General features: G+C 51.6%; 1 protein-coding gene and 1 long non-coding RNA gene across 2 annotated transcripts; both read left to right on the forward strand.

Moving 5' to 3' along the window:
- Positions 1–3,273: 3,273 nt before the first annotated feature.
- LOC147097898 (uncharacterized) lies at positions 3,274–17,530 on the forward strand. The gene is made up of 4 exons (XR_015074240.1): positions 3,274–3,387; positions 14,019–14,100; positions 15,990–16,125; positions 17,267–17,530. It is a non-coding gene; the product is annotated as an uncharacterized LOC147097898 (long non-coding RNA).
- Positions 17,531–33,713: 16,183 nt separating this feature from the next.
- On the forward strand, positions 33,714–54,881 carry LOC147097899 (beta-microseminoprotein-like). The gene is made up of 3 exons (XM_085970845.1): positions 33,714–33,857; positions 50,381–50,483; positions 54,525–54,881. Exons 1-3 carry the CDS (start codon positions 33,791–33,793, stop codon positions 54,631–54,633), a joined length of 279 nt encoding a protein of 92 aa, XP_085826971.1. The 5' UTR covers positions 33,714–33,790; the 3' UTR covers positions 54,634–54,881.
- Positions 54,882–72,089: the final 17,208 nt, after the last annotated feature.

Consider the following 72,089-nt stretch of genomic DNA (forward strand, 5'->3'; position numbering starts at 1 on the left):
ATGCGGGACTTTATCGAAAGCCTTACTGAAATCCATGTATACCACATTCACTGCACTACCCTCATCCACACACCTAGTCACCCCCTCAAAAAATTCAATCAAATTGGTCAGACATGATCTTCCCCTGACAAAGCCATGCTGACAATTGCTGATTAATCCTTGCCTCTTCAAGTGGAGACTAATTCTGTCCCTCAGAATTTTTTCCAATAATTTCCCTACCACTGATGTTAGGCTCACTGGCCTGTAATTCCCTGGTTTATCCCTACTACCCTTCTTGAATAATGGTACTACATTAGCTGTTCTCCAGTCCTCTGGCACATCCCCTGTGGCCGGAGAGGTTCTGAAAATTTGTGTCAGAGCCCCTGCAATCTCCTCCTTTGCCTCACACAGCAGCCTGGGATACATCTCATCTGGGCCTGGGGATTTATCCACTTTTAAGCCTGCTAAAACTGCCAGTACCTCCTCCCTCTCGATGCTAATATGTTCAAGTATATCACAGTCCCCCTGTCCAATTTCTATGTCTATATCGTCCTTCTCCATAGTGAACACAGATGCAAAAAATTCATTTAAAACCCCACCTACATCTTCTGGCTCCACACACAGATTGCCACTTTGGTCCCTAATGGGCCCTACTCTTTCCCTAGTTATCCTCTTGCCCTTAATATACTTATAAAACACCTTAGGATTTTCCTTTATTTTGCTCGCCAGTGTTATTTCATGGCCCCTCCTCGCTCTCCTAATTTCTTTTTTTAAGTATCCCCCTGCACTTTTTATACTCCTCTAGGGCTTCATCTGTCTTTAGTCCTTTGTATCTGCCAAAAGCCCTCCTTTTTTCCTAATCCATTCTCGTATATCCCTTGACATCCAAGGTTCCCTGGGCTTGTTGGTCCCACCCTTGACCTTTACGGGAACATGTTGCCATTGTACTCTCTCAATTTCCTTTCTGAAAGACTCCCATTGCTCTGATGTGGATTTTCCTACAAGTAGCTGATCCCAGTCCACTTTGGCCAGATCCTGCCTTATCATATTAAAATCGGCCTTCCCCCAATTTAGAACCTTTATTTCCAGTCCATCTCTGTCCTTTTCCATGACTACCTTAAATCTCACCGAATTATGGTCACTGTCACCAAAGTGCTCACCTACTAACACTTCTACCACTTGCCCGGCCACATTCCCTAAAATTAGGTCCAGTACCGCCCCCTCTCTTGTAGGACTTTCTACATGCTGGCTCAAAAAGCTCTCCTGGTTGCACTTTAAGAATTCTGCACCCTCTAAGCCTTTCACACTCTGACTATCCCAGTTAATATGGGGGAAGTTGAAATCCCCCACTATTATTACCCTATTATTTGCACAGTTCTCTGAGATTTGCCTACATATCTGTTCCTCTATCTCCCCCTGACTGTTTGGGGGCCTATAGTACACTCCCAGCAAAGTGCTTGCCCCCTTTCAGTTTTTAAATTCTACCCATATGGCCTCATTAGAGGAACCTGTTAATATATCATCCCTCCTTACAGCAGTAACTGACTCCTTAATTAATATTGCGACACCCCCTCCTCTTTTACCCCCCCCCCCCCCCGTCTCGCCTGAAGATTCTATACCCCGGAATATTGAGCTGCCAGTCTTGCCCCTCCCTCAACCATGTCTCCGTGATAGCAACAATATCGTACTCCCATGTGTTCATCAACACCTTCAGTTCATCCACCTTATTCGCAAGACTCCTTGCATTAAAATAAATGCCATCCAGCCTTGCCCTACTCCCTTGTGCCGTTACATATTTGCTCTGCCTTCCAAGCTGACTTGTTTTTTCCTCTATATTTGGCTGTACATCACCCCCTATGATGCTCCACTCTGTATCCCATCCCCCTGCCAAGTTAGTTTAAACCCCCCCCCCCAGCAGTGCTAGCAAACCTCCCCGCAAGGATATTTGTCCCGTTCTGGTTCAGGTGCAACCCATCTGACTTGGACAAGTCCCACCTTCCCCAGAAGCAGACCCAGTGATCCAGGAAACTAAAGCCCTCCCTCCTGCACCAACTCTTTAGCCACGCATTCATCTGCTCTATCCTCCTATTCCTATACTCACTTGCACGTGGCACCGGGAGTAATCCAGAGATTACAACCTTTGAGGTCCTGCTCTTTAATCTGCCTTGGTGAGACCCTATCTGGAGTATAGGTATAGAGGAGACAATCCAAGCTCCACAATCTCTCTCTCTCTCTCTCTCTCTCTTCCAATTCTTGGATTTCAAATGAACTCAACTATTTCTCCAATGTTCATTCTTTTATTTAAGCCCAGCTCTGCTAATGAATGCAGCCTGGATCTGCCATGCTACTAACTGGATTAGTTGAACCGCTTTGTTCTCACATACCAAGATCCAGGACTTCATCCAGAGGATGGTAACGAGCAGGTCTTGGTGTGGCTTGGGTGAGTCGGGCAACGGAACTGCTATACCTGTTGCCTTCTTCTACCGTCTCACTATCAGCTATTGAACTGCATTGACTTGGCCGCGTTAATAGATTGCCGCCTTGGTTGGGAACTGTTGAATGGAGAGCTGCCTCTATCGGCATGAACAGGGGACATGGAAGGTCCCTATCAATTCTGAATGAATCTCTGTAGCAAGCCACAGATCAGAAGATTCCACGAAACCTTCCTGAGTAACATGTTTGGAAGCAGCGTTTGCGGCTTTTTCTTGTAAACAATTTGTATTTATATGGCGCCTTTACCTTAGTAAAATGTCCCAAAGCACTTTATAGTAGCGATTATCAAACAACATTTGACACCGAGCCAATTAAGCTGATATTAGGACAGCTGACCTAAAGCTTGGTCAAAGTGATAAGTTTCAAGAAGAGTCTTAAAGGAGAGAGAGGTGGAGAGGTTTAGGGAGGGAATTCCAGAGATTAGGGTCCAAGCACCTGAAGACACGTCGCCAATGGTGGGGCGGTGGTGATCATGGATCACAGGAAGCCAGAGTTGGTGGAGCGCAGAGATCTCGGAGGGTTGTCGGGGTTGTCGGAGGTTACAGAGATAGGGAGACCGACGGGGCTGTGGAGGGATTTGTATTTTCATACCACAGAATACAGACACTCATAAAAACCACCAAACTAATGTTTAACAGAAATCCTGGGGTCTCTCGAGGAGATCAAACTCCTTCCTTTATTTAAACAATCGATCTGTTTTTGTTCCAGCTGCTGGTTCAGAGACACTCCCCCTGTCTGCAGCCGTCCGGTCAGAAAGTAAACACTCAGCTGGCGTTAACTCCAGTTCAACCGCCCGTGTGGCAATTTGCACTTTGTGACTTTGAAGCTGAAGGATAAAATTCTCCGCCACTGGACACAGGACAGAAGTTGCTCTCTCCGTGACTGGATAGCGGGGGTCTGGTTGGTGCGATCATGGTATGTTTGAGTCCGAGACAGATCGTGTTTGTAGGTGCGAGGGATTATTGCGTCTCGAAAGATTTCGAAGGTTGAAGTTATCTGCGGGAATGCTTTGAGTTGCTGCAGGATGATAATTCTGATCAGGTATTATTTGAGTGAACTTGCTCACTCCACAGGTTGGTGATCAGGGACATTCAGCGGCAGGAGCAGAGAGTTGGGAAAAGTTGCTGGAATACACAACAGTTGGATTAATGTCACCGAGCTGTGCGCAGGGCTGACCCCGAGTGTGAAGAACCTGTGAGCGAGTCGGTGGGGGAGCGAGCAGCCCCTTCCCCAGGTCCTCAGAAATGGGAGATCCGGAGACGGCGATGCCCCAGAACCAGAACCGGCTGAAGTCCAGCACTAATTAACGGGCTCGCTGACAATATTCGGCGGCAGCTCCCAGACCCACAACCTCCACCACCTGGAAGGACAAGGGCAGCAGGCGCAGGGCAAGACCATCAGCTCCAGTTTCCCCCTCCAAGTCACAAGCACCATCCCGACTTAGACATGTAGTGACCGTTCCTTCATGGTCGCTGGGTCAAAATCCTGGAATTCCCGAGCCAACAGCACTGTGGGAGCACCTTCACCACAAGGACTGCAGAGGTTCAAGAGGAAGGCTCACCACCAGCTTCTCAAGGGCAATTAGGGATGGGCGATAAATGCCGGCTTTGCCAGCGATGCCCACATCCCCAGAATGTATTATTTAATGGAAATGTCCGACTGGTGCAGGAGAGGCTGTCGTTCGGAGGTAAGGAGTTGCGGCACACGGTTTAGGCAGAGTAAAGGGAGCTTTGCTCTGTACTTGACCAGGGTGTAGCCAAACTGGGAGGGCTTGATGGTGACACTGGCTGTATAATGTTGTGGTAAACCACTGTATTGTATATTGCCACCTCTGGGTGGCACTGTGTATGGAGGCATGCCTCAGCTGACTCCACCCACCACTGTGTGGGTTTCGTTCAGACTTGTTCAGTCACTCACGAAGAAGCATGGTCTCTTCTTAGCTAATAAAAGCCTTATTCATCTCTTCTTTCGACTCATCATCTCTTCTTCGACTCATCACCTTTTATGAAGTAATTGATAAGCGTATCAATTTTATTAGCTAAAAGTTAAATGGCGACACCTGAGGAGCAACAACAGCAACGGATACAGCAGACATTGCTGAGAGCCCTCAGACCACCACGCCTGGACCTCGACCCTCAAGATGTGGGTGCATCAGCCAAGTTTGAACACTGGCTGAGCTGCTTTGAATCCTTCCTCGCAATCTCACAGGTTACAGAGGAGGATCACAAACTGAAAATTTTGACCGCCCAGGTGAGCCATCAAGTATATATGCTAATCCGGGACTCTAATACGTACGTGGCGGCCCTCGAGCTACTAAAAGGGCAATATACGCACCCAGTGAACACAATTTACGCCCGACACCTCTTGGGATCCCGCAGGCAGCAACCGGGAGAATCGGTAGGGGCATTTGCACGGGCGCTACTGGCACTCTGCAGAGACTGCGATTGTAAAGCGGTAACGGCTGTGGAGCACGCGCAGGGACTCGCCTGTGATGCCTTCGTCAGGGGCCTCCAGTCAGACCACACCCGGCAGAGACTGCTAGAAAGCAAGGAACCCGACCTGAAGATGGCCATTGCCCTTGCGCTCTCGTTAGAGGAGGCCCACCGAAACCTCGAGGCATACCCCCGTAACGGCGCCGAGACATGGCAATCGAAACCGTGGGACACGGGACCGCCGCCCCCGGCACCAACCGCTGCAGCGACCCAACCGAGACAGCAGCCTCCGGTAAGAACTGCTTCGATGCCCAGTAACCAGGCCCAAAAATGCTATTTCTGTGGCCAGTTAAAACATCCCAGAGCGCACTGCCCAGCTAAGACAGCTACCTGCTCGGGCTGCGGGAAGAAAGGCCATTACGCTAACGCCTGCAAGGGGAAGCCAGCCAGCAGCGCAGCGTGCGGGCCGTGGGAGCAGCCATCTTATCCGCCATTTTGTGTACCCCCGGCCGCATGGCATCCGCCGCCATCGTATCCAACGCACTCAACCGCCATTTCGTCACCGGAACCGACCACCGTCTCGGCGGATGACTATAGTGACTCACTAAGCCACATACTGGCCTCCGTGACGCTGGATCAAGGCCACCCTCACCATCTATCCAGCTCCATGATGGATATCGCGGTAAACGGCCGCGCCACCAGTTGCCTGATCGACAGCGGGAGCACAGAGAGTTTCGTCCACCCCGACACGGTACGTAGCCACTCCCTCACGATTCTGCCAACGCACCATCGCATTTCTATGGCGTCCAAGTCCCAGTCAATGGACATCAGCGGCTACTGTGTGGTGACCCTGTCAGTAGGGGGCACTGAATATCAAAAATTTAAACTGCTAGTCCTGCCCCGTCTTTGCGCTGCCGTCCTGCTAGGGTTGGATTTTCAGTGCCACCTTAAGAGTGTCACACTAGCATACGGTGGACCCCTCCCCCCACTCACAGTCTGCAACCAACAACTTTTAAATCGCCCGCTGCAAACCACCTGCAGCCTTTCCACATTAAAAGTCCCCCCCCCTCCCCTGTTCGCTAACCTCACCCGCGACTGTAAACCCATCGCTACCAAAAGCAGGCGGTACAGTGCCGGGGACAGAGCTTTTATCAGCTCTGAGGTGGAGCGGCTCTTGAAGGAGGGCATTATCGAAGGTAGCACTAGCCCCTGGCGAGCCCAGGTTGTAGTCGTTAAAACCACTGCAAAACGCCGCATGGTAATCGACTACAGCCAAACCATAAACCGGTACACCCAGCTGGACGCGTACCCCCTCCCTCGCATATCTGATATGGTCAATCAGATTGCGCAATACAAAGTATTCTCCACCATCGACCTTAAGTCAGCGTACCACCAGCTGCCCATCCGCCATGAGGACCGCCAGTATACTGCCTTCGAGGCAAACGGCCGCCTCTACCACTTCCTTAGGGACCCTTCGGCGTCACCAACGGGGTTTCGGTCTTCCAAAGGGAGATGGACCGAATGGTTGACCAGAACGCGCTGCGGGCAACCTTCCCCTATTTGGATAACGTCACCATCTGCGGCCACGACCAGCAGGACCACGACGTTAATCTAGCAAATTTCCTCCGTACGGCCCAACGGCTGAACCTAACGTACAATAAGGAAAAATGTATGTTTCACACCAAGCGCCTGGCCATCCTCGGCTGCGTGGTGGAGAACGGAGTCATCGGGCCCGACCCCGACAGAATGCGCCCCCTAATGGAGCTACCCCTTCCCCACTGCCAAAAAGCACTGAAGAGATGCCTGGGGTTTTTCTCCTACTACGCCCAGTGGGTGCCCCTCTATGCAGACAAAGCCAGGCCCCTCATCAAAGCCACCTCCTTCCCCCTGACACCAGAGGCGTGTGCAGCCTTCACTCTTATCAAGAACGATATCGCGAAGGCCGCAATGCACGCGGTGGATGAGTCCATCCCCTTCCAAGTGGAGAGCGATGCCTCCGACTTCGCCCTAGCCGCGACCCTTAACCAGGCGGGCAGACCCGTGGCCTTTTTCTCAAGGACCCTCCAGGGCCCCGAGACGAGACACTCCTCCGTCGAAAAGGAGGCCCAGGCTATTGTAGAAGCGGTGCGTCACTGGAGGCATTACCTGGCCGGGAAACGATTTACCCTGCTCACTGACCAGCGTTCAGTAGCTTTTATGTTTAATAATAAGCAGAGGGGTAAAATCAAGAACGACAAGATCTTGAGGTGGAGAATCGAACTCTCCACCTACAATTATGATATCTTGTATCGGCCAGGGAAACTCAATGAGCCCCCAGATGCCCTATCACATGGTACATGCGCCAACGCGCAGAGTGATAGGCTGCAGTCCCTCCACAATGACCTCTGCCACCCGGGGGTCACCAGGTTTTTCCATTTTATCAAATCCCGTAACCTGCCCTACTCCATCGAGGAGGTCAGGACCATGACCAAGAGCTGCCAAATCTGCGCCGAGTGCAAACCGCACTTCTATAGGCCGGACAGAGCAAGCCTGATCAAGGCCACCCGCCCCTTCGAACGCCTGAGCGTCGATTTTAAAGGGCCCCTCCCCTCCGCTGACCGCAATGTGTACTTCCTCAACATAGTTGATGAGTACTCCCGTTTCCCCTTTGCCATCCCTTGCCCAGACATGACCAGTACCACGGTCATCAAGTGTCTGAATGACATCTTCGCTCTGTTCGGGTTCCCCAGCTATATACATAGCGACAGGGGCTCATCGTTCATGAGCGACGAACTTCGGCAGTACCTGCTAACAAGAGGTATCGCCACGAGCAGGACCACCAGTTACAACCCCCGGGGGAACGGCCAGGTGGAAAGGGAGAACGCGACGGTTTGGAAGGCAGTCCTCTTAGCACTAAAATCTAAGGGCCTTCCGACCTCCCGCTGGCAGGAGGTCCTCCCTGCAGCGCTTCACTCCATTCGGTCACTGCTTTGTACTGCCACTAATGCGACCCCTCATGAGAAAATGTTCGTTTTCCCCCGGAAGTCTACATCGGGAACCTCGCTACCGGCATGGTTGACTTCTCCTGGGCCCGTCCTACTGCGGAGGCACGTGAGGACGCATAAAACGGACCCCCTGGTCGAGCGGGTGCACCTCCTACACGCCAACCCCCAGTATGCCTGGGTGACATACCCAGACGGGCGGGAGGACACGGTCTCCATACGAGATCTCGCACCCTCGGGTACCCCTGAATTACCACCGTTATCCCCCTTACCACCGTTATCCCCCTTACCACTGTTATCCCCCACCACCCCTCCCAACCCAACCCCTGCAGACGGCATGCCAAAGCCCCAGGAATCTTCGCCAACCACCCAGACACCAGACCCGACGTCGGATGCTGCAACACCACCGCCGCCACCACGACGATCAGGACGTCAGACAAGGCCTCCTGATAGACTTAACTTGTAGTACCCTTCACCCCGCCGGACTTCACATTAAACAAGGGGTGAATGTGGTAAACCACTGTATTGTATATTGCCACCTCTGGGTGGCGCTGTGTATGGAGGCATGCCTCAGCTGACTCCACCCACCACTGTGTGGGTTTCGTTCAGACTTGTTCAGTCACTCACGAAGAAGCATGGTCTCTTCTTAGCTAATAAAAGCCTTATTCATCTCTTCTTTCGACTCATCATCTCTTCTTCGACTCATCACCTTTTATGAAGTAATTGATAAGCGTATCAAATGTAAAGATATCTTTCCAGCATTGCCATCCGTCACCTTTTTTAACGTGTAAACTTCAATTCTTTCACAAAAAAGTGTAAAGAAAAACTTGATTGTGAACTTAATTTCACATACTGTGGAATTTATCAAATGTGAGGTGAAAGTGTAGCCCTTCAAATACTCGAACGCGTAACATGTTCTCCTGAAATTACAGTTGCCAACTCTGGTTGGACGTATTCCTGGAGGTTGCATCACATGACCTCCAGTCTCCAACAGTCCCGCCCCCCACACTCCGCCATTGGTTGAAGGACACGTCCATCCTTGAGGAGCACCGCCTGCTCTCGCCCATTGGAAAACCAACAGACCCCCAATTGGATTATTGTCGGCTGTCGAATAGCCTTTTTTGTACCCCATATCCAATATTTTATAACTAATAAATGATAGTGTTGGAATTCATGAATAAACAACACTTTCTTTAATGTCCCTATGAGCTGTCTCCTGAGTTGCTCACAGTCCTGGAGATTAATTCCTGGAGGCTCCAGGGCAATCCTGGAGTGTTGGCAACCCCGCCCTGAAATGGTCATGTGCCCAAAACATAAGCCAACTCCCAAGTGCAACCCCGTAGAGGCAATGAACGGAAATGTCACTTTCTGCATCCCCGGGGTGAACAATTGGTCGGCAAGGACAGATATGAGTTTGCAGCATCAGGCAAAGGCCATTGGGCCCAGCAATCCTGTCCCTTTTATTGCTAGAACACCCCAACCAAACCACTTCTCAGCTTCTGCCCTCAATCCACTCCGGCTGTCCACAACACATCTCATTGGCCTAGAAATTCAGTTGGTTGCGCCAGCCGTTAGCACCTTAGGAGGAGTAGATTCCAGGCGCTAGGCAACTTGCGCCCGGGCGAAGCGCGAACTGCGCCTCGCCCCAACTTCACTAGAGATTTAGCGGTGGCGCAAAGTCTGCGCACGCTCAGCTGCGCGCGCAGATCATGACGTCATTTCCTTGTGCAACGCCCTTTGTGCGCCCCCAACCGGAACTTCAGTCGCGCTGCCCCATTGTGCGCCTGGCGCCCCTAGCGACTGTTAAGTGGAACGGTGCTCAGCCGATGCGGGGCACGGGGGGCGCAAATTAAAGGGCACTCATCCTGCAATATAAAAGGCTGCCATTTTGCATCACACCTTCTTGCGAAACGGATCTTTGGAGAGAGACCAAGGTAGATAGCTTTCTGCTTTGGCCCAACACTCGGACAGGTACTTCTGGCTTCAGGCCACAGCTTTCAAAAAGTTTTTGCCTTCATTGACATCTCATTGTTTGCCAGCATATTATGGGGGCTGCAATGGGTGTAAACGCTGGCTTTCTCAATTACATCCAAAGGGCTCAGAGACGCCATGAGAGTCTGGCAGCCCTGGTTAGACGGAGAGGGGGCAACAGGCGTCGGCAAAGGAGGCCTTACCCACCCAGGGTATACCGCCAGCAGTTCTCCTATCTCAACATGTCTGAGGAGCAGTGTGTTCGGAGGCTGCGATTCAGAAGGGACGTCGTCACAGAGATCTGCCAGCTGCTTGCCGGTGATCTGCAGCCACAGCTGAGGAGCAGGACGTCTCTGTCGGTGGCAGTGAAGGTGACGGTGGCTCTCAACTTTTATGCCACCGGCTCCTTCCAATCCGCTACTGGCGACATTGCCAACATTTCCCAGTTCACCATGCATTGCTGCATCCGCCAGGTGACCAATGCCCTTTTCAAAAGGAGACGTCAGTTCATCTCCTTCTCCATGGCCCTTGACAAGCAGCAACAGCGTGCAATGGGCTTTGCAGCATTCGCGGGCTTCCCCATGGTGCAGGGCGCCATTGACTATACGCATGTGGCTTTGCGGGCACCTCTGGAGAATGCTGAGGATTACCGCAACCGGAAGGGCTACCATTCACTGAACGTACAGCTGGTGTGTGACCACAGGCAGCTCATCCTAGCTGTCAATGCCCGCTTTCCAGGCAGCAGCCACGATGCCTTCATCCTCCGACAGACTTCTGTGGCAGACATGTTCCAGGCCCAGCCTCACCCACGAAGATGGCTTATCGGGGACAAAGGCTATCCTCTGTGTACCTGGCTGATGACCCCGCTCCATGCGCCCAGCACCCCTGCTGAAGAGCGATACAACGAGAGCCATCAAGTGACGAGGAACATCATTGAACAATCGGCGTCCTGAAGCAACGGTTCCGCTGTCTCGATCGTTCCGGGGGAGCACTGCAGTATTTGCCGGAGCGAGTCTCCCATTTCGTCATCGTTTGCTGCATGCTGCACAACCTGGCTATCCGCAGGACTCAGCCACTGCCACCACACATTGGAGGACCACCTGAGGAGGAGGAGCAGGAGGAGGAGGAGGACCAGCACAGGAGGGAGGCACAAAGTGCAAGGGCCGCCCGTCGCCGGCTTATTGAACGTCGGTCCTAGGCCCCCTCTCAGGGACTGGCTTGTGCCAATGTCAGCAGATGAATGTAGCCACTCCACAAGCCCTCAGCCGAGCAGGCCAACCAGGACTTAACCAAAAAACCATGCACACTGCAATTTAACAACAAAAATTTATTGAAAACCTCTGCCCTTCCCACATTACATGCTCATGTGGAGAAGCCCCCTCCAAAAACACAAAACTACCAGTCTCGGCCTTACAAAAATAAAGAAAGACACCAGTGTTGGCCTTACACAAATAAAGAAAGACACCAGTCTCAGCCTTACACAATTAAAGATATACACCAGTCTCGGCCTTACACAAATAAAGATAGACACCAGTCTCGGCCTTACACAAAAACAGATAGACACGAGTCTCGGCCTTACACCAAAACAACTGCACAAGTGTCGGCCTTCCAACAAGCACCAGGCATTTGTGCATACCTCTACTTTTTGCCCTGCGAGGGCGATGCCTTGCGCACCCTTGCCTGGCCCCTGCCTGCCCTGCTGCTCCTCCTCAATGGGACCCCAGTGGCTGCAGCAAGGCTGGGGGAAGTCTGCTGAGGGGCAGATGGCGAGACGGCAGATGCCCTTGGGGGTTGGCCTGCACCAGCTCTGGCCTTGGAGGGGCCGGCTGCTGACTGCTCCAACTCTGGCTGGGCGGCAGCAGTGTGTCCAGCAGCTCGTGGCAGCTGCAATGGCGGAGTGGCAGTGTCGGCTGCAGGAATGGTGGCAACCTGGCAGATCGCAGGTGCTCGCTGGTCGCCTGACACATTGGCACTCGCACGGGCCAGCAGTGCAGCATGCGCAGCAACCAGCTGAAGGACAGATTGCTGGGCTGCTGCTGTGCGGCGAGTGCCCTGGCGAGGCCTGGCTGATCCAGCGAGGGTGGCAGCAGTTAGTGCCCGTGTGGCCCTGGTCTGTGTCCGCAATACACCAGCCAGTGAATGGACGGCACGACTGAGCACTTGGCTAGAAGCCACTGTGCTACCGTGAAGTCCTGCAGACTCGTGGCCTGTGCTGCCGCGATGTCCTGCAGACTCCTGGCCTGTGCTGCATTGATGTCCTGCACACTCCTGGCCTGTGCTGCATTGAATTGTTCCAGACTCCTGGCCTGTGCTGCACTGAATTGTTGCAGACTCCTGGCCTGTGCTGACCCGAATTCCTGCACACTCCTTGCCAGTGACTCTATGGAGTCAGGCATCCTTGCCACTGCAGCCATGAGCTCAGTGTGCCTGCGCTCAGCCTGGATGGCCATTTCCTCTAGGAGGCGCACCTCCTCTGCGCTGACCGTCGCAGGACTGGAGGCCGCACTCACCCTCTGGGGAGAAGTCCGCCGAGCTTCCCCACCCCTCCCGCATTGCTGCAGGCCGCTGGGCCCCGGAGCTTCACTCTCCTCCGACCCTTCCCCCCGGCTCCCCTCCAGGGAAGACGTGTTCCCTACATCGGCATGGGCTGGCGCGGCTGAGGGTGGCACTGATGGGCCGGCTTCCTCTTCCTCCTCCTTGTCTTCCAAAGGGCTGACAGTGGCAGCTTGAGGGCCCGCCTCCTCACCTGGTGATTCACCATCTGAAAGCAGGAAGGCACAAGAGTAGCTTTAGAGTGAGGACAGGGCGGCAGCGAGGGAGGCATGAGTGGTGCCATTCACCGCATTGGTCGGACAGTGGCAAAGGATGCTGATCTGATGCGCAAGTGGAACGAGAGAGGTCCAAAAGGTCATGCCCTTACCATTGGTGCCCAGAACAGGGTCGGCATCTCCACTGGCGACGGGGCCAATCAGCCGGCCTCCCATAATGCGCTCCACACACTGGTCGAGGTCGGAGAGCTCTTTGATGTCAGGACGGCCTCCCCCATCTCAGTTTGGTTCTGCCGGTTGTGCGTAACCTTGGCCTGCAAGAGGAAGGACGGCCTCTAAGTACAGTGTGTAGCCCTGATCTTGTCTGCACTGCCTCCCATGGTCGAATAGCTTGGACAGTGTGTAGCCCTGATCTTGTCTGCACTGCCTCCCATGGTCGAATAGCTTGGACAGTGTGTAGCCCTGATCTTGTCTGCACTGCCTCCCATGGTCGAATAGCTTGGACAGTGTGTAAAGTGCTGAATGTGCAAGTGATTTTCATGCCAGTCCCATAGCTGCTGGATGAGGGCTGGCCATTAGGGCTTTCAGGTCCCTTTGCCCATAATGTGAGGTGCACATGCAAGGATGAGGAGGACACTGGAAAGGGTACTCACCCTGACAACCCGAGTGAGGTCGTTGAACATCTTCCGGCATTGCACAGCAGTCCTGGCAACCACGCTGTTGGAAGACACCCTGTTGGACACCTCCCTCCAGGCTTTCCGGTAGGCGCTGGGCAGCGGCCTCTTGCCACCTTCTGGGTACAAAACATGACGCCTGCGCTCCACTCCGCCAACCAGCACCCTCAGGTCACCGTCGCTGAAGCGCTGCGCTCTCTCCCTGGCCTTCTCCATAGCCCTGGGCGTTGTACAGGTGAAGCTGAAGTGGTCAGGCCTAGGTTGAGGGCTGCAGTGTGCAGGGCGTGGCAGGCAAACAAATCGACCCTCCCCCTTTAAGAGCTGACCGGCGCCAGAGTGTCTGCCGTCAATCAAAAACTCGCCGCACCTGCGCTGCGCCCGGCCTCGGTGGTATCGCTCAGCACCGCTGGCTTAGCGCCTAAAGATAGTCGTGCATCGCCTGTTTTAGCGCAGCAGCAACCTCTTGGGGCGATGCGACTGAATATCGGCGAAGGGGGCGCGACTTTGCGCCGGGCACAAACTTTAGCGGCTGCCCGACTTTACCGCCCCAAAAGTGGCTATACTGAATTTCTAGGCCATTGTCTCTTGACTTCGCCCTGGTGGATTATCGCACAACACTCTGGGGGAGGAACTTCCATCCAATTTCCCATCTGACTGGGAAATAGTGTAATATAAGTGACATGACCGATTTCCTAATCATATTCTTTTTCCTTACCCCAGAAATTCTATGTGTGTGTCGCTCTGCTGCTCCTGGCTGTTGAACATGCAGAATCCTGCTACGTGGAAGTTCCAACGGACGTTGGTACATATTGAACAGTTCAAATCAGTTTCAAACTCTGCACTCAAATGGGGAGGGGTGGGGGTGGTGCAAGGACTGAGGCGGGGTTTATAGTGCCCGAGCTTCTATGACTCGTGTGTCTGATTGAGGCTCGTTGGGCAGCTCCAAGCCCTGCCACCTACAGCTCTTGCCCAGCTGTCAGCCGTGGCAGTAGCCCGCTCGCCTTTTGCTTTAGTTGTTGAAGCTGGTTATTGTCCGAATATTTTGACCGGAATGAGATTCATAGTAGCTTTGAAATTTAACCCACCTACTCACAAGTCATCGACTGGGAATATTAGAAAGACTGGACTTCATGGCGATGTAGTCCTCTGCAGCTTGCTACACAACTTATAGTCCGGGTGGATTCGTTACCTTTAGTGTGGAGATGCCGGAGTTGGACTGGGGTGGACAAATGTAAGAAGTCACACAACACCAGGTTATAGTCCAACAGCTTTATTTGTAATCACAAGCTTTCGGAGCGCTGCTCCTTCGTCAGGTGAAGTGGAGAAATGCATAAAGACACAGCTTATATAGTCAGAGAATCATGTCAGATGTTTACAGGTAACCTTTCCAACTGCCATTTATCACACCTCGGCAGAGAGATAATCACAGCAATCAAAGGTGTGAATGGTGTCCAAACAGGTTTGATTGCTGTGATTATCTCTCTGCCGAGGTGTGATAAATGGCAGTTGGAAACATTACCTGTAAACATCTGACATGATTCTCTGACTATATAAGCTGTGTCTTTATGCATTTCACCACTTCACCTGACGAAGGAGCAGCGCTCCGAAAGCTTGTGATTACAAATAAAGCTGTTGGACTATAACCTGGTGTTGTGTGACTTCTTACAATCGTTACCTGTAGACCATGTAATAGTGCACGGTGTTCCAGAGATGTGGCATTTCTGTATGGGTTAGCTGACAATACGAGCACTCCCATGTATGGTTAACCAACGCACTCGCCATCACACTTGCTATAGAAATTGTTTTCCTTCACTCAATTGACCCCCCATCCTTGACTGGAGTCCGGTTCCAGAGACACTGGCAACTGTTACACTCGTATTGTTGTGGCAACAACGCGCTCATTTTATTCCCAGGCCTCAGCGAACATTCCTGACAAGGAATAACGAAAGCATATACAAGAAAAACCTTGGAGGGTAATCACTCCAATGGGCTTACTCCCATCAGGGGGCCATCTAATGTACCATTAACCATAGTGCAAGTAGCATCCACATCATCTGCTTCCCAAGTAACTACTTTCACTCTGTGAGTTTGACAGTGGGGCCAGTTTAGAAGGGCCGACATCCCTTGTAAACGGGGCGGTAGTGGCCTAAAAATGGTGGTGTCAACTCTCCCTTGGGTATGATCCTGAGAAGGCGAGTTCCCTCAGAGTGCTGGTGCAGCGCCTGTCGCTTACTGCTTGTATGTAGCACGATGTATGGGGCTCAAAATTGGCCAGGGGGGTCACAGCGGTATGCTCCTCCCGCGGACTGCCTACACTTAAACCCCAGCGAGATGTGGTGGGCTGTGGGAATGGCAAGCGGCGAGCCCGATCCTGAACTTCAGCCCAACATCCACACACATGTCCCGGTGGGGTCGCTGGATCGATAGAAGCCTCTTTGCCTGTGGCAGACAAGGCAAAGCTGTTGCCAAGTGCAGCCCAACACTCAGGTCCACTCACTCGGGAACAGAACCTGGCTCTTCCCCAGGTCCGAATAGCTCAGCGCCAGGGTGAGCCAGGACATTGAACCAACCCAGCCGCCCAGGCAGCTCGTCGAACCCCCAAATTGATCGATGCCCCCCCCCTCCCCCATGGTACCTTTTCACACTTTGTCGGGACATTGACAGACCGATCCCTGACTTTATCGCCTACAGATGCAGGAGGCCGTCCTCTCTCAACCAGCTGCAGAGGCAATTACGACCGGACCTTGCGCGAAAATGGGGAAAGTTGGATGACCTCCGAATGCAATAGGTGCAGCTGCTCGGACGGTTACATTAGCTGTTGTGCAATGTAAGTGTTCCTCTGCTATTTTGTGCACAGTTGTAGCCTTGGCGTGTTATTCTGCAGCAGTGCAGCTGCATTTAAACTAACCCGCTTCTTTACAAACCACAAAGTCATCTGATATGTCCAGGCACAAGGGGAGGTCAGTTCGAGGTTTATCGATGCTGCTGGGGGGCGGTCTGCAGATTGATAGACACTTGCAGGTCAGAAGAAAGCAGCACAGAATGACTGGCTTACTTCCTCTCTTTTTTGCATTCTTGTGACAGCCTGAAGCATCGCACACTAGATGAAAGATCGAGATATAGGTAAAATAAAAGGGGGGGGGGAGGATCTGGGGAAGGTGGATGAGATGGGGCAGAGGAGAAAGGGAGAGGTGAGTGGGATGGGGTGTGGGAGGGGAGAGAGGGTTCGGATGGGGAGTTGGAGGGGATGGGGCGGGGAGAGAGGGATGGGATGGGGAGGTGGAGGGTTGAGAGGTTTGGGATGGGGCGGGGATGGGGAGGGGAGAGAGGGATGGGATGGGGAGGTGGAGGGTTGAGAGGTTTGGGATGGGATGGGATGGGGCAGGGATGGGGAGGAGAGAGGGATGGGATGGGGAGGTGGAGGGTTGAGAGGTTTGGGATGGGGTGGGATGGGGAGGAGAGAGGGATGGGATGGGGAGGTGGAGGGTTGAGAGGTTTGGGATGGGGTGGGATGTGGCGGGGATGGGGCAGGGAGAGAGGGATGGGATGGGGAGGTGGAGGGTTGAGAGGTTTGGGATGGGGTGGGATGTGGTGGGGATGGGGAGGGGAGAGAGGGATGGGATGGGGGGGCAGGGAGAAGCGCAGCCCCAATTCAAACACTCCATCATGGCGAGGCACCATTTTAGCGCAAGTCTCCGCCGTCAGAAGGGAAGGTGTGGGTGGAAAGATGTCTCTGGATTTGCTTCTCTTGTCGGACACATGATGTCTCCTGCTGCCACTCTCCAATTGGCTACTCAGGAACTGAGGGGGAGGGTACAATTAACGTGCACAATGGTTGTCTATCAGATCATGAGAGATATTGGAGAACGTGTTCTATGTAACCAGGACCGTGCACATTTAACCCTTGCTGTCTGTAGATTATTACAGCTCTGTGTTGCTTACCTCTGGTTTTCTGATCTATATTCCAGCGATGAATGTTACCCCAAAATTGAAATCCATAGGACGGTGCAGCAGTTTTAGAGCAGCAGAATTGCCGGTACAGGAGCCACAAGAAGAACGACTCTTCTGTTGAATGTCCAGTGCTGGGGGTGTTGTGAAATGAGTTTGAATACAACAAGCAGCTCTCTTCCCATGTAAAAACAGTTGCTTCAAAGTACAAAGTACCATTGGGGAATGGGAGACTTGTCTCCTCCATAAAATGGCTCTATTACAATAAACATATTTGACAGCAATCATATTCTGGGGTTGTTACTCCTATCAATGATTTGAATAAGAAATGTGTGTGAGAGAGTGAGTGTGCGTGCGTGGATATGAGCCATCAAGGATCCAACAGGTTACGACGCTCTCTGAGTTCACATATAAAGCAAATAATTACTTGGCTGGACGAAGGGTGGGTTTCCAGAACCAAATATTGGGGGGATTGAGAGGCACAGAAATCGAAGCAAAAAAACTTAAAGTAAGATCATTAAAAGCAGATCATTAAATCAGCTCATTAAAGCCATTCGCATTGTATCTGGACACATTGGCTATTTGTGCTCTCTTCTCCGCACAGTGCGTGAGATCGATCGAGAAGTTCAGGCCGATGAGAGTTGGCTGGCGAGTGAGAGCACAGTAATCTTCAACAGCCGGTACTGGGATATCTCACGTGTCTTTTGCCACCTAAAATGCAGGTACCAAACCGTTTTGAAGTCCCATGAGCTGGTCTGGGGGCCTCCAAAGTCAGGCACAACAGGAAGATTGGAGGCTCGATGAGTCTCGGACTGTCAGTTACAGGGCAAGTTCAGATTTGGCCTCCCTTCAAATCAAACCGCTCTTCGGTTCAAGGCGATTGGCAGCGGGACACAGACCGCCACTAAACTGCAGAGTGGACTGATTAACGCATTTACTCACCCGCGCCTGGACATCATTACCACATGTACTTGTTTGGAGGCGGCGCTGAGGTTTCTGCTCCTGGCACATTTCCGGGCAAATGTAACTGTCCTGGAGTCAGAAGCAATAAAAGCAAACTTGGATCAGCAGGATTTGGTCTATGCTAACGGCACTGATCTCGCTCCAAATGCAACCAGGACCATAAATGGAACAAATTAATCCAGTACACGTCGGTCTAGTGCCACCCACACTCCTGACCAATCAACTACAAGAGTTTGTACAGGGTCGAAGGTCTTCAGGGCACAAATAATGAGTCAGTGGAATGTTTTACTGGCCTTAGAGCGCATTGCTCTCTACTCTCCTCTGCGCTGGTCAATAAACTTGACCCAAGTTGACATTTGGTGCATTGATTTGCTGTTGTGCTTACGGAATGATTTCCCAGTTGGGAAGAGGCGAGGTTGGATCAGAGGCATTGATTGGGTTGCCAGCAGCTCACAACATCCTCTGCAGATTCCAGACAACGAGAAGAAAATAAAGTTAGAAGAGAATAAGCCCCAGAATGGAATTGTGAATGGTGACGTTCAAGTTCTGAATGCTTCATTCGCTCTGGCCCACACCTGCCATGACAATAGCCCGCAGTGCGAGTATGTTAGACGCTTGTATGTGAACTGTACAGCATTACATCGAATTTACAGCCCAGAAACAGGCCATTAGCCGGCGTTTATGCTCCACACGAGCCTCCTCCCACACTTCTTCATCGAACCCTATCAGTATAAACTTCTATTCCTTTCTCCCGCAAGTGCTTTGCAGAGGGTGCAGAAGAGATTTACTAGACTGGTTCCAGGGATGAGGGAATACAGTTACGTGGATAGACTGGAGAAGCTGGGGTTGTTCTCCTGTGAGCAGAGAAAGTTAAGAGGAGATTTGACAGAGGTGTTTAAAATCATGAAGGGTTTGGATAGAGTAAACAAAGAGAAACTGTTTCCAATGGCTGAAGGGTCGGTAACCAGAGGGCCCAGATTTAAGGTGATTGGTAAAAGAACCAGCGGCGACATGACGGAAAACTTTTTTACGCAGCGAGTGGTTAGGATTTGGAATGCGCTGCCTCATAGGGTGGTGGGTACAGATTCAATAGTAGCCTTCAAAAGTGAGTTGGCTAAATACTTGAAGGAGAAAAATTGCAGGGATCTGGGGAAAGAGCGGGGGAGTGGGACTAACTGGATTGCTCTTCGAAAGAGCCGGCGCAGACTCAACGGGCCGAATGGCCTCCTTCTGTGCTGGACTATTCTATGATTCTATAAACTCAAACCGCAGCACATAGAACTGCCAGGAGGGTCAATGAAGTTGCAAAGGTCCCAGGCAGCCTTCTGGTCTGCAGTGTGAAAGGAGCTGGTTGAGGCTCGCTTCATTTATACCACACATGTGTTCTCCAGCGAGGTGCGCAACATCTCACAGGGAAGCCATTGTGTACAGACACACAGTGTGGCCTCGGTTTTCAACGCCCTCCCCTCAGCCGAATCGCCCGGCGAGAATGGCACCTGGGCTGGGTTAAAATCAGGCCCAGGGGCAACTTACCGGCCTGAGGTCGCTCCGCTCCACTCCCGCCCGGCGCCATCTCACCTTCACCGACTTTGAAGTCGGCTGAGGCTCCCAGCCTGGCCCTTCAATCTATTTCATTTCCTGTGCCTTTCCAGTCTTGACAAAGAGTTTGACTCGAAACATTGACTCTATTTCGCTCTCCACGGATGTTGCCTGGCTTGCTGAGTTTTTCCAGCATTTTCTGTTGTTATTTCGGATTTCCAGCATCCGCAGTATTTTGCTATCGTACCCAGGAAATGACTTTTACCAAGTACAAAGAATGATAATTACATCTGCATTTGTTCTCAACCGTACATAATGAGCGAGGAGAGCTGTTTGCAGTCCTGAGTGAGCAGTGAAGCTTTGCAACAATTCACGAGGGACTGACAATTAGTGTGAGCGCAGGTGGACTCCCTTCCGTTATTTGTGACGAATAAAATACATTTTTAAAATAAAAAACTTGGCCCTGGCCTCCGAACCAGGCAGACAGATATTTACAAAAAGTAACACTGCAAATACATGCATTTCAAACAAGTCCTCTCTGACCTGTGACAAATGCCTTTCAGTCCAGCAAGAACAGCCAGTCTGTGTACTCTAGAGATAACACATATCTGGTAACAAGTTGAAGGCTTACCACTGATCCAGCACGAAAAGTACACCCTGCAATACTCTCGTAGGAAGTCGTAAGCCATTTGAATCAAGTTCCTGGGTCCGTTAATGGAGGCACTGATTGGGGCACGGTTAACAGCCCCAATAGACAGCAGAGAAAGGGATTTGTGCAGCTTCATTCTCAAGCCTGTGATCTGAATGGTAGCCCCGGAATCGCACTGGTCATCACTCGCTTTGTAACTTAATCCCAAGTATCTGAACAATCTTTGTTCGAACGGCTGTATAATTGGCCCAGAATTTGCTGGGCAACTAAGGGCGAGTTTAATGGCGCTCACCGTTATTAACCTGTAAAGCGTCCAGCAACTTATGGCCAAATATCAATTGGGATAATGCGAGGGTAAAGGAAAAGGAGGGGGAGGAATTTCTGAAATGTGTTCAGGAGAATTTCCTTGACCCAACTAGGAAGGAGGCATTGCTGGATCTGGTGATGGGGAATGAGGTGGGCCAGGTCGACCAAGTGTCTGAGGGAGAACACTTGGGTACGAGTGATCATCGTATCATAATATTTAGATTAGCAATGGAGAGGAGCAAGGAACAATCTAGCGTGGAACTTCTAAATTGGTATAGGGCTAACTTCAATGGGATGCAAAAGGATCTAGCCATGATAAAAAGGAACCAAAGACTGACAGGAAAAACTGTAGCTGAACAATGGGCGATCTTTAAGGAGCAGATGTTCCAAGTGCAGGCTAGGTACATTCCAACAAGAGGGAAGGGTAAGGGAATCAAATCAAGGGCTCCTTAGATGACAAGGGAGATAGAGAAGGTGATGAAACAGAAAAAGAGGGTGTACAATGAATGTAAGGTGAATTCTTCAAGAGAGAACCAGACCAAATACAGTAAGTTGAGAGGGGAAGTGAAGATGAAAATAAGATTGGCAGAGAGAGAATATGAGAGTAGAATGGCAGTTAACATAAAAGGGAACCCAAAAATCTTCGACCGGCATATAAACAGTAAGAGGGTAGTAAGAGGTGGGGTGGGGCCTATTAGGGATAAAGAAGGTGATATATGCTCAGAGGTGCAAGGCAAGGCTGGAATACTCAATGAGTACTTTGTATCGGTGTTTACTAAGGAGGTGGATGCTGACCAAATATCAGTAGAAGTGGAAAAGGTAGAAGCAATGGAAGGGGTGAAAATTGATAGACAGGATGTACTAGAAAGGCTGGGTATGCTTAGAGTGGATAAGTTGCCTGGTCCAGATGGCTTGCATCCCAGGTTGCTAAGGGAATTGGGGAAGGAGATAGCGGAAGGGCTTGCCATAATTTTCCAATCTTCCTTAGATGCAGGGAATGTGCCTGAGGATTGGAAAGTGGCAAATGTGACACCATTGTTCAAGAAAGGGTGTAAAGGACAATTCTAGTAATGACAGGCTGGTCAGTTTAACATCAGTGGTGGGTAAAGTTTTAGAAATGATAATCAAGGAAAAAATGAACAGGCACTTGGAGAGGTTTAAGCTAATTAAGGAGAGCCAACATGGATTTGTAAAAGGCAGATCGTGTTTGACTAATCTAATTGAATTTTTTGATGAAGTAACAGGGAGAATCGATGAAGGGAATGCAATGGATGTTGTCTACATGGATTTTTGGAAGGCGTTTGACAAAGTACCACATAGAAGGCTGGTTAACAAAATTGAGGCTCATGGAATAGGTGGGTCAGTGGCAGCTTGGATAAGAAATTGGCTTAAGGACAGAAAACAGCGAGTTGTGTTAAATGGCTGTTTTTCAGACTGGAGGATGGTAGACAGTGGTGCTCCCCAAGGGTCAGTGCTGGGGCCACTGCTTTTTTTGATATCTATAAATGACCTGGATATTGAAATACAGTAGAATTTCTAAATTTGCCGATGACACCAAACTTGGGGGTGTGGCAAACAGTGAGGATGATACCAATCAACTGCAACAGGGCATAGAAAGGCTAGCAGAATGGGCAGACAAGTGGCAGATGGAATTTAATACAGAGAAGTGTGAGGTGATGCATTTTGGCAGAAGGAACAGGAAGAGGTAATATACATGTAATGGCACAGTTTTAAAGAGTGTGCAGTGACAGAGGGACCTGGGAGTTAATGTGCATAGGTCCCTGAAGGTGGCAGAACATACTGAAAAGAGTGGTTAGCAAAGCATATGGGATCTTGTGCTTCATAAATAGAGGTATTGAGTACAGAAGTAGAGAAATTATGCTGAACCTTCATAAATTGCTGGTTAGGCCACAACTGGAGTATTGCGTTCAGTTCTGGTCACCACACTTTAGGAAGGATGTGAAGGCCCTTGAGAGGGTGCAGAGGAGATTTATCAGAATGGTTCCGGGGATGGGGGATCATAGCTACAAGGACAGGTTGGAGAAGCTGGATTTCTTTTCATTAGAGCAAAGGAGGTTGCGGGGTGATTTGATAGAGGTGTACAAGATTATGACGGGTTTGGATAGACTAGACGGGGAAAGGCTGTTCCCACTAGTTGATGGTTCAAGAACTAGGGGACACAGATTTAAGGCTTTGGGCAAGAGATACAGGGGGAATGTGAGAAAAAAAAATTTATGCAGCGAGTGGTGAGGACCTGGAACTCGCTGCCGATGGAAGTGGTGGAAGCGGAGACACTCAATGTTTTCAAGGGGAGACTGGATAGGCACTTGAGGGAAATAAACTTGCAGGGCTACGGGGATAGAGCGGGGGAATGGGACTGACTGGATTGCTCCACAGAGAGCCGGCACAGACTCGATGGGCCGAATGGCCTCCTTCTGTGCCATCATGACTCTATGACTATGAGGTAGAGATACCCCGTGAGTTGCGAATTGCCACGAATTGTGCATAGGCCCCCTGGTAGCAGCTGTGAAGTGCTAGATTGTGTAAATGCAGAGATTAGACAAGTGTGTAGCAAAGCCAGATTGGTTTTAATGGGGGATTTTAACTTTCATATAGATTGGGATAAGCAGACTAGCACCTGTCAGAAAGGTAGTGAATTTCTTGAGTGTGTCCGGGATAGTTTTCTAAAACAATATGTCCCAGAGGCAACAAGGGGGCAAGCCGTATTAGATTTAGTAATGAGTAATGAGCCAGATTTAGTTAACAGCCTAACTGCGTGAACATTTATCCAATAGCGATCATAATATGATCGAGTTCAATGTAGTGTTTGAAAGGGAGAAACGCGAAACAGCGACTTAGATTCTAGATTTACGTAAGGCCGACTTTAGCAGGATGAGACAGTAAACTGGGCAAATCTGTTAATTGGTAAAATGACAGAAGATCAGTGGGAGATGTTTAAAAAATAAATTAATGTGATACAGAACCAGTTTATACCCCTGAGGGGCAAGAGCTCTACTTGTCAATATAAACAGCCATGGACGACTAAAGAGGTAAGGGACAGCATAAAACTAAAAGAAAAAGCTTTCAAAAATGCAAAAAAAACACAGATCCTGGTGAATTGGGAAAGATACAAAGAACAGCAAAGGGTCACAAAACAGGTAGTAAGATCTACAAAAAGGGAGTTTGAAAAGAAACTTGCAAGGGATATCAAAATCAATACAAAGAATTTTTACAATTATATTTGGAAAAAGAGGGTAGTCAGGAGTAACATTGGCCCCTTAAAAACTGAAAGTGGTGATATTGTCAATGATAATAAGGAAATGGTGGACATGTTGAATAATTGCTTTGTGTCAGTATTTACAGTAGTGGAATAGGATAGCATGCCAGAAATCCCAGGGAAACTAATTTTGAATCAGGGACAGGGACTCAATAAAATTCATGTAAGTAAAATAACAGTAATGAAGAAAATAATGGCATTAAAGAGTGATAAATCCCCAGGGCCAGATGGTTTCCATCCCAGGGTTTAAAGGAAGTAGGTGAGCACATTGCAGATGCCCTAACTATAATCTTCCAAAGTTCCCTCGATTCGGGTACCGTTCCTTTAGATTGGAAAATTGCTTATGTCATTCTGCTATTTAAGAATGGTGAGAGAGGGAAACCAGGGAATTATAGACCAGTTAGCCTAACATCTGTTGTTGGGAAATTGCTAGAGTCTATAAGTAAGGATCGGGTGACTGAACACATCAAAAATTTTCAGTTGATGAGAGAGAGCCAGCATGGATTTGTGAAAGGTAGGCCATGCCTGACAAACCTGATTGAATTTTTTGAAGAGGTGACTAAAGTAGTGGACAGGAATGTCTATGGATGTTATTTATATGGACTTCCAGAAGGCTTTTGATAAAGTCCAACATAAGAGACTGTTAACTAAGGTTGAAGCCCACAGAATTGAGGGCAAATTGTGGACCTGGTTAGGAAATTGGCTGAGCGGCAGGAGACAGAGAGTAGGGATAATGGGCAGGTACTCAAATTGGCAGGATGTGGCTAGTGGTGTCCCACAGGGATCTGTGTTGGGACCTCAACTATTCACAGCATTTATTAACTTAGATGATGCCATAGAAAGTCATATATCCAAATTTGCCGATGACACAAAGATAGGTGGCATTGTAGGCAGTGTAGATGAAAGCATAAAATTACAAAGAGATATTAATAGATTAAGTGAATGGGCAAAACTGTGGCAAATGGATTTCAATGTAAGCAAATGTGAGGTCATCCAATTTGGATCTAAAAAGGATCGAACAGGACACTTTCTAAATGGTGAAAAGCTAGAAACAATGGAGGTCCAAAGAGACTTGGGGGTTCAGGTACATAGATCATTAAAATGTCAGGAGCAGGTACAGAAAATAATTAAAAAGGCTAATGGGATGCTGGCCTTTATATCGAGAGGACTAGAATACAGGGGGGTAGAAGTTATGCTGCAGCTGTACAAAGCCCTGGTTAGACCACACCTGGAGCACTGGGAGCAGTTCTGGGCACCACACCTTAGGAAGGATATATTGGCCTTGGAGGGAGTGCAGCGCAGGTTTACCAGAATGATACCCAGGCTCCAAGGGTTAAGTTATGAGGAGAGATTACACAAACTAGGATTGTATTCCCTAGAATTTAGGTAAAGGGGTGATCTGATCAAAGTTTTCAAGATATTAAGGGGAACAGATAGGATAGATAGAGAGAAACTATTTCTGCTGGTTGGGGAGTCTAGGACTAGGGGGCATAGTCTAAAAATTAGAGCCAGACCTTTCAGGAGTGAAGTTAGGAAACACTTCTACACACAAAGGGTGGTAGAAGTTTGGAACTCTCTTCCACAAACGGCAATTGACGCTGGGCCAATTGTTAATTTAAAATCTGAGATTGATAGATTTTTGTTAACCAAAGGTATTAAGGGATATGGGCCAAAGGTGGGAATATGGAGTTAGGTCGCAGATCAGCCATGATCTCATTGAATGATGAAACAGGCTCGAGGGGCTGAATGGCCTCCTCCTGTTCGGAAGTTCCTATGTCGGCAGTTCCTTCATCATAGCTGGGGCAAAATCCTGGAAATTCTAACAGTACTGTGGGAGTACCTTCACCACCACCTTAAGGGCAACTAGGGATGGGCAATAAATGGCAGCCTTGCCAGCAATGCCCACATCATAGAATCATCGAATGGTTACAGCACAGAAGGAGGCCATTCGGCCCATTGAGCCCATGCCGGCTCTCTCTGCAAGAGCACTTCAGCCAGTCCCACTCCCCCGCGCTTTCCCCGTAGCCCTGCAAATTTTTTTCCTCCGTCGCGAGGATACTTTTTTTTTTAAGACTAAAAGGTCTCTGGTGATGACGTACACAGTGCTTTGGGCGAGGACTGAGGCTTGTCTTTGGGGTGATTTTGTGTGACCAGGGAAAAGGGTTTTATCCAGAACAGTTGGGAGGGGATGCACACATTGAAACCACAGTCCCCATCAAATTGGCAAAGTACTATTAGGGACTAACGCCCCGATCCTAGTCCAGAGACAGCACAAGGAACAAAGGGTGGTGAGGTACTCAGTACAGGACAAACAGCACTGCAAGGCTCAGCTGCTCTCCCCGTTCCCCCTGCACCCAATGTACTGTACACAAGGTTCGAATGCAGTGATGCTCTCAGTACTGACAAATAACAATTGTAATTACAAAGAGGACAATATCATAACATACTGTTTTTAAAGTTACAAGGATGTCGTCAGATAGCCTTGACTGGGGCCCCCGTGAGATTCTTTGACAGGCTCCCCAAACAGCAACAAAACACTAAGGTCCTTTTTCTCAGTGCTGTCTCTCTAACAGGAGTGGCTTTTTCCAGCCAGTCAATCACAGATGTTCCTGCCGTTCGTTGTAAATGCAAAACAAAGACGATTTTAAAAGATCAAGAGAAGGCCATTCATTCCATCAGGCACGGGGTCAGCCGTGGCTCAGTGGGCAGCAACTCTCTGACTCAGAAGGCTGTGGGTTCGAGTCCCGCCCCAGTGACTTGAGCACAGAAATCTAGGCTGACACTCCCAGTGCAGTGCTGAGGGAGTGCTGCGTTGTCGGAGGTGCCGTCGTTTGGATGAGACGTTAAATCGAGGCCCCGTCTGCTCTCTCAGGTGAACGTAAAAGATCCCATGGCACTATTTCGTAGAAGAGCAGGGGAGTTCTCCCTGGTGTCCTGGGGCCAATATTTATCCCTCAATCAACATCACTAAAAAACAGATTATCTGGTCAATGGCCCAGAACTTGGGTGTCGGGGGCTTGCCGCGCGTGCAAGCCCCCGATCTGCACTCACCCTGCGCGCTGACATCTGAAGCCCGGGCCTGCTTGCATTTCCTGTCACAGGCCCGGTTCAGATGTCAGCGCGCAGTGCTTACCTGATCCAGCGGCGTAGTTAGTGCGATGTGCCGGCTGGGATCAGGTGAGCACTGTACAACCAATCAGGGGAGGGGAAGGTTCATTCATGAGTTTGAGAGTAAGAACTGTCAAACTCATGAAAACTACGGGGGCCCAAAACACGATTTAAACTTTAAATAAAAATTTAAAAAACATCCCAATCATTAAATTAAGTATAAATAAGTTTAAAAAAATAATTTAAACAATAATTTTTTTTTTTGAAAAAAATAAATTTTTGATAAAAAGGGTCTAAAACTAAACTTACCTTATTGTAGATTCTTTAAAATAATAAACCTGTGGAAATTTTTTTTCTAAATTACACTAAAACACCACTTACCTGTAAAAATAAATACTTACGTGTGCTTTTTACAAGCGTAAAGACCGGAGGCCTTTACACATGCGCAAATCCCCCAAAACAGAGGAAATCCAAGACGCACGCGCTGCCCCCTACAGCGCACGCACTAGCCTCTTCACCTCTTGGGTTAGAGGAGAGGAAATGCCGGTTTTCAGCGCATGCGCTGTGCATGCTGAAAACCGGCATTTCCTCCGGCCAGACGCGTGAGTACCCCTTCCGTACTCACGCGTTTGGGGAGGAATTACTGCCCCATTATCTCATTGCTGTTTGTGGGATCTTGCTGTGTGCAATTGGCTGCCACGTTTCCTACATTACAACAGTCACTAAACTTCAAAAGTTTTTCATTGGCCGTGAAGTGCTTTGAGACATCCTGAGGTCGTTAAAGGCGCTATATAAATGCAAGTTCTTTCTTTCCTCCAATGCACCATGTATAACCAGGTCCTCATGGTCTCTATCCAACTTACCTAACCTCCTGAGGAAAGGATCTTCAAACCATCTCCCTGCTCCCAAAGGTACCTCAGGAGAAACTCCGCGATACCCATTGAACCTTACCCCTAATCCCCCTCAATCTGTGCGGAACTTATTACGCTCGGTGAAACAATTGATGAACATAACCTGACAGGAACAAAAGAAAAAGATATAATTCGGGGTGAGGTCTGTTCCGTGCAGTGACTAGTTTAGTATTGTGAACAATCCCTTCCTTCTGACATAGAATTACATCGGATTTACAGCACAGAAACAGGCCATTCGGCCCAAACAGGTCCGTGCCGGTGTTTCTGCTCCACACGAGCCTCCTCCCACCATTCTTCATCTCACCCTATCAACAGTCTCAAGGGGCAATTAGTGATGGGCAATAAATGCTGGCCTTGCCAGCGACGTCCACATCCCATGAATGACCCTTTATCATCTCACCCTATCTATTCCTTTCTCCTTCATGTGTTTATCTAGCTTCCCCTTAAATGCATCTATACTGTTGTGTATGTACCTTTAAGAGAATAACTGGTCTCAGACTGCAGTACCGGCAGTGACCACCCCTGTATAAAAGGCGCTAGAGAGCCTCTGTTGTTTAGATTCGTTATGGACTTCCACCAGTAAACATCTGTTTGTTTTCACTCCTGCTAGTCCGTGTCTAAATCATTCACGGACTTAACATATACTATTCGCCTCAACCACTCCCTGTGGTAGCGAGTTCCACATTCTCACCACTCTCTGGGTAAAGAAGTTTCTCCTGAATTCCCTATTGGAGTTATTAGCGACTGTCTTATATTAATGACCCCTAGTTTTGGACTCCACCACAAGTGGAAATATCTTCCCTACTTCTACATTTATATAGCACTGTATTCCCATCTCAGAACTGTCTCATCGCATGGCACATACAATGAATCACTCCGCAGTACAGTTATTGTTGTGTATTTCCATGCTGCGCACAGCAAAATCCCACCAGCAGCTACAACAACAACAACTTGCATTTATATTGCACTTTTAACATAGCAAAACATCCCAAGGTGCCAACAGTGGCTTGGGATCACAAATGTCCAGCTTCAATGGAGGCAGACGAGGCCTCAATGTCATGAATGTCTCCTCTAAAAGGATGGCAGAGGCCTGGAGTGGCGGCTTCGGTCCACATCCTTCTGCCCCAGGAGGAGGCTGTGCCAACTGATCAAACTGTCACGCTGGTGTAGGTCACGGCTTCTCACGCACCGATCACGACAACAGATGGAGGCCAATTCACGGTCTTTCCCACAGTCCTTTGCTCAACCGACACGCCACAGAAGACTCGTACTTTAGGGAAGGACGTGAAGGCTTCGGAGAGGGTAGAGAAGAGATTTACTGGAATGGTTCCAGGGATGAGGGATTACAGTTACGTGGAGAGACTGGAGAAGCTGGGGTTGTTCTCCTTAGAGCTGAGAAGGCTAAGAGGAGATTTGACGGAGGTGTTTAAAATCATGAAGGGTTTAGATGGAGTAAAGAAAGAGAAACTTGTTTCCAGTGGCTGAAGCGTTGATAACCCGAGGGCACAGATTGAAGGTAATTGGCAAAAGAACCAGAGGTGACAGGAGGGAAAACTTTTTTACACAACGAGTGATTAGGATTTGGAATGCACTGCCTGATAGGGTGGTGGAAACAGAATCAATAGTAGCCTTCAAAAGGGAATTGGATAAATACTTGAAGGAGAAAAAATTGCAAGGATGTGGGGAAAGAGCGGGGGAGTGGGACTGACTGGATTGTGTATTGATTTCTTTGTGGGTTCAATGATGAGACATTTATGAAAGAGAATGTCTTTTAATCTAAAGTCTGTTCAACTCTTTTTAACAGCATTACAGGAGACACCATGCTAGTGATCCATCTAAAAGCGAAACTAAAACTAAACTCAACTGCTTGTCTCTCACATGACCTCTGCTGGTCAGGCATAAGTAATCAATCAGGCAAACATGTTGGTAAGGCATCATAATCAAACAGGCAAATACCATCACTATTTGCTGATATCTTTGCCTGATATCATTACAGATTGCTCTTCGAAAGAGCTGGCGCAGACTCGATGGGCTGAATGGCCTCCTTTTGTGCTGTACTATTCTATGATTCTATGAATCTATGAAATGATTCAGGCAAGCAAGAGTTAGCAAGAAGGCTGTGGTTCTTATTTCACTTTTAACAAATCCCGAGCAGCTTCACTAACAATTTCCGCAACCAAAAGACTGAAAATTACCTTTAATTACAGGTCAACACCCAGCCGGGACTTTCAACCAGTTCCAAGAATAACTTATTCCAAAGCACTGGTGTCTGACATTATAATTACACAGCAGAGCTTGGGTGGATTTTTTTGGTTGGTTTTAAATATTTGCATATTTTTCTCTTGTCCCCTCACCAGTGTTCTCTGAGATCAGACAAATAATCTGCTCCCAACCCTTTGCTAATGATCTGTGCGAATGGTCACACTCTCGCCTCTGAGTCAGAAGGTCATGGGTTCAAGTCCCACTCCACAGGCTTGAGCCTACAATCTAGGCCGACACTCCCAGTGCAGTGCTGAGGGAGTGCTGCACTGTCAGAGGTGCCGTATTTCGGATGAGGCGTTAAACCCTGTCTGCCCTCTCAGGTGGACATAAAAGATCCCGTGGCCACTATTTCGAAGAAGAGCAGGGGAGTTCTCCCCAGTGTCCTGGGGCCAATATTTATCTCTCAATCAACATCACTAAAAACAGATGATCTGGTCATTATCACATTGCTGTTTGTGGGAGCTTGCTGTGTGCAAATTGTCTGCCGCGTTTCCTACATTACAACAGTGACCACACTTCAAAAAGTACATCATTGGCTGTAAAGCGCTTTGGGACGTTCCGAGGTCGTGAAAGGTGCTATACAAATGCAAGTCTTTGTTTGATTCTTTCTCTGTTCAAAGCCACAAAGAATCTGAAGTGGTCTCTCTCGTGGAGTTTATTGCCATCCTTGCTTTCTGCCCCGCTCTCCCCCAGTGCTCATCAGATGGCTCAGTCAGTAGCACTCTTGCCTCTCAGAGGGCACATAATGTCGGCCGACACTTCAGCGTGGCATTGGCCGAGGCGCCACCCGTCGGAAGAAATATTAAACTGAGGGCCCGTCTCCCTCGTTCAGTTGGCTGAGATGGACGTCAAAAAGGTCCTGTGGCTCTACTTGAAGTTCTCTCAGTGTCTTACAACCTCCCTCCTCACTCAGTACGGCCAAACAATAGATTAACTGGTCAGTCACCTCATTTCTGTTTGTGGGACTACATTGTAGGCAAATCAGCTCAGCATGACAACAGTGACCATGCTTCAGAAGTACCTCATTGGCTGCAAAGCGCTTTGGGACGTCCTGAGGTTGCAACAGGCGCTATATAAATGCAAGTTCTTTCTTTTCTTACAATGGCTGGAGGTTCACCAACAGCATCGCCTGTCTCTTATCTCTGTCCTTCTCCTGACAGGACACAAGGAGCTCTTTCTCCATTCATGTTGCAACTGTTGTGCGGCGGGAGGAGAGGGCTTTTGGTATTGCTCGGTCGAACTGAGGGAGTGCAAGGAAGGTTGCTTCTGGGACCTTTTGCCATCCATGCAGATTGACTGAGATCCTTCTCCAGCATCAAGAGCAGCGCAACGACCGTCCTCGAAAGGGACCTTGCTGAAGATTTCAGAGCAGCGATCATGGCGCAGGTCAGTCTGAGTTCCCATTCAACACTTAACAAAATGTAGGGTGGATTAACAGGACTGTTTGAGCGGTCTGGGGGAGTCTAGAACAAAGGGGACATTAGCTTAGTTCAGAGCCATGCCATTCAGGAGAGAAGTTAGGAAACACTTCTTCACCCCAAAGGGTGGTAGAAGTGTGGAACTCTCTCCCAGAAAGAGCAGTAGATGCAAGCTCAGTTAATCATTTTAAATCTGACAGTGATAGATCTTTGCTAGCCATGGGTATTATAGGATAGGGAGCCAAGGCAGGCGGATGGAGTTAAAATACAGATCAGCCATTGAATGGTGGAATAGGCTCGAGGGACTGAACGGACTCCCATGTTTTGTTTCTCTTACACATTCCAAGATATGCAGGGCTATGGGCAAAGTGCAAGTGGAGTGAGAATAATTGGTAGCTCTTTCAGAGAGCTGGCACAAGCGCGATGGGCTGAACGGCCTCCTTCAGTGCTGTATGATACTATGAACTCTTTCCTTAAGGCAATTGCTCCATGGCTCAGTCAGTGAATTCACCAGCCGAGCCATTTGATCGGGAAGTTCCGAGTCTCGATCACTAGTCTGCGGTGAGGTGATGGAATTCAGCTGGGGTGCCGCAATTTGCCTTTATCCCTGGACTGGAGAGAGAGACCCACAAAGCTTCTCATTGTCCGGCGCCCCTTGCTCGAGAGTCCGGGTGCGTGGTGGCGACCGCAAGGCCGTGGCGTTCTCCAGGCACACAGGGTCGGGAGGAGGCCATTCGTCCGCTCCAACCATTTCCGCCATTTAAGTAGAACATTTCTGGTCTCTACCTCAACTCCACCTTAATCCCAGCAACGTGTAACCTGCGTAGATGCCCTGTCCAGGCACAGGCAGGAAGGACAGTTCCTTGGGTGAGGCAACATGTGCCCCTGGAACCCTGTGCCCTCAAGAAAGGGGGCAACAAAATAAAAGATTACCATCAATTGGTAACTGGTGCTCCAGTGACTGTGTGGAGGTGGCGGGGGAGTGAAATACATCACTGGGGGTGGGGGAGGGGGGCAGCGCAAAGCGGGTGACTTTAGTTTCCGTGAATATTGGACGGTGTTTAAGACGGGAAGCTGAGGCACTCTTGCCCATTTTTGAACAAGGCAAACTTCACCAATAAGGAATTCAGGAGAAACTTCTTTACCCAGAGAGTGGTGAGAATGTGGAACTCGCTACCACAGGGAGTGGTTGAGGCGAATAGTATAGATGCATTTAAGGGGAAGCTGGATAAACACATGAGGGAGAAAGGAATAGAAGGATAAGCTGAAGAGGGGTGGGAGGAGGCTCGTGTGGAGAATAAACCCCGGCATGGAACAGTCGGACCGCTTTATAGTTTCTGTGCTGTAAATTCGATGTGCCCACACCTCGAGAGTGTAGGTGCGTGGTGGCGAGCTCAAGGTTGGCCCCTGCACCGTGGGTGCATGTCTTCAAGTGGATTCGTTTGGAAGGGTATCTGGGGGGGGGTGGGTGCAAGTTCAACTGCCCTCCTTTGCAACTGGCCGTGGGATGAAGTAAAGATTCAGAGAATGGAAGCCCTTCCCTGAGGCAAGTCACATCTGACTGCAAGAGGTAATTACGGGGCTCTCTTCAACACCCACTGCCACACAGGAGTCCTTGTGAGATGGAAACTAAGGCAATGGGAGTGTCAGCCTGGATATTTTTGCGCTCGAGTCTCTGGAGTGGGGACTTGAACCCACAACCTTCTGACTCAGAGGCGAGTGACGTAAGAAAACTACTAGGCACTTGGTCAGAGTATTAAGCAAGGTTTTAATTGACTGTTTCACAACATGGAAGTCTAGTTATCCTTCACTAGTTCCTGTTTACAAAATGTCCCTGAGCAAGCTGGGCCCGTGCCCGAGTATTTATACTCTCCCTGGACAGTGCCGCCAGCAGGCCGCCCAGTATATTTCATAAGTCCTTTCTACATAAATGGCACGATTTATGTCAGCGAGTGTGCTACCCACTGAACCAATGCTACATCAGGGCAAGTTGGTGGTGTTTTTACAGGAAGGTTTACAGAAGAAACAACAACAGCCTCTTGTTACAGCTCCCACCCCCCACACGCTTCAATATATCCTCTTGTTCTTGACAGAGAGTCCTTGTGTGCGCCATGCTGCTTCTGTTGACCTTTGACATGTGCAACGCCGATTGCAAATTCGTAATGAAGACGGAATCAGGTAAGTCAGTGCCTTTATTAAATGATTTGTACCCCCCCCAACCCCCCCGCAACCCCCCTCCCCCCAACCCCCCCCCACTGCCCCCCCCCCAACCCCCCCCCCAACCCCCCCGCAACCCCCCTCCCACCCGCCGTCTCTACTCTTTCTTTCTGGTGTAGAATTTCCCAGGGACAATGTTTTAGAGAGAGGAACATGGAATAGAGAGAGACTGCTGGTGACATGATGAACTATAGACTGGTCACTGACTTCAAGTCACCCAGTGTAAAAGACAGACTTGCATTTAATACAGGCCTTTCACGACCCACAGCGCTTTACAGCCAATGAGGTACTTTTTGAAGTGTAGTCGCTGTTGTAATGTAGGAAACGCGGCAGCCAAAATTGTGCGCAGCAAGCTCCCACCAACAGCAATGTGATAATGACCAATTCATCTGTTTTTTTTTTAAAGTGGTGTTGGTTGAGGGATAAATATTGGCCGAGGACACCGGGGGTAACTCCCCCTGCTCTTCTTCAAAATAGTGCCACGGGATCTTTTACGTCCACCTGAGAGAGCAGACAGGGCCTCGGTTTAACGTCTCATTCGAAAGACGGCACCTCCGACAGTGCGGCACTCCCTCAGTACTGCACTGGGAGTGTCAGCCTAGATTATGGGCCCACATCTCTGGAGTGGGAACTTGAACCCACGACCCCGCCTCAGATGAATGTAAAAGATCCTGCGGCACTATTTCAAAGAAGAGCAGGGGGAGTTCTCCCCGGTGTCCTGGTCAATATTTATCACTCAACAAGTACCACCAAGAAACAGATTATCTGCTCATTATCACATTGCTGTTTGTGGGAGCTTGCTGTGCACAAATTGGCTGCCGCGTTTCCTACATTACAACAGTGACTACACTTCAAAAGTGCTTCATTGAATGTAAAGAGCTTTGGGATGTTCAGAGGTCGTGAAAGGCGCTATAGAAATGCAAGTCCTTTGCTTTTCCCGTAAACACAATTTTTTTTTCGAAAGGAAGAATAATGAAAGTATTTTGCTGACTTATTTCATACTCGATGACATGAATCTTGTCATTCATGTGGAAATGACATGAAATAATACTGGGCGGCCTGCTGGTGGCGCTGTCCAGGGAGAGTATAAATACTCGGGCACGGGCCCAGCTTGCTCAGGACATTCTTTAACAGGAACTAGTGAAGGACACAGCTAGATCTCCATGTTGTAAAACAGTTGATTAAAGCTTTGTTTAACGCTTAGACCAAGTGCATAGTAGTTTTCGTACATCACTTGACATTCCCACTCTTCAATTATATTTAAATATACAGTTGTGAAGCTTACAGCAATGAAAGTATTTCATTTTCAATGACATTTTGCTTGCTGCTGAAGACAGCCTGAATCGCAGCGACGCAGGGCTTTATTTCATTGCATAGTTAAGGGGCCACCATGTGTCACACTGCGGAACAGGCCCCGTGTGTCACACTGCGGAACAGGCCCCGTGTGTCACACTGCGGAACAACAGGCCCCGTGTGTCACACTGCGAAACAGGCCCCGTGTGTCACACTGCGGAACAGGCCCCGTGTGTCACACTGCGGAACAGGCCCCGTGTCTCACACTGCGGAATAACAGGCCCCGTGTGTCACACTGCGAAACAGGCCCCGTGTGTCACACTGCGGAACAACAGGCCCCGTGTCTCACACTGCGGAACAGGCCCCGTGTGTCACACTGCGGAACAACAGGCCCCGTGTGTCACACTGCGGAACAACAGGCCCCGTGTGTCACACTGCGGAACAGGCCCCGTGTGTCACACTGCGGAACAGGCCCCGTGTGTCACACTGCGAAACAGGCCCCGTGTGTCACACTGCGGAACAACAGGCCCCGTGTGTCACACTGCGGAACAGGCCCCGTGTGTCACACTGCGGAACAACAGGCCGCGTGTGTCACACTGCGGAACAACAGGCCGCGTGTGTCACACTGCGGAACAACAGGCCCCGTGTGTCACACTGCGGAACAACAGGCCGCGTGTGTCACACTGCGGAACAGGCCCCGTGTGTCACACTGCGGAACAACAGGCCCCGTGTGTCACACTGCGGAACAGGCCCCGTGTGTCACACTGCGGAACAGGCCCCGTGTGTCACACTGCGAAACAACAGGCCCCGTGTGTCACACTGCGGAACAGGCCACGTGTGTCACACTGCGGAACAGGCCCCGTGTGTCACACTGCGGAACAGGCCCCGTGTGTCACACTGCGGAACAACAGGCCCCGTGTGTCACACTGCGGAACAGGCCCCGTGTGTCACACTGCGAAACAACAGGCCCTGTGTGTCACACTGCGAAACAGGCCCCGTGTGTCACACTGCGGAACAGGCCCCGTGTGTCACACTGCGGAACAACAGGCCCCGTGTGTCACACTGCGAAACAGGCCCCGTGTGTCACACTGCGGAACAGGCCCCGTGTGTCACACTGCGGAACAACAGGCCCCGTGTGTCACACTGCGAAACAGGCCCCGTGTGTCACACTGCGGAACAACAGGCCCCGTGTCTCACACTGCGGAACAGGCCCCGTGTGTCACACTGCGGAACAACAGGCCCCGTGTGTCACACTGCGGAACAGGCCCCGTGTGTCACACTGCGGAACAACAGGCCGCGTGTGTCACACTGCGGAACAGGCCCCGTGTGTCACACTGCGGAACAACAGGCCCCGTGTGTCACACTGTGGAACAGGCCCCGTGTGTCACACTGCGGAACAGGCCCCGTGTGTCACACTGCGAAACAACAGGCCCCGTGTGTCACACTGCGGAACAGGCCACGTGTGTCACACTGCGGAACAGGCCCCATGTGTCACACTGCGGAACAGGCCCCGTGTGTCACACTGCGGAACAACAGGCCCCGTGTGTCACACTGCGGAACAGGCCCCGTGTGTCACACTGCGAAACAACAGGCCCTGTGTGTCACACTGCGAAACAACAGGCCGCGTGTGTCACACTGTGGAACAACAGGCCCCGTGTGTCACACTGCGGAACAGGCCCCGTGTGTCACACTGCGAAACAACAGGCCCCGTGTGTCACACTGCGGAACAACAGGCCCCGTGTGTCACACTGCGGAACAGGCCACGTGTGTCACACTGCGGAACAACAGGCCCCGTGTGTCACACTGCGGAACAGGCCACGTGTGTCACACTGCGGAACAACAGGCCACGTGTGTCACACTGCGGAACAGGCCCCGTGTGTCACACTGCGAAACAACAGGCCGCGTGTGTCACACTGCGGAACAACAGGCCCCGTGTGTCACACTGCGGAACAGGCCCCGTGTGTCACACTGCGGAACAACAGGCCCGTGTGTCACACTGCGGAACAACAGGCCCCGTGTGTCACACTGCGGAACAGGCCACGTGTGTCACACTGCGGAACAACAGGCCCCGTGTGTCACACTGCGGAACAACAGGCCCCGTGTGTCACACTGCGGAACAGGCCCCGTGTGTCACACTGCGAAACAACAGGCCGCGTGTGTCACACTGCGGAACAAGCCCCGTGTGTCACACTGCGGAACAGGCCATGTGTGTCACACTGCGGAACAACAGGCCCCGTGTGTCACACTGCGGAACAGGCCCCGTGTGTCACACTGCGAAACAACAGGCCGCGTGTGTCACACTGCGGAACAGGCCCCGTGTGTCACACTGCGGAACAGGCCCCGTGTGTCACACTGCGGAACAACAGGCCCCGTGTGTCACACTGCGGAACAGGCCCCGTGTGTCACACTGCGGAACAGGCCCCGTGTGTCACACTGCGGAACAACAGGCCCCGTGTGTCACACTGCGGAACAGGCCCCGTGTGTCACACTGCGGAACAGGCCACGTGTGTCACACTGCGGAACAACAGGCCCCGTGTGTCACACTGCGGAACAGGCCCCGTGTGTCACACTGCGGAACAGGCCCCGTGTGTCACACTGCGGAACAACAGGCCCCGTGTGTCACACTGCGGAACAGGCCCCGTGTGTCACACTGCGGAACAGGCCACGTGTGTCACACTGCGGAACAGGCCACGTGTGTCACACTGCGGAACAGGCCCCGTGTGTCACACTGCGAAACAACAGGCCCCGTGTGTCACACTGCGGAACAGGCCCCGTGTGTCACACTGCGGAACAGGCCCCGTGTGTCACACTGCGGAACAACAGGCCCGTGTGTCACACTGCGGAACAGGCCCCGTGTGTCACACTGCGGAACAACAGGCCCCGTGTGTCACACTGCGGAACAGGCCCCGTGTGTCACACTGCGGAACAGGCCCCGTGTGTCACACTGCGGAACAGGCCCCGTGTGTCAAACTGCGGAACAGGCCCCGTGTGTCACACTGCGGAACAGGCCCCGTGTGTCACACTGCGGAACAACAGGCCGCGTGTGTCACACTGCGGAACAGGCCACGTGTGTCACACTGTGGAACAGGCCCCGTGTGTCACACTGCGGAACAGGCCCCGTGTGTCACACTGCGGAACAACAGGCCGCGTGTGTCACACTGCGGAACAGGCCCCGTGTGTCACACTGCGGAACAACAGCCCATGTGTGTCACACTGCGGAACAACAGGCCGCGTGTGTCACACTGCGGAACAGGCCCCGTGTGTCACACTGCGGAACAACAGGCCCGTGTGTCACACTGCGGAACAGGCCCCGTGTGTCACACTGCGGAACAGGCCCCGTGTGTCACACTGCGGAACAACAGGCCCCGTGTGTCACACTGCGGAACAGGCCCCGTGTGTCACACTGCGGAACAGGCCCCGTGTGTCACACTGCGGAACAGGCCCCGTGTGCCACACTGCGGAACAACAGGCCACGTGTGTCACACTGCGGAACAGGTCCCGTGTGTCACACTGCGGAACAGGCCCCATGTGTCACACTGCGGAACAACAGGCCCCGTGTGTCACACTGCGGAACAACAGGCCGCGTGTGTCACACTGCGGAACAACAGGCCCCGTGCGTCACACTGTGGAACAGGCCCCGTGTGTCACACTGCGGAACAGGCCCCGTGTGTCACACTGCGGAACAGGCCCCGTGTGTCACACTGCGGAACAACAGGCCCCGTGTGTCACACTGCGGAACAGGCCCCGTGTGTCACACTGCGGAACAACAGGCCCCGTGTGTCACACTGCGGAACAACAGGCCCGTGTGTCACACTGCGGAACAGGCCCCGTGTGTCACACTGCGGAACAGGCCCCGTGTGTCACACTGCGGAACAACAGGCCCCGTGTGTCACACTGCGGAACAGGCCCCGTGTGTCACACTGCGGAACAACAGGCCCCATGTATCACACTGCGGAACAACAGGCCCCGTGTGTCACACTGCGGAACAACAGGCCACGTGTGTCACACTGCGAAACAGGCCTCGTGTGTCACACTGCGGAACAGGCCTCGTGTGTCACACTGCGGAACAGGCCCCGTGTGTCACACTGCGGAACAGGCCCCGTGTGTCGCACTGCGGAACAACAGGCCCCGTGTGTCACACTGCGGAACAGGCCCCGTGTGTCACACTGCGAAACAGGCCCCGTGTGTCACACTGCGAAACAGGCCACGTGTGTCACACTGCGGAACAGGCCCCGTGTGTCACACTGCGGAACAGGCCCCGTGTGTCACACTGCGGAACAGGCCCCGTGTGTCATACTGCGGAACAGGCCCCATGTGTCACACTGCGGAACAGGCCCCGTGTGTCACACTGCGGAACAACAGGCCCCGTGTGTCACACTGCGGAACAACAGGCCCGTGTGTCACACTGCGGAACAGGCCACGTGTGTCACACTGCGGAACAACAGGCCCTGTGTGTCACACTGCGGAACAGGCCACGTGTGTCACACTGCGGAACAACAGGCCCCGTGTGTCACACTGCGGAACAGGCCACGTGTGTCACACTGCGGAACAGGCCCCGTGTGTCACACTGCGGAACAGGCCCCGTGTGTCACACTGTGGAACAACAGGCCCCGTGTGTCACACTGCGGAACAACAGGCCCCGTGTGTCACACTGCGGAACAACAGGTCCCGTGTGCCACACTGCGGAACAACAGGCCCCGTGTGTCACACTGCGGAACAACAGTCCGCGTGTGTCACACTGCGGAACAGGCCACGTGTGTCACACTGCGGAACAGGCCCCGTGTGTCACACTGCGGAACAGGCCCGTGTGTCACACTGTGGAACAACAGGCCACGTGTGTCACACTGCGGAACAACAGGCCCCGTGTGTCACACTGCGGAACAGGCCACGTGTGTCACACTGCGGAACAACAGGCCCCGTGTGTCACACTGCGGAACAGGCCACGTGTGTCACACTGCGGAACAACAGGCCCCGTGTGTCACACTGCGGAACAGGCCCCGTGTGTCACACTGCGGAACAGGCCCCGTGTGTCACACTGCGGAACAGGCCCGTGTGTCACACTGTGGAACAACAGGCCCCGTGTGTCACACTGCGGAACAACAGGCCCCGTCTGTCACACTGCGGAACAACAGGCCCGTGTGTCACACTGCGGAACAGGCCCCGTGTGTCACACTGCGGAACAACAGGCACCGTGTGTCACACTGTGGAACAGGCCCCATGTGTCACACTGCGGAACAGACCCCGTGTGTCACACTGCGGAACAACAGGCCCCGTGTGTCACACTGCGGAACAGGCCCCGTGTGTCACACTGCGGAACAGGCCCCGTGTGTCACACTGCGGAACAGGCCCCGTGTGTCACACTGCGGAACAACAGGCCCCGTGTGTCACACTGCGGAACAACAGGCCCCGTGTGTCACACTGCGGAACAACAGGCCCCGTGTGTCACACTGCGGAACAACAGGCCCCGTGTGTCACACTGCGGAACAACAGGCCGCGTGTGTCACACTGCGGAACAGGCCCCGTGTGTCACACTGCGAAACAGGCCCCGTGTGTCACACTGCGGAACAACAGGCCCCGTGTGTCACACTGCGGAACAACAGGCCCCGTGTGTCACACTGCGGAACAGGCCCCGTGTGTCACACTGCGGAACAGGCCCCGTGTGTCACACTGCGGAACAACAGGCCCCGTGTGTCACACTGCGGAACAACAGGCCCCGTGTGTCACACTGCGGAACAACAGGCCCCGTGTGTCACACTGCGGAACAACAGGCCGCGTGTGTCACACTGCGGAACAGGCCCCGTGTGTCACACTGCGAAACAGGCCCCGTGTGTCACACTGCGGAACAACAGGCCCCGTGTGTCACACTGCGGAACAACAGGCCCCGTGTGTCACACTGCGGAACAGGCCCCGTGTGTCACACTGCGGAACAACAGGCCCCGTGTGTCACACTGCGGAACAACAGGCCCCGTGTGTCACACTGCGAAACAGGCCCCGTGTGTCACACTGCGGAACAACAGGCCCATGTGTCACACTGCGGAACAGGCCCCGTGTGTCACACTGCGGAGCAACAGGCCCCGTGTGTCACACTGCGGAACAACAGGCCCCGTGTGTCACACTGCGGAACAGGCCCCGTGTGTCACACTGCGGAACAACAGGCCCCATGTGTCACACTGCGGAACAGGCCCTGTGTGTCACACTGCGGAACAGGCCCCGTGTGTCACACTGCGAAACAGGCCCCGTGTGTCACACTGCGGAACAGGCCCCGTGTGTCACACTGCGGAACAGGCCCCGTGTGTCACACTGCGGAACAACAGGCCCGTGTGTCACACTGCGGAACAGGCCCCGTGTGTCACACTGCGGAACAGGCCCCGTGTGTCACACTGCGGAATAGGCCCCGTGTGTCACACTGCGGAACAACAGGCCCGTGTGTCACACTGCGGAACAGGGCCCGTGTGTCACACTGCGGAACAACAGGCCCCGTGTGTCACACTGCGGAACAGGCCCCGTGTGTCACACTGCGGAACAACAGGCCCCGTGTGTCACACTGCGGAACAACAGGCCCCGTGTGTCACACTGCGGAACAACAGGCCCGTGTGTCACACTGCGGAACAACAGGCCCCGTGTGTCGCACTGCGGAACAGGCCCCGTGTGTCACACTGCGGAACAGGCCCCGTGTGTCACATTGCGAAACAGGCCCCGTGTGTCACACTGCGGAACAACAGGCCCCGTGTGTCACACTGCGGAACAACAGGCCCCGTGTGTCACACTGCGGAACAGGCCCCGTGTGTCACACTGCGGAACAACAGGCCCCGCGTGTCACACTGCGGAACAACAGGCCCCGTGTGTCGCACTGCGGAACAGGCCCCGTGTGTCACACTGCGAAACAGGCCCCGTGTGTCACACTGCGGAACAACAGGCCCCGTGTGTCACACTGCGGAACAACAGGCCCCGTGTGTCACACTGCGGAACAGGCCCCGTGTGTCACACTGCGGAACAGGCCCCGTGTGTCACACTGCGGAACAGGCCCCGTGTGTCACACTGCGGAACAGGCCCCGTGTGTCACACTGCGGAACAACAGGCCCCGTGTGTCACACTGCGGAACAGGGCTCGTGTGTCACACTGCGGAACAGGCCCCGTGTGTCACACTGCGGAACAACAGGCCCCGTGTGTCACACTGCGGAACAGGCCCCGTGTGTCACACTGCGGAACAACAGGCCCGTGTGTCACACTGCGGAACAACAGGCCCCGTGTGTCGCACTGCGGAACAGGCCCCGTGTGTCACACTGCGAAACAGGCCCTGTGTGTCACACTGCGGAACAACAGGCCCCGTGTGTCACACTGCGGAACAACAGGCCCCGTGTGTCACACTGCGGAACAGGCCACGTGTGTCACACTGCGGAACAACAGGCCCCGTGTGTCACACTGCGGAACAACAGGCCCCGTGTGTCACACTGCGGAACAGGCCCCGTGTGTCACACTGCGGAACAACAGGCCCCGTGTGTCGCACTGCGGAACAACAGGCCCCGTGTGTCACACTGCGGAACAGGCCCCGTGTGTCACACTGCGGAACAACAGGCCCCGTGTGTCACACTGCGGAACAACAGGCCCCGTGTGTCACACTGTGGAACAGGCCCCGTGTGTCACACTGCGAAACAGGCCCCGTGTGTCACACTGCGGAACAACAGGCCCCGTGTGTCACACTGCGGAACAACAGGCCGCGTGTGTCACACTGCGGAACAACAGGCCCCGTGTGTCACACTGCGGAACAGGCCCCGTGTGTCACACTGCGGAACAACAGGCCCCGTGTGTCGCACTGCGGAACAGGCCCCGTGTGTCACACTGTGAAACAGGCCCCGTGTGTCACACTGCGGAACAACAGGCCCCGTGTGTCACACTGCGGAACAACAGGCCCCGTGTGTCACACTGCGGAACAGGCCCCGTGTGTCACACTGCGAAACAGGCCCCGTGTGTCACACTGCGGAACAACAGGCCCCGTGTGTCACACTGCGGAACAACAGGCCCCGTGTGTCACACTGCGGAACAACAGGCCACGTGTGTCACACTGCGGAACAACAGGCCCCGTGTGTCGCACTGCGGAACAACAGGCCCCGTGTGTCACACTGCGGAACAGGCCCCGTGTGTCACACTGCGGAACAACAGGCCCCGTGTGTCACACTGCGGAACAACAGGCCCCGTGTGTCACACTGCGGAACAGGCCCCGTGTGTCACACTGCGGAACAGGCCCCGTGTGTCACACTGCGGAACAGGCCCCGTGTGTCACACTGCGGAACAACAGGCCCCGTGTGTCACACTGCGGAACAGGCCCCGTGTGTCACACTGCGGAACAACAGGCCCCGTGTGTCACACTGCGGAACAACAGGCCCCGTGTGTCACACTGCGGAACAGGCCCCGTGTGTCACATTGCGGAACAGGCCCCGTGTGTCACACTGCGGAACAACAGGCCCCGTGTGTCACACTGCGGAACAACAGGCCCGTGTGTCACACTGCGGAACAGGCCCCGTGTGTCACACTGTGGAACAACAGGCCCCGTGTGTCACACTGCGAAACAGGCCCCGTGTGTCACACTGCGGAACAACAGGCCCCGTGTGTCACACTGCGGAACAGGCCCCGTGTGTCACACTGCGGAACAGGCCCCGTGTGTCACACTGCGGAACAGGCCCCGTGTGTCACACTGCGGAACAGGCCCCGTGTGTCACACTGCGGAACAACAGGCCCCGTGTGTCACACTGCGGAACAGGCCCCGTGTGTCACACTGCGGAACAGGCCCCGTGTGTCACACTGCGGAACAGGCCCCGTGTGTCACACTGCGGAACAACAGGCCGCGTGTGTCACACTGCGGAACAACAGGCCACGTGTGTCACACTGCGGAACAACAGGCCCCGTGTGTCACACTACGGAACAACAGGCCCCGTGTGTCACACTGCGAAACAACAGGCCCCGTGTGTCACACTGCGGAACAACAGGCCCCGTGTGTCACACTGCGGAACAACAGGCCCCGTGTGTCACACTGCGGAACAACAGTCCGCGTGTGTCACACTGCGGAACAACAGGCCACGTGTGTCACACTGCGGAACAACAGGCCCCGTGTGTCACACTGCGGAACAACAGGCCCCGTGTGTCACACTGCGGAACAACAGGCCCCGTGTGTCACACTGCGGAACAGGCCCCGTGTCTCACACTGCGGAACAACAGTCCGCGTGTGTCACACTGCGGAACAGGCCCCGTGTGTCACACTGCGGAACAGGCCCCGTGTCTCACACTGCGGAACAACAGGCCCCGTGTGTTACACTGCGGAACAGGCCACGTGTGTCACACTGCGGAACAGGCCCCGTGTGTCACACTGCGGAACAGGCCCCGTGTGTCACACTGCGGAACAGGCCACGTGTGTCAAACTGCGGAACAGGCCCCGTGTGTCACACTGCGGAACAACAGGCCCCGTGTGTCACACTGCGGAACAACAGTCCGCGTGTGTCACACTGCGAAACAACAGGCCCCGTGTGTCACACTGCGGAACAACAGGCCGCGTGTGTCACACTGCGGAACAGGCCCCGTGTGTCACACTGCGAAACAACAGGCCCCGTGTGTCACACTGCGGAACAACAGTCCGCGTGTGTCACACTGCGGAACAGGCCCCGTGTGTCACACTGCGGAACAGGCCCCGTGTGTCACACTGCGAAACAACAGGCCCCGTGTGTCACACTGCGGAACAACAGGCCCCGTGTGTCACACTGCGGAACAACAGGCCCCGTGTGTCACACTGCGGAACAACAGGCCCCGTGTGTCACACTGCGAAACAACAGGCCCCGTGTGTCACACTGCGGAACAGGCCCCGTGTGTCACACTGCGAAACAACAGGCCCGTGTGTCACACTGCGGAACAACAGGCCCCGTGTGTCACACTGCGGAACAACAGGCCCCGTGTGTCACACTGCGGAACAACAGGCCCCGTGTGTCACACTGTGAAACAACAGGCCCCGTGTGTCACACTGCGGAACAGGCCCCGTGTGTCACACTGCGGAACAGGCCCCGTGTGTCACACTGCGGAACAGGCCCCGTGTGTCACACTGCGAAACAACAGGCCCCGTGTGTCACACTGCGGAACAGGCCCCGTGTGTCACACTGCGAAACAACAGGCCCCGTGTGTCACACTGCGGAACAGGCCCCGTGTGTCACACTGCGGAACAACAGGCCCCGTGTGTCACACTGCGGAACAACGGCCGCGTGTGTCACACTGCGGAACAGGCCCTGTGTGTCACACTGCGGAACAGGCCACGTGTGTCACACTGCGGAACAACAGGCCCCGTGTGTCACACTGCGGAACAGGCCCCGTGTGTCACACTGCGGAACAGGCCCCGTGTGTCACACTGCGGAACAGGCCCCGTGTGTCACACTGCGGAACAGGCCCCGTGTGTCACACTGCGGAACAGGCCCCGTGTGTCACACTGCGGAACAGGCCCCGTGTGTCACACTGCGGAACAGACCCCGTGTGTCACACTGCGGAACAACAGGCCCCGTGTGTCACACTGCGGAACAGGCCCCGTGTGTCACACTGCGGAACAGGCCCCGTGTGTCACACTGCGGAACAGGCCCCGTGTGTCACACTGCGGAACAGGCCCCGTGTGTCACACTGCGGAACAACAGGCCCCGTGTGTCGCACTGCGTAACAACAGGCCCCGTGTGTCACACTGCGAAACAGGCCCCGTGTGTCACACTGCGGAACAACAGGCCCCGTGTGTCACACTGCGGAACAACAGGCCCGTGTGTCACACAGCGGAACAGGCCCCGTGTGTCACACTGTGGAACAACAGGCCCCGTGTGTCACACTGCAAAACAGGCCCCGTGTGTCACACTGCGGAACAACAGGCCCCGTGTGTCACACTGCGGAACAGGCCCCGTGTGTCACACTGCGGAACAACAGGCCCCGTGTGTCACACTGCGGAACAACAGGCCCCGTGTGTCACACTGCGGAACAGGCCCCGTGTGTCACACTGCGGAACAGGCCACGTGTGTCACACTGCGGAACAGGCCCCGTGTGTCACACTGCGGAACAGGCCACGTGTGTCACACTGCGAAACAACAGGCCCCGTGTGTCACACTGCGGAACAGGCCGCTTGTGTCACACTGCGGAACAGGCCCTGTGTGTCACACTGCGGAACAGGCCACGTGTGTCACACTGCGGAACAACAGGCCCCGTGTGTCACACTGCGGAACAGGCCCCGTGTGTCAAACTGCGGAACAGGCCACGTGTGTCACACTGCGGAACAGGCCACGTGTGTCACACTGCGGAACAACAGGCCCCGTGTGTCACACTGCGAAACAACAGGCCCCGTGTGTCACACTGCGGAACAACAGGCCCCGTGTGTCACACTGCGGAACAGGCCACGTGTGTCACACTGCGGAACAGGCCCCGTGTGTCACACTGCGGAACAACAGGCCCCGTGTGTCACACTGCGGAACAACAGTCCGCGTGTGTCACACTGCGAAACAACAGGCCCCGTGTGTCACACTGCGGAACAACAGGCCGCGTGTGTCACACTGCGGAACAACAGGCCCCGTGTGTCACACTGCGGAACAACAGGCCCCGTGTGTCACACTGCGGAACAACAGGCCCCGTGTGTCACACTGCGGAACAGGCCACGTGTGTCACACTGCGGAACAACAGGCCACGTGCGTCACACTGCGGAACAACAGGCCACGTGTGTCACACTGCGGAACAACAGGCCCCGTGTGTCACACTGCGAAACAACAGGCCCCGTGTGTCACACTGCGGAACAACAGGCCCCGTGTGTCACACTGCGGAACAACAGGCCCCGTGTGTCACACTGCGGAACAACAGTCCGCGTGTGTCACACTGCGGAACAACAGGCCACGTGTGTCACACTGCGGAACAACAGGCCCCGTGTGTCACACTGCGGAACAACAGGCCCCGTGTGTCACACTGCGGAACAACAGGCCCCGTGTGTCACACTGCGGAACAGGCCCCGTGTCTCACACTGCGGAACAACAGTCCACGTGTGTCACACTGCGGAACAGGCCCCGTGTGTCACACTGCGGAACAGGCCCCGTGTCTCACACTGCGGAACAACAGGCCCCGTGTGTCACACTGCGGAACAGGCCACGTGTGTCACACTGCGGAACAGGCCCCGTGTGTCACACTGCGGAACAGGCCCCGTGTGTCACACTGCGGAACAGGCCACGTGTGTCACACTGCGGAACAGGCCCCGTGTGTCACACTGCGGAACAACAGGCCCCGTGTGTCACACTGCGGAACAACAGTCCGCGTGTGTCACACTGCGAAACAACAGGCCCCGTGTGTCACACTGCGGAACAACAGGCCGCGTGTGTCACACTGCGGAACAGGCCCCGTGTGTCACACTGCGAAACAACAGGCCCCGTGTGTCACACTGCGGAACAGGCCCCGTGTGTCACACTGCGGAACAACAGGCCCCGTGTGTCACACTGTGAAACAACAGGCCCCGTGTGTCACACTGCGAAACAACAGGCCCCGTGTGTCACACTGCGGAACAACGGCCGCGTGTGTCACACTGCGGAACAGGCCCCGTGTGTCACACTGCGGAACAGGCCCTGTGTGTCACACTGCGGAACAGGCCACGTGTGTCACACTGCGGAACAGGCCCCGTGTGTCACACTGCGGAACAACAGGCCCCGTGTGTCACACTGCGGAACAACAGGCCCCGTGTGTCACACTGCGGAACAACAGGCCCCGTGTGTCACACTGCGGAACAGGCCCCGTGTGTCACACTGCGGAACAGGCCCCGTGTGTCACACTGCGGAACAACAGGCCCCGTGTGTCACACTGCGGAACAGGCCCCGTGTGTCACACTGCGGAACAGGCCCCGTGTGTCACACTGCGGAACAGGCCCCTGGTGTCACAGCACTGTTGATACTGTACACTGCGAGACACACAACAGTTCCACGCCCCTTAAGTACATGAGGGGGAATGGAATAGAAGGAAATGTTGATAGGGCTGAGATAAAGTTGGGTGGGAGGAGGCTTGTGTGGAGCCTAAACACTGGCACAGACCAGTGGGTCAAATGACAGCCAATGGGTTCCTGATTTTAAAAATACCCCTGGAATCTTTTACTGATAAGCCTGCACAGCAGAAAGACAGGGTGACATTTGCCAGTCACACCCACCAGTACAGTGGGTGGCATGGTGCGCCTAGCTGGGTGTACAGCCCCGTTCTATGTTGGGTCAAATGGCCTGTTTCTGTTCTGTAAAATTCTATGTAATCCTCATGTAACATTCAATGTGGCACAGTTATTGGCCCAGAAATTCAGGTTGGGGGCTTCCCGCGGGTGCAAGCCTCCGAACTGCACTTACCTAGCGCGCCGGCCGTTGAGCTGTGGGCCCACGTGGGATTCTGATCCTGGGCCTGCTCCAACTGCCGGCGCGCAGTGCTTGCGTATCCCGGGGCGCAGTTAGTTCAAAGCGTCCCCTGGGATCACGTGGGCCATGGAGAGCCAATGGTAGCAGGGAATCTCTATTCATAGATTTGACAGGAAGACCTGTCAAATCTATGAATAGAGTTCGGCCCCAAAACATAACTAAAACTTCAAATAAATGTTAAAAAACACATCACATTTTTTAAATAACTATAAATTACATAAAATAACTACTTTAAACAATAATTTAAATTTTTGAAAAAATTAATTACAGTTTTTAACAGGGCTAAAAATAAACTTACCTTACTTTAAAGTATTTAAAAATAATAAACCTGTGGAAAAAATGTTTTAATTTTACTTAATTCACCACTTACCTTGTTAAAAGCAGGCCTTGCAACTGCTTTTTAGAAGCGTAGCTGCTGGAGACTTACCCTCCTGGAGAAATCTGTAAAAAAACGGATGTTCCAGGCGTACGCGCTGCCTCTCCGGCGCACGCGTTCGACCTGTGAACCCCTTCCTTCAAGGGAACGGAAGTTCCGGTTTCCAGCGCATGCGCAGTGCATGCATGAAACCGGCACTTTTGTTGGGCCTACGCGTGAGTACCCAGCGCGTACTCACCCGTGGGGACCCGAATTTCTAATCTAGAGTTTGCACATCCCTTGGATTGAACAGGAGCGGAGAAGGAAGAGAAAGCAAAAAGGGAAAAAGTGCTGCTGATGCCGGAAATCTGAAACAAAACAGAAATAGGCTGTGGGAACGCTCAGCGGCGACCACTTCTGGAGTGTTAACTCGTGGGTTTCTCGCTCCACAGGTGCTGGCGGACAGGCTGAGTGTTGCTGCCATTTCAATGCTGTTGGTCCAGAGAAAGAAGAGTTGTCATTCGCAGTAGCTCAGTGCTCGACACAAGAGAGCAGCAGCGTCTTTACAAAGAATATTTCACTGGAGGTAGAGGAGGGCAGCGCAAGGGGCACAGGCAGCAAGCACTGATCTCAGGCACCAGGGACATCAGACCCGAGAACGAGGCTGTACACCCAGCTAGGCCACCCACTGTACTGGCAGTTGTGACTGGCGCGGGTCGCCCTGTCTTTCCGCTGCGCAGGTTTATCGGTAAAAGATTCCTGGGGTATTTTTAAAAAAATCAGGAACCCATTGGCTATCAATGCAACAACAACAACTTGCATTTATACAGTGCCTTTAACGTAGCAAAACGTCCCAAGGCGCTGCACAGGAGCGATTATCCAACAAAACTTTGGCACCGAGCCACATAAGGGGATATTAGGGCAGGTGACCTTGTTCAAAGAGGTAGGTTTTAAGGAGCATCTTAAAAGAAAAAGGGAAAGGCAGAGAGTCGGAGAGGTTTAGGGAGGGAATTGCCGAGCTTAAGGCCCGGGCAGTTGAAGGCACGACCGCCAATGGTGGAGCGATGGAAATCAGGGAGGCTCAAGTGGCCAGAATTAGAGGAGTGCAGATATCTCGGGGGGTTGTGGGGCTGGAGGAGATTAGAGAGATAGGGAGGGGGCGAGGCCATGGTGGGATGTAAACAAGGATGAGAATTTTAAAATCGAGGCGTTGCTTAACCAGAAGCCAATGTAGGTCAGTGAGCACAGGGGTGGTGGATGATCGGAACAGCAGGATGAACGATGTCAATTCCCAATTAACAGCCCAGCTCTCTGACGGATTCTGCCACACATCCAATTTTCTGAGGATCTGGAAACCTGTGAATGTTGAGGGAGAAATGTTTGACACTGAGATTTCTTGCTTACAGAGTGCTTGGACAACGGAATGTCATACACCGTTGGTGCAATGTGGAAGAGCGAAGAATGCTACACGTGTTACTGCGGGAAGGTGACTGCAATATGCTGCACGGAGTAAGTCACACGCTGGTTGTTTAGCCACGATAAGAGTGTATTTTGTTTGCCGGGTTTGGTATTGTAGGCTTTGGGGGGACGACCCGGGAAATGTGATCCCATCAGTGATGGCGTGGCTAAGGGACTGAAGTAGAGAGTCAAGCCAAGGCATGGAACCTCACACAACCTTTCGTTGCAGGTGACTGGCGTTGTCACGTTACTGTGGTGGTTCCCCATGGAGCAGGGAGAATCGGTTCACTGAGAATCTTTCAGACTGTGTGTCAGGCACTCCTGGACAAAGCATCATCAGCTAACCAAGAACATCCCGTTCCCTTGTCACTGAGAATTCCGGTGTAGGGAGATTTGCGGGAGTACTTAGCCTAACTGAGATGGCTCTTTGTCAACTATTCTGGTGTATTGGTGCATCAACCACACAGTGTCCTGGCCAAGATGTGTGGGTTAGGTTGATTGGCTATGATAAATTGGCCCTTAGTGTTAGGGGGATTAAATACGTGGGGTTACGGGGATAGGGTGGGATATGTGTTGGTGTAGGGGTTACAGGGATCGGGTGGGATATGTGTCGGTGCAGGCTCGATGGGCCGAAATGGCCTCTATCTGCACTGTGGGGTTTCTGTGATTCTGTGAAGATATGTCCCTCAGCCAACATCACTAAAACAGATTATTCCATTGCTGTTGTGCGCAAATTATCTGCTGCATTTCCTACATTATGACAGTAACTACACTTCAAATGTACTTCATTGGCCATAAAGCTCCAGAACTAGCCACGCCTCTAGCCAAGCTGTTCCAGTACAGCTACAACACTGGCATCTATACGACATTGTGGAAAACTGTTCAGGTATGTCCTGTTCACAAAAAGCAGGACAAATCCAATCCGGCCAATTACCGCCCCATCAGTCTGCTCTCAATCATCAGCATAGTGATGGAAGGTGTCGTCGACAGTGCTATCAAGCAGCACTTACTCACCGATAACCTACTCACTGATGCCCAGTTTGGGTTCCACCAGGACCACTCGGCTCCAGACCTCATCACAGCCTTGGTCCAAACATGGACAAAGGAGCTGAATTCCAGAGGTGAGGTGAGAGTGACTGCCCTTGACATCAAGGCAACATTTGACCGAGTCTGGCATCAAGGAGCCCTAGTAAAACTGAAGGAATCGGGGGGGAAAACTTTCCACTGGCTGGAGTCATACCTGGCACAAAGGAAGACAGTTGTGGTGGTTGTAGGTCAATCATCACAGCCCCAGGACATCGCTGCAGGAGTTCCTCAGGGCAGTGTCCTAGGCCCAACCATCTTCAGCTGCTTCATTAAATATGTTCCCTCCATCATAAGGTCAGAAGTGGGGATGTTCGCTGATGACTGCACAGTGTTCAGTGCCATTCGCCACTCCTCAGATAATGAAGCAGTCCATGTCCGCATGCAGCGAGACCTGGACGACATTCAGGCTTGGGCTGATAAGTGGCAGGTAACATTTGCACCACACAAGTGCCAGGCAATGACTATCTCCAACAAGCAAGCGTCTAACCACCACACCTTGACACTCAATGGTATTACCATCGCCGAAACCCCCATCATCAATATCCTGGGGTCACCATTTAGTCATAGAGTCATAGAGTCATACGGCACAGAAGGAGGCATTTCGGACCATCGAGTCCGTGCCAGCTCTCTGTCGAGCAATCCAGTCAGTCCCATTCCCCCGCTCTATCAACATTGCCCTGCAAGTTTATTTCCCTCAAGTGCCTATCCAGTCTCCCTTTGAAAACATTGAGTGTCTCCACTTCCACGGCTTCTGTCAGCAGCGAATTCCAGGTCATCAACACTCGCTGCCTAAAAAAGTTTTTCCTCACATCCCCCCTGAATCTCTTGCTCACAATCTTAAATCTGTGTCCCCTAGTCCTTGTACCATCAACTAGTGGGAACAGCCTTTCCCCGTCTAGCCGATGCAAACCCGTCATAATCTTGTACACCTCTATCAAATCGCCCCTCAACCTCCTTTGCTCTAATGAAAACAAATCCAGCTTCTCCAACCTGTCCTTGTAGCTAAGATCCCCCATCCCCAGAACCATTCTAGTAAATCTCCTCTGCACCCTCTCAAGGGCCTTCACGTCTTTCCTAAAGTGTGGTGACCAGAACTGGACGCAATACTCCAGTTGTGGCCTAACCAGCGCTTTATGAAGGTTCAGCATAACTTCTCTACTTTTGTACTCAATACCTCTATTTATGAAGCCCGAGATCACATATGCTTTGCTAACCACTCTTTTCAATATGTCCGGCCACCTATGCACATTAACTCCCAGGTCCCTCTGTCCCTGCACACTCTTCAAAGCTCTACCATTAAGTGTATATTGCCTCTCCCTGTTCCTTCTGCCATAATGCATCACCTCACACTTCTCTGTATTAAATTCCATCTGCCACTTGTCTGCCCATTCGGCTAGCCTTTCTATGTCCTGTTGCAGTTGATTGGTATCATCCTCAATGTTTGTCACACCCCCAAGTTTGGTGTCATCGGCAAATTTAGTAATTCTACTCTGTATTCCAATATCCAGGTCATTCATATATATCAAAAAAAGCAGTGGCCCCTGCACTGACCCTTGGGGAACACCACTGTCTACCATCCTCCAGTCTGAAAAACAGCCATTTACCAAAACATGCTGTTTTCTGTCTTTAAGCCAATTCCTTATCCAAGCTACCACTGACCCACCTATTCTACGAGCCTCAATTTTGTTAACCAGCCTTCTATGTGGTACTTTGTCAAAAGCCTTTCAAAAATCCATGTAGACAACATCCATTGCATTCCCTTCATCAATCCTCTCTGTTACTTCATCAAAAAATTCAGTTAGATTAGTCAAACACGATCTGCCTTTTACAAATCCATGTTGGCTTTCCTTAATTCGCTTAAAACTCTCCAAGTGCCCGTTAATTTTTTCCTTGATTATTGTTTCTAAAACTTTACCCACCACTGATGTTAAACTGACCGGCCTGTAGTTACTAGGATTGTCCATACACCCTTTCTTGAACAATGGTGTCACCTTTGCCACATTACAATCCTCAGGCACCTCCCCGAAGATTGGAAAATTATGGCAAGCCCTTCCACTATCTCCTCCCCCAATTTCCTTAGCAACCTAGGATGCAAGCCGTTTTGACCAGAAATTTAACTGGACCAGCCACGTAAATACTGTGGAAATAAGAGCAGGTCAGAGGCTGGGTTTTCTGTGGCGAGTGTCTCACCTCCTGACTCCCCAAAGCCTTTCCACCATCTACAAGGCACAAGTCAGGAGTGTGATGGAATACTCTCCACTTGCCTGGATGAGTGCAGCTCCAACAACACTCAAGAAGCTCGACACCATCCAGGACAAAGCAGCCCGCTTGATTGGCACCCCATCCACCACCTTAAACATTCACTCCCTCCACCACCGGCGCACCGTGGCTGCAGTGTGCACCATCTACAAGATGCACTGCAGCAACTCACCAAGGCTTCTTCGGCAGCACCTCCCAAACCCGCGACCTCTTCCACCTAGAAGGACAAGGGCAGCAGGCGCATGGGAACACCATCACCTCCAAGTTCCCCTCCAAGTCACACACCACCCTGATTTGGAAATATATCAGCCGTTCCTTCATCGTCGCTGGGTCAAAATCCTGGAACTCCCTCCCTAACAGCACTGTGGGAGCACCTTCACCACACGGACTGCAGCGGTTCAAGAAGGCGGCTCACCAACACCTTCTCAAGGGCAACTAGGGATGGGCAATAAATGCTGGCCTTGCCAGCGACGCCCACATCCCAGGAATGAATTTTTAAAAAGCGCTTTGACATGTGCTGAATTCCTTGAAAAGCACTGGAAAAGTCCAATCTTTCTTCCTTTCTCTCATTTAGTACCACAGTGGAGTATGAGCCTAGCTTATGTGTTCAATACGCGGAATGAGCCTTAAACCTTGGCCAAGTAGAAACGATAAAACTCTTGTTGTAACTAATTACAATGGAGGTAGGAGGAGTATGGTTGTGAATTGTGATTGCTGATCCCTGTGTCTCTTTTTCCCTTCTGTTAGGTATGTCCAACCCCCAGATGTCCCGAATAACTGTGAGGCAGTCTTTGACAAGAGGCTTTGCAAATACAAGATCTACAGTAAAGACAACCCTGGTGTCCTTTGTGACTAGTGAATTCTGTGGAGAAACAGGCCTGAACGTGGAGACGCAACGTCAAGGCTCTTGGAAGCTGCTTTGCCCATCGTCTCCAGAGACACCCAGCATAGGCTACGCATCCTTGGACCACAACCAGGATGTCCAGTGATACAGAGATTGAGCCTTGGCTCTTCAGTACCAATAGCTGTCTAAATATCACACTGTAACCCCATCAACTGCCTGTCAACATCTTGAATTAATGAAATAAATTGCCTTTGGTCAGCTTCAACTCATAATGCTAATAGAATTGAGCCGCGTGTGCTTAAAGCCTTCGCTTAATATTCCTTAAGAGCAGGGGAGTTCTCCCCGGTGTCCCGGCCAATATTTACCTCTCAACCAACACCACTAAAAAAAACTGATTATCTGGTCATTACAAAGTATTTACAGCACAGAAACAGGCCATTCGGCCCAACTGGTGCATGCCGGTGTGTAAACTCCACACCATCCTCCTCCCACCCCTCTTCATCTCACCCCCATTAACAGATCCTTCAATTCCTTTCTCCCTCGTGTGTTTATCTAACTAAATGTATCTCTGCTATTCGCCTCAACCACTCCCTGTGGTAGCGAGTTCCACATTCTCACTACCCTCTGGGTAAAGAAGTTTCTCCTGAATTCCTTGTTGGATTTATTGCTGACTACCTTATATTATATGGGATGGCAGGAATGATGTATGAGGAGAGATTGGGTCGATTGGGCTTATATTCGCTGGAGTTTAGAAGAATGAGAGGGGATCTCATTGAAACTTATCAAATTCTAACAGGACTAGACAGACTAGATGCAGGAAGGATGTTCCCGATGGCCGGGAAGTCCAGAACCAGGGGTCACAGTCTAAGGATAAGGAGTAAGCCATTTAGGACTGAGATGAGAAGGAATTTCTTCACCCAGAGAGTAGTGAACCTGTGGAATTCTCTACCACAGAAGGCAGTGGAGGCCAATTCATTAAATATATTCAAGAAGGAGTTGGATATATTTCTTGAGGCTAAAGGGATCAAGGGATATGGGAGAAGGCAGGGACAGGGTACTGAAATTGGATGATCAGCCATGATCTCATTGAATGGCGGAGCAGGCTCAAGGGGCTGAATGGCCTACTCCTGCTCCTATCTTCTATGTTTCTATGTTATGGCCCCCAATTCTGGTCTCGACGATAAGGTCCCACAAACAGCAATGTTATTCTAACATTGCTGTTTGTGGGAGCTTGCTGTGCACCAATTTGCCTGCCGCGTTTCCTATATTACAACAGTGACTACACTTCAAAAGTACGTCATTGGCTGCGAAGCACTTTGGGCTTCACAGCCCTGAGATCCTGAAAGTCGCTGTATAAATGCTTGTTCCTTCTTTAACTGCTATTTTTCCCAGAGACTGGGCTATAACGTACAGCCTCTTTGCAAGATGTGGGAGTGGATTTCACAATTAAGCGTATTGTACACGCTCAGCGGAAGGAGTAGCTTTGCTAAGCATCCGAGAAGAAGCTGTTTTAGTTTTTAATAGCTCATAAATTCTACACTAGTTTTGAGCTCAGAGACTACAGGGATGGAGGGAGTGGCAAATGGGATCATTGCCTTGGTGGAGTAGGAGGTACTCTGTTGAGGCTGGGTGGTGGGGGCGGGGATCAAAGCACAGTGAGTAGAAGACCTTGTGACCGGGCCTGGTCTGTAGGCCTCAGTTCCACACCAGCATGAGACGTTAAACCGAGGCCCCATCTGCTCTCTCAGGTGGATGTAAAAGATCCCATGGCACTATTTGGAAGAAGAGCAGGGGCGTTCTCCCCGGTGTCCTGAGGCCAATATTTATCCCTCAATCAACATCACTAAAACAGATTATCTGGTCATTATCACATTACTGTTTGTGGGAGCTTGCTGTGCGCAAATTGGCTGCCGCGTTTCCCACATTACAACAGTGACTACACTCCAAAAAGTGCTTCATTGGCTGTAAAGTGCTTTGGGTTGTCCGATGGACATCCCCACCGGCACCTGGGAATCCCTGGCCCAAGACCGCACAAAGTGGAGGAGAAGCATCCGGGAAGGCACCGAACACCTGGAGTTTCTTCGCCGGGAGCAAGCGGAAGCCAAGCGCAGGCAGCGGAAGGAGCGCACGTCAACCCAAGCATCCCACCCGCCCGCCCCTTCAACCACCGTCTGCCCCACCCGTGACAGAGACTGTGGGTCCCGCATTGGACTCATCAGTCACCTGCAAACTAATTTTTAATGTGGAAGCAAGTCATCCTCTGTTCCGAGGGACTGCCTAAGAAGAAGGTGGTTCTGAAAGGCGCTATAGAAATGCAAGTCTTCCTTTCTTGACCACTGAGTCACCAGGGGGAACACTGGATAGAGTTCTTTCCAGTTATTGAGGTCTAGATCCTCTGCTTCCGCTACAGGAAATGGAATCCGAAGGAAAACCGGATTGAAAGGATCTGCGACATGGAAGTGTTATCTTTGACAGCAGATGGTACCTTGTGCGCATTGCAGTGATAAACGGGCAGAAACCACCTCGGAATAAGAAAGCAGGCCACAGCTCAACATCCTTTGGGTCTCCCATGTGTCGGACCTCTGTAGATGCCCATCGCCGTATTAAAGAGGTTCCAAACCAACCTACCTACACCTGTAGCTGTCAGCACAAAATAAGAGGGCTCGCTCTCTCCATACTTACTCAGGGAGCTGAGTAGAGGACAAGGCTTTGGGAGCTCGAGTGCGCGAAGGCTGCCTAGTGTGTTTTTAATCCGAGTCTGAGGCTTTGAGCACTTTGCAGATTCACAAAGCTTTCCCACATGTCAGCAGTCTGAGCCTGACCACTGGGTGGCGCTGCTCTCATAGACTCATAGAATGGTTACAGTACAGGAGAAGGCCATTTGGCCCGTCGAGCCCGTGACGGCTCTCAGCACTTCAGCTAGTCGCACTCGCCCGCCCTTTCCCCGTAACCCTACAATTTCTTTTCCTTTTTTCCCCCCTTCGTTCCTGGGATGTTGGTGTCGCTGGCAAGGCCAGCATTTATTGCCCATCCCTAATTGCCCTCGAGAAGGTGGTGGTGAGCCGCCCTCTTGTCCCGCTGCAGTCCGTGTGGTGAAGGTGCTCCCACAGTGCTGTTAGGGAGTGAGTTCCAAGATTTTGACCCAGCGACAATGAAGGAACGGTCGGTATATTTCCAAGTCGGGATGGTGTGTGACTTGGAGGGGAACTTGGAGGTGGTGGTGTTCCCATGCGCCTGCTGCCCTTGTCTTTCTAGGTGGTAGAGGTCGCGGGTTAGGGAGGTGCTGTTGGAGAAGCCTTGGCGAGTTGCTGCAGTGCATCTTGTAGATGGTACACACTGCAGCCACGGTGCGCTGGTGGTGGAGGGAGTGAATGTTTAAGGTGGTGGATGGGGTGCCAATCAAGCGGGCTGCTTTGTCTTGGATGGTGTTGAGCTTCTTGAGTGTTGCTGGAGCTGCACTCATCCAGGCAAGTGGAGAGTATTCCATCACACTCCTGACTTGTGCATCAACAGGAGCTCCACACTGAGCTCGCTAGGAGGTCCACATGGCCCTCAACAGAAAGTCCACACGGGCCTTCAATGGGACGTCCACACTGAGCTCACTAGGATGTCCACACAGCCATCAACAGGAAGTCCACCCGCAGGCCGCTCAGTATTATTTCATAAGTCTTTCTTTCATGAATGACTGACTCATGTCACCCTTTATTCGCCCCCCTGGACGATAACCACTTTGCGCCCCAGAGGCGCTAACGGCAGGCGCAAAGGTGATGAATTTCGCCCCCCAAGAGTCAGAGAATAACTATCCTCTTGTGGAAACATGACTCGATTCCGCTTCCCCAGTGGAGGGCTTTCCAAAATCTGTCTGAGTTTACTTTGGAAAAGAAGTCGGCCATTGAGTTAGAACAAGTAGTAACATTTCTGAAAAACTGGAGAATATCTTCAAGGACAGCAACAGAGAGTGAAAGACAGAGCCAGAGATAAGAGAGAGAGAGAGAAAAAGAGAGAGAGAGAGAGAGAGAGAGAGCGTCAGAGACAGAGACAGAGAGTACTGAAGAACTCCTGTTTAAGGAAGCGACGTCTGTATGAAAAATCTAAATGCAGGACATTTTATACAATCCTCTCTCCTCACTTCAATGATAGCAAAAGTCCTTCCAGGATTTCTCTCCTTTCAGTTAGCCCCTTTCCCCACAGTTCTTGTTTATATTCTCTTCCATATGAATGAAAGAGGTTCAAACAGCCCAGTCAGTCAGAACATGTTTAATAAACATTGCATGAAAATAAACAATGTAAAAATTCAAATGCAAAAGTCCACTTGTCACACTTACAGGTACGTCATTCCTGCCTCTGCAGCCAATGTGGTCGTTTTCCAAGTGAAGTCACTGTTTCCTACATTACAACAGTGACCACACTTCGAAAACTACTTCATTGGCTGTAAAGCGCTTTGGGGCGTCTGGTGGTTGTGAAAGGCGCTATAGAAATGCAAGTCTTTCTTTCTTTCTCTCAGCATCAAGCCTCTTCTCCAATGAAAGGAATTTCAGGGCGGGGAGTTGGGCGTTTTCTTTTATCTTGTTATTTTACCCCCTGAGCCCTTTGCTAAGGACTGCCAGTCCACCACCCTTTCAGCACAGTTCAGTTTGTGCAAATATGTATCCTATTTTTAAAGTTAAAAGCAGTTTGTTTACAATAACATGGAGAAAAAAATATTTCAGTTGATCCAAATGTTTCAGAATGCAGTTAACATTTTTTTTTTTTTAAGGAACTTTGCTCGAGATGAAAGACATTTTGTTGTCCTCTTTCTCATGTAAGCTGGCCATTTTCAGAGGATGTGGAAGCCCATTTGACCGATATAGACCATCATAAGAACATGGGGGAAAAATTCAGTATCGCCCTGTTTGGGGCACCATTATCGGCCGTGCGCAAAGTTTAGCGCCTGGCACTAATTATCGCCTCCGACGGCAAACTTGGCTTTTATTGCCCCTGGAGGTGATTGGAGCGCTAAATCAGGTGCTTCACACCCGTCTTAAGGCGCAAAGGCCGAGGAGTGAGGCGCTACCTCAGAGCACTGGCGAAGCAAGGAAGGGCAAATCAAAATGAACCTGCAAAGTGCTGCTCAGTACTCAAAACTCCTTCACACAGCGTTGAATCTCTCCAGAAGTCTCTCTCTCTCTCTCAGAATGCGTGGTGCAAAAATGTCACCGACAAAAAAGGCAGGAAGCGGTCACCTTTAAATAGCGCTCCCCCAGTCCCTTTCTGACTGCAAAACGCTCCCCTCAACCTGTCGTTGCTAGCGGCAGGCGGTAAGGCAGGGGGCGCCACTCAATATCCGGTCCGGGGCGCTACCGGGGCGTTGCGCATTCGACTGACGTCACGATCTGCCGGCGCAGGAGATCGTGGCGGTCGTGTTTAGCGCTGCCGCAAAATGTCTCGTTAATTTCGTGAGTGGCGGAAACATCGCCGCGCCCGGGCGCTAGTTGCTTTGCGCCCCATTAGCGCCCTCTTAAGGCGCTAACGGGAGGCGCAAACAACTGAATTTTTCCCCCATAGAGTCTACAGAAACCTACAGTCCCTCCATCTAACTGGCTGTTGAATGATTCCAAGGCTTTTGATTCCAGTGCCCTACACACAATCCCAGGTATTGATCACTCTTTGCAGTGCTTCCTGGCACATTCAGCCCCAATTTTAACTCCAGGTGGATTCCCCGCTCAGGCTCTGAGTTAAAATTACAGTCGGGTCTCAATGATGTCATTGGGGCCGCAACGTACCTATGTAAAGAAGGACTCTGTTGGCTCCGGGCGCCTGTCCTCGCCGCCTGCTCAGGAGAGCGGGTTAAAATTGCAGATGTTGCGATCATGGCGGCTTTCAGACAGGTAAGAGCTGGGGGTGATTTTAACCCCCTGGCCGCCAGGTTTCTGCTGAGCGAGTGAGGTTAAAATCAGCCCATGTTTGAAATTGTCCCACTATTGACCACAGTAATTAGGGTTAAAATGACCCGTTTCAACTTGACTCCAATCCTTATTGGGTCAGTAGGGTCTGATATGCATCAAAAGACGCAATCATATTGAAGAATCTCCAATTTAAGCTAGTTAGAAACCTACACTCACCGGCAGGGTTTTGACTTGCCTGATATGGAATGCACTCTCACTCCCCACCCACCTCGTAAGGATACATAGAAACATAAAAGATAGGAGCAGGAGTAGGCCATTCGGCCCCTCGAGCCTGCTCCGCCATTTAATGATATCATGGCTGATCATCCAAACTCAGTACCCTGTCCCCGCTTTCTCCCCATATCCCTTGATCCCTTTAGCCTTAAGAAATATATCTAACTCCTTCTTGAATATATTTAACGAATTAGCCTCAACTGCCTTCTGTGGTAGAGAATTCCACAGGTTCACCACTCTCTGGTTGAAGAAATTCCTCCTCATCTCAGTCCTAAATGGCTTACCCCTTATCCTTAGTCTGTGACCCCTGGTTCTGGACTCCCCCGCCATCGGGAACATCCTTCCTGCATCTAGTCTGTCTAGTCCTGTTAGAATTTTATAAATTTCAATGAGATCCCCTCTTATTCTTCTAAACTCCAGCGAGTATAAGCCCAATCGACCCAATCTCTCCTCATACGTCCCTCCTGCCATCCCAGGTATCAGTCTGGTGAATCTTCACTGCACTTCCTCCATGGCAAGAACATCCCTCCTCAGATAAGGCAACCAAAACTGCACACAATACTCAAGGTGCGGTCCCACCAAGGCCCTGTACAACTGCAGCAAGACACCCTTGCTGATATACTCGAACCCTCTCGCTACGAAGGCCAACATACCGTTTGCCTTCTTAACCGCCTGCTGCACCTGCATACTTACCTTCAGCGACTGGTGCACAAGGACACCCAGGTCTCGTTGCACTTCCCCTTTGCCCAAACTATTACAATAAAGTTATGCAAGTCCAAAGAGGTTTGCTTGGTTGGGCGTAGCCAAGGCTCAATGACCCCCAACTTGAAGGGATGCTACTGGAAATTAACCAGCTAAAACCACACAGCCTCCTTGTGCAGATCGCCCTCCTCTTCTTAGGCAGTCCCTCGGAACCGAGGAGGACTTGCTTCCACACTAAAAATGAGTTTGCAAGTGACTGATGAGTCCAATGCGGGACCTACAGTCTCTGTCACAGGTGGGTCAGCCTCCAGGGTTATCTGGAGAAGTGGGGGTGACTGGTGATCCCTTCCAGTATCCCACAGTGGGCCAGACTGGCTTGTCAATCATTAGCAGTGCCCTGGAGTACTTGAGACCAGCCACCTCTCAGCTGTACCATTGCCATATTTGCCACAAAGGTGCAGACATTTAATTGGCAGGTTCTTGATCTAAAGACCCCCTGCAACCACCCTCGAAAGGATAATTACTAGCTGGCTGTAACCCACCGATAAACATGGAATTTAACCCTCATTGGGTGGCCATCAGGCACTGGGAGTTGCTCACAAGGAACACAACTCACCATATAAAGTGAGAGTGCAAGGTCACCATCCTCCTGATCCCACCATGGCCAAACACCAAAGCCCATTAAATGAAGGATGTGTTAATTTGCAACACCTAAAGCTTTGATTAGACCTCTTAGAGGACAAGTCCTGATTGCTGGAGATGGAGCACGCGGTGTCCGCCGGCGAGCTCGAGCTCTTTCGTGACCGGTGGGCGCCACGGGGACTGGAGTGCATAATCGATTTAAGGGGTCAAATTTTAATTTGATTTATCGGGTTTATTTAAAGGGTTTATTTGTTTAAGGTTTTTTTTGGGGTTTTAAAAAAAAGAGGACAAGTCCTGATTGCTGATTGGTCCCTTTGGAGGATAAGACACACCCTGCAGTTTCTCTGGAATGTGTAATTAGATCCTCCCTGCCCAGGTAATCAGTGACTTTGCAAAGTGTAATTCGAGCCATTCTGACGGCCTACTCCAGACGGAACAGAGCTCGCTTGGAACAGATAGGGCTCACCCTTGCGGGTTAAGACCTTCTCCAACTCCCCAAACAAGTTCCTGCCCCCTGCTCCCCGCCCCCCCACACCGCCCAACTTCCTGACCTCCTCTCCCCAAGTCTCTGACATTCTCGTCCCACCCAAATTCCTGAACTCTTCCCCCAGCCCGAGTCCCTGACCTTCCCCCCAACCCCCCACCCCCCCCGGCCACAGATGGGGCATTGTGGTTGGGTCACGGGTTGTTAACAGGTTTGTTGGGTTTGAAGTGAATAGTGACAGTGTCATGACTTTCGTATTTCGGCCAGTCCAATGACTTGCTGCACACGCACCGAGCTTTCTGAGAAACCAGCAGGTCTAGGGGGAGGAGAGGGAGAACGTGATGCAGGTGTAAAGGAGGTGGGGTTGGAAGAACGTGATCCGTCTTACCATCTTGATCACGTTCTCGCTCTCATCCACCCCCCCCCCCACTGTGCTCTCCATACTCTTTTCCCGCCCCTCACCGAGTTACTGACCTCCTCTCTCCCCCCACTCTGATTCCCCCTCTCTCTCCCTCCGATTCCCTCTCTCCCCCTCTGATCCCCTCTCTCTCTCCGATCCCCTCTTTCCCCCCTCTCCCTCCGATTCCCCTTTCCCCCTCTCCCGCTCTCTCCCCTCTATCTCTCCCTTCCTCTCTCTCTCTTCCCATCTCTCTCTCCCTCCGATTCCCGCTCCCCCATCCTGCTCTCTCTCCCCTCTAGCTCTCCCTCCCCCTCTCTCCCCCATCTCTCTTCCTCTCCCCCCTCTCTCTCTCTCTCCCCTCTCTTTCCCCCTCTCTCTCTCACACCCCCTCTCTCTCTCCCTCTCCCCTCCTTCCCCCTCTCTCTCACCCTTTCTCCCCCCCATTCTCTCTCCCTCTCCCACTCTGTCTCTCTCTCCTCTCTCTTTCCCCCTCACACTCTTTCCCCCTCCTCTCTCTCTCCCCCACCTCTCTCTCTCCCCCCCTCCTCTCTCTCTCCCACTCTCCCCCCATCTCTCTCCCACTCTCTCTCCCCCCTCCTCTCTCCCACTCTCTCTCCCCCCTCCTCTCTCTCTCCCCCCACCTCTCTCTCTCCCCCCTCCTCTCTCTCTCCCACTCCCCTCACTCTCTCTCTCTCTCCTCCCTCTCTCCCACTCTCTCTCCCCCCATCTCTCTCCCACTCTCTCTCCCCCCTCCTCTCTCCCACTCTCTCTCCCCCCTCCTCTCTCCCACTCTCTCTCCCCCCTCCTCTCTCTCTCTCGCCCCCCCCCTCGCTCCGGATCCAGTGATGGACCTTTGTCCCATGGAGCTGAGGAAAATCGGGCCCACACTGCACTACACCCACAACTGTGGGGTACTGCGCATGCCCGGCCGGACCTCAGTGACAGCAGCATGCGAACAAAAATGTTCGTGCAGATAATCACTTGTAAAGGACAGAAAGATTTGTATTTATATGCCACTTTTCACGATGTTAGAATATCACAAGGCACTTTACAGCTAATGAAGTATTCTTGAAGTGTAGTCACTGTTGTAAGTTAGGAAAAACAGCAGCCAATTTGCGAACAGCAAGCTCCCACAAACAGCAGCGAGTTAAATGACCAGATAACCTGCTTTACTGATGTTGATTGAGGGATAAATATTGGCCCCAGGACACCGGGGAGAACTCCGGTGTCCTGGGCCAATACTTATCCCTCAATCAACATCACTAAAACAGAGGGGGGGAGAGAGAGAGAGAAAGAGGGGGGAGTGAGAGAGAGAGAGAGGGGGAGAGGGGGGAGAGAGAGAGCGAGGGAGAGAGAGAGAGAGAGGGGGAGAGAGAGAGAGAAGGGGAGGGTGAGAGAGAGAGGGGGAGAGAGAAAGACGGCACCTCCGTCAGTGCAGCACTCCCTCAGTACTGCCCCTCCGAAAGTGCAGCACTCCCTCAGTACTGCCCCTCCGACAGTGCAGTGCACCCTCAGTACTGCCCCTCCGACAGTGCGGCCCTCCCTCAGTACTGCCCCTCCGACAGTGCGGCGCTCCCTCAGTACTGCCCCTCCGACAGTGCAGAGCTCCCTCAGTACTGCCCCTCCGACAGTGCGGTGCTCCCTCAGTACTGCCCCTCCGACAGTGCGGTGCTCCCTCAGTACTGCCCCTCCGACAGTGCGGTGCTCCCTCAGTACTGCCCCTCCGACAGTGCGGTGCTCCCTCAGTACTGCCCCTCCGACAGTGCGGTGCTCCCTCAGTACTGCCCCTCCGACAGTAGGGCGCTCCCTCAGTACTGCCCCTCCGACAGTGCGGCACTCCCTCAGTACTGCCCCTCCGACAGTGCGGCTCTCCCTCAGTTCCTCACTGGGAGTGTCAGCCTGGACTTTGTGCTCAAGTCTCTGGAGCGGGACTTGAACCCATGCCCTTCTGACTCAGAGGCAAGAGGGCTACCCACTGAGCCACGGCTGAGTTGGAGGTGTGGAGTTTCAGCTACAGCAGCCTGCCTCTCTGCAATGCATCATGTACGAGTGTGTGTTGTCATAAATGGCTAATTACCAGGTAATGACTTCCAGCAGCTGTTGTCCCTAGTGTCAAGGTTTCCTCATCAATGATCTGAGACACACCAGCGGCCTTTGAGGGGACAGCTTGCCTTGTATCACCCACCTTGACATCCAAGAGATTCAAGTCCAAAGCCAGCAACTTGATAGCAAACACCTTTGAGGTACATCTCAGTATTTGTCGCACATCTCAGGTTTGACGATCAATCTATCGGATTCCTCAGCCACATGGGAAACTGAGCCTATATTGGCTGCACCCATGCCACCAGTGCCAACCTTCCTAGCTTTTATTTTAATTGCTTTGGTTTTTTTAATTTCGCTTTTGCCAAGGGTATTTGTCCTTCTTCGAATTTTGTATCTGAAGTCTCAAATGTTCTTTGTACTGATTGTTATAAATCTCATCATTCATCAAGAAACTACTCGTGAAATAACGCTGGACGGCCAGCTGGTGGCGCTGTCAAAGGAGTATAAATACTCGGGCGTCGGCCCCAGCTTGACAGGGACATTTTGTAAGACAAGGAACTAGTGAAGTACAACTAGACCTCCATGTTCTGAAACAAGTTGATTAAAGCCTTGCTTTATACTCAAACCAAGTGTGTAGTGAGTTTTATTATGTCACTGATTATAACATTCATTCTGAGCACGTGAAACCCTTGTACAGTCCAGCTCTAACTTCACTGCAATGCGAGGTTTCAAGGGTCTCCTGATTGTCCACCCCTTTCTTTGTGTACCTGCAACCTCCTCTACACCCCACTCATATACACTAGTTCACACTGGGTGCCACCTATCTTTGTAAGTGATTAATTTGTTCCATGAACTGTGTGCTATCTTATCTAGCTTCCTACTACGTAACACACTGCTGTACATTAGGCTGGAGAGCGTCAACACCAACAACATTTGCCAGTTCCCCTTGGCCCGGCGCTTGTGGAAACAAACCCAGCAAAGGGTTAATCCACGAGGGACACTGCTGGTAAAACCACAACAATCTTGGCTCTGTTCTCTCCACATTGTGTATACAGTATAACTAACGCAGTATTCAGCATGAGTTGACAAATTCAAGAGAGGCTGAGACCAGAGGCAACATTGTGTTAGAGGAAATAAAGCTAGCAGTTCATAAAGAGCAACTTAATGTATTTGTTGCTCTTGACTAAGTTCTTAAGCAGCTTATTGTAATGTCAGCTTGGCTCAGTGGGTAGCATTCTCACCTCAAAGGTTATGAGCTCAAGCCCCACTCCAGGAATTGACCTCAGGTAGCAATCTCCGGATTACTCCCGGTGCCACGTGCTAGTGAGTACAGGAATAGGAGGATAGAACAGATGAATGCGTGGCTGGAGAGATGGTGCAGGAGGCATTGTTGAGAAATTGTTGGCTAGTACTAGAGAAGAAAGTAGTACTAGAGGCGGAAGTAGTACCATATTAGATAGTAGACTGAGTAAGACTACGAAAAATTCAAATATGGGTTTAGAATGCATGTCCGTAAACGCACAAAGTGTGGTGAATAAGGTTGGTGAGCTACAAGCACAATTAGCCATGTGGCAATATGATGTTATGGCAATAACGGAAATGTGGCTTAAAAACGGCGAGGACTGGGCACTTGATATTCAAGGGTATAAGCTGTTCAGAAAAGATAGGGAAGGAAAGCGGGAGGTGAGGTGGCAGTGCTGATTAAGGAAGACATTGGAGTGTTGGAAAGGGAGGATGTCCTTGAGGGGACAAGGACAGAATTCATTTGGTTAGAGTTGAGGAGCAAAAAGGGCATGATCACACTATTGGGGGTATTCTATAGCCCTCCAAATAGTGAGGGAGGTAGAGGAGCAAATCTGCAGAGAAATCGTAGGGATATGCAAGAACTGGTGATATTGGGGGACTTTAATTACCCAATATCGATTGGGATAATGCTAGGGTAAAGGGAAAGGAGGCAGAGGAATTTCTGAAATGTGTTCAGGAGAATTTCCTTGATGAGTATGTTCTTGGCCCAATTAGGAAGGAGGCATTGCTGGATCTGGTGCTGGGGAATGAGGTGGGCCAGGTCGACCAAGTGTCTGAGGGAGAACACTTGGGTACGAGTGATCATCGTATCATAAGATTTAGATTAGCAATGGAGAGGAGCAAGGAACAATCTAGTGTGAAACTTCTAAACTGGAATAGGGCTAACTTCAATGGGATGCAAAAGGATCTAGCCAGGGTAAAATGGAACCAAAAACTGACAGGAAAAACTGTAACAGAACAATGGGTGATCTTTAAGGAGGAGATGTTCCAAGTACAGGCTAGGTACATTCCAACAAGAGGGAAGGGTAAGGGAAAATGCAAAGGCTCCTTGGATGACGAGGGAGATAGAGAAGATGATGAAACAAAAAAAAAGGGTGTATGATGCATGTCAGGTGAATTCTTCAAGGGAGAACCAGACCAAATATAATAAGTTGAGAGGGGAAGTGAAGTTGAAAATAAGATTGGCAAAGAGAGAATATGAGAATAGAATGGCGGTTAACATAAAAGGGAACCCAAAAATCTTCTACCGGCATATAAACAGTAAGCGGGTAGTAAGAGGCGGGGTGGGGCCTATTAAAGACAAAGAAGATTATATATACTTAGTTGCTTAGAATACTCAATGAGTACTTTATGTATCGGTATTTACTAAGGAGGTGGATGCTGACAAAATATCGGTAGAAGTGGAAAAGTTAGAAGCAATTGAAGGAGTGAAAATTGATAGACAGGATGTACTGGAAAGGCTGGGTATGCTTAGAGTGGATAAGTCGCCTGGTCCAGATGGCTTGCATCCCAGGTTACTAAGGGAATTGGGGAAGGAGATAGCGGAAGGGCTTGCCATAATTTTCCAATCTTCCCTAGATGCGGGGGAGGTGCCTGAGGATTGGAAAGTGGCAAATGTGACACCATTGTTAAAGAAAGGGTGTAAGGACAATCCTAGTAACTATAGGCCGGTCAGTTTAACATCAGTGGTGGGTAGAGTTTTAGAAACAATAATCAAGGAAAAAATTAACAGGCACTTGGAGAGGTTTAAGCTAATTAAGGAGAGCCAACATGGATTTGTAAAAGGCAGATCGTGTTTGACAAATCTAATTGAATTTTTTGATGAAGTAACAGGGAGGATTGATGAAGCGAATGCAATGGATGTTGTCTACATGGATTTTCGGAAGGCGTTTGACAAAGTACCACACAGAAGACTGGTTAACAAAATTGAGGCACATGAATAGGTGGGTCAGTGGCAGCTTGGATAAGGAATTGGCTTAAAGACAGAAAGCAGCGAGTTGTGGTAAATGGCTGTTTTTCAGACTGGAGGATGGTAGACAGTGGTGTTCCCCAAGGGTCAGTGCTGGGGCCACTGCTTTTTTGATATATATAAATGACCTGGATATTGGAATAGAGAGCAGAATTTCTAAATTTGCCAATGACACCAAACTTGGGGGTGTGGCAAACAGTGAGGATGATACCAATCGGCTGCAACAGGACATGGAAAGGCTAGCCGAATGGGCAGACGAGTGGCAGATGGAATTTAATACAGAGAAGTGTGAGGTGATGCATTTTGGCAGAAGGAACAGGGGAGGCAATATACACTTAATGGTAGAGCTTTGAAGACAGAGGGACCTGGGAGTTAATGTGCATAGGTCCCTGAAAGTAGAGGGATATATTGAGGGAGTGGTTAGCAAAGCATATGTGATCTTGGGCTTCATAAATAGAGGTATTGAGTGCAAAAGTAGAGAAGTTATGCTGAACCTTCATAAAGTGCTGGTTAGGCCACAACTGGAGTATTGCGTTCCGTTCTGGTCACCACACTTTAGGAAGGATGTGAAGGCCCTTGAGAGGGTGCAGAGGAGATTTACCAGAATGGTTCCGGGGATGGGGGATCTTGGCTACAAGGACAGGTTGGAGAAGCTGGATTTGTTTTCATTAGAGCAAAGGAGGTTGAGGGGTGATTTGATAGAGGTGTACAAGATTATGACGGGTTTGGATAGGTTAGACGTGGAAAGGCTGTTCCCACTAGTTGATGGTACAAGGACTAGGGGACACAGATTTAAGGTTTTGGGCAAGAGATACAGGGGGGGATGTGAGGAAAAATTGTTTCACGCAGCGAGTGGTGAGGATCTGGAACTCGCTGCCGACGGAAGTGGTGGAAGCGGAGACACTAAGGGCTGGATTTTGCCATTAGGGGTGGGTTGGGGGCGGGTCAGGTGGTCGGCGGTTCCTGCTCCCGACTCTGATGTCAGGCGGGGTAATTTAGCGATTTTGCCCTAATTGGGCAATTGATTCCCAGCGTGTGCACCCCTGGCCCAGTGAGTCTTTTGGTCCTGAAACTCGCCTCTGATGACGTCAGTTATGCAGCTTCATTTAAGGGCTGCAAGCAGCCTTGGTTCATTTTCTGCCTTAAAACTTTTATTTGGGATTCTTCTAAGGGATTTGTGCTGCTGATATGTGAACTTCAAGGTCCAAGACCTCACCCCGGTTTGATAACTCCCTCCAGGCTCTGGTGGAGGGAGCCAGAGCTCAGAAGGAGGTGCTATTTCCATCCTCTGGGAGGAAAAAACCTCCCCAGCAGACGAAAGCTGTGTGGCTGCAAGTGGCTCAGGAGGTCAGTTCGAGATCAATGTGCAGCAGAACCTGGCTGCAGTGCTGAAAGAGGTTTAATGACCTTCTTCGCACAGGAAAAGTGAGTATGACATCACCATTCCCCTGAATCTGCTCCCCATCGCCTCTCATCACCAGCACTCTGCATTGTCAACCTCCTCCTCCACATCCCACTTACATCCCTTGCACCCTTAACCATTCCCTCTCTCGCTATGTACACATTCACTGAACTATTCGACTATGCTGGCCTTGCACTCCCTATCACTGTGATGCAATGACAACAACTTACAACACACAGGGAGGGCCCTTGGTCTAGGGACTTCACTCCATCTTTGTGTCCTTCTAAGCATCTATGTTATGGATTCTCTACACTCAATCCATCATTATCACTCAAACTCCACTTGTGTCCCTCAGTGCAGGAAAAGAGAGACCACACTAAGAGGGAGAGGACGAAGACAGGGGGAAGGCCACCCTCAATAGCCCAGCTCACCAGCACTGAGGAGGTGGCCCTAGAGATCAGGGGAGTGGAGGAGGATGTGGAAGTGGGGGACGGACAGACGGGCGCATCAGAGCAAACTGGTGAGAGAGTAGTTTTGCATCTCTCTCATTGACATTGCATGAGTGACTGATATTGATTCTGATGCTCTAACAGATTGACTTACGATCATCTGCACAATTCCATGTGCATGCAACGTTTATATCACATGTCTAACTCTTTCCTTTACTCCCCCACAGGACCATCGACAGCCCCCCTCCCCACTGTCCAGGAGGAACAGCCTGAGCCTGAAGACTTCTCAGAGGAAGCTGCAACCTCTGAGGGCGCAGCGTCAGCAGAATTCAGCACGCCCAGCACCAGCGCAGACACTCACACCTCGGTGGGACCTTCGGGACACAGAGTAGTGTTGTCACCCGGTGTATCACAGCTCACAAGCGAGCATCAGCAGATGGTGGAGACAGGGACAGCAGTGGAGAGTCCTCGTCGGAGAGCGCAGGACTCTCCCAGCTCAGCTCAGCTGCATGTCGACCCTGTGCCTCCGGGTCCATCCAGAAGGAGAGTGGTGATGGAACTCCAGGAACAGGTGCAGGAGTCTCTGGCAGGTTTTGTCTCCAGGGTCACTGTGAGTGTGGAGAGGATGGAGGAGTCCATCGCTAACATGAGCAGAGCCTTTGTGGAGGCATTGGCGCATGAACGCATCACCACGGAAAGGATAGCAACCTCCATGGTAAGGATGGTTACTGTAGAGGAGAGGATGGCTATGGTAGAGGAGAGAATGGCTACGGCTTTGGAGGAGCTGAGTCGTCAGGGTGTTGAAAACATGATCATTGTTCAGAATAGGCTGACATCTCTGGAGGAGCGATGGGCAGCTATTGAGCACAGAAACCAGACCTTCATGGAAGTCCTCTGGAGTAGGACTTCCAGTGCAGAAACGGGTCGTCATGGCCCCCCTGAAGAGCAGCATGGTGCTGTCAAGCCACTGGCCAGCTCTGAAGTGGGGCTAACCCATGAGAGGGATGTTGGTGGCAGACAACAAGGAAGTGGGGCTCCTCTCCAAGTGCTCACACGACCATGCCACTGCAGAGCCCTCAGTCAGAGCCCCACCAGAGTCCTCACCCAACTGAGATGGGCGTCTCAGTCCCTGCACAGCCGCAGGAGCAGCAGACTGTTGGTGAGCCCTCACGGGCTCACAACCCCAGAGGACGCCTACCAAAGGTGGCAAGGCAGGAGCAACATGAAAGTGAGCAAGGTGCCTCCACATCTGCTGAAGCCACAGGGGAAGCACCACGTAGGAGCACGCGTAAGAGGAAGATAAAGCACAAGTAGTCACAAGGGTCGTCACTTGGGTGTTCTGTTGTGTTTAATTGTGAAATGTCATCCTTTACTGAATGTAATAAAATGAAGTGATGGCAAACTGTTGAAGTTCTGGGCTGTGTCATTTCGCAAATGGAACTTCCACATTGAGGGCTCAGGGCAACTTGGATTTGTCAGTATGGTGGTCAGAGTGATAGGAAGCCACAGGTTCTTGTCCATTGTCGATGGTGTGGTAAGAAGGCGTGAGCCAAATGTGTTTGATTGGGCAGCCTAAGCAAATTTGGCCACGATGAGTGCATCCCTTGTGTGATAAAAATAATAACTTCCGGGAAGTTATGTCATCACTTCCTGTGAACTGTGAACTATGAACTATGAACTATGAACTGTGTACATACCTCACTTCCTGTCATATGTACTTCCTGTTGGACTGGTATAAATACTGGTCTGTTCAGTATTGTAAGAGGCTTCTACCAGAGGCATGGTAAAGACCTCTCTTGTATATAGTGTGTTTATAAGTTACTTAAAGCTTACTTTAAAGTTACTTGATGGTAAGTCTCCTTTTTCTTACATCAATTTAAGTAACTTAATATTTACACTGACAAATACTAGACC

The sequence above is a fragment of the Somniosus microcephalus genome, chromosome 30 (assembly GCF_052327205.1).
Source record: "Somniosus microcephalus isolate GS21.2 chromosome 30, FLI_Smic_1.0, whole genome shotgun sequence".
Taxonomy (NCBI): Eukaryota; Metazoa; Chordata; class Chondrichthyes; order Squaliformes; family Somniosidae; genus Somniosus; species Somniosus microcephalus.

Bases quoted from the DNA above. Each gene is read 5' to 3' on its own strand.
- LOC147097899 (XM_085970845.1), top strand. From the start codon at position 33,791: ATGCTGCTTCTGTTGACCTTTGACATGTGCAACGCCGATTGCAAATTC. The intron at 33,858-50,380 runs GTAAGTCAGTGC...TCTTGCTTACAG, and splicing joins CGTAATGAAGACGGAATCAG to AGTGCTTGGACAACGGAATG. The intron at 50,484-54,524 runs GTAAGTCACACG...CCCTTCTGTTAG, and splicing joins ACTGCAATATGCTGCACGGA to GTATGTCCAACCCCCAGATG.